At 36.3% G+C, this 60,948-nt stretch overlaps 3 protein-coding genes across 5 annotated transcripts; 1 reads left to right on the top strand and 2 right to left on the bottom strand.

Annotated features, from left to right (window-relative positions):
* The first annotated feature begins 6,914 nt into the window (after window positions 1-6,914).
* Window positions 6,915-9,020, top strand: LOC131151249 (uncharacterized). The gene is made up of 4 exons (XM_058102503.1): window positions 6,915-7,189; window positions 8,084-8,177; window positions 8,370-8,477; window positions 8,823-9,020. Exons 1-4 carry the CDS (start codon window positions 6,915-6,917, stop codon window positions 9,018-9,020), a joined length of 675 nt encoding a protein of 224 aa, XP_057958486.1.
* An 8,218-nt stretch (window positions 9,021-17,238) lies between these two features.
* On the bottom strand, window positions 17,239-22,710 carry LOC131151248 (WAT1-related protein At4g08300-like). Its single transcript, XM_058102502.1, has 8 exons — window positions 22,661-22,710; window positions 19,231-19,470; window positions 18,786-18,848; window positions 18,595-18,711; window positions 18,270-18,501; window positions 17,900-18,058; window positions 17,653-17,804; window positions 17,239-17,532 (listed from the first exon to the last, which is right to left on the bottom strand). The coding sequence occupies exons 1-8, from the start codon at window positions 22,708-22,710 to the stop codon at window positions 17,358-17,360; spliced, it is 1,188 nt and encodes a 395-aa protein (XP_057958485.1). The 3' UTR covers window positions 17,239-17,357.
* Window positions 22,711-23,476: 766 nt separating this feature from the next.
* LOC131151985 (CASP-like protein 5B3) lies at window positions 23,477-36,488 on the bottom strand. 3 transcript variants are annotated; one of them, XM_058103527.1, is made up of 4 exons: window positions 36,384-36,482; window positions 35,941-36,223; window positions 24,693-24,825; window positions 24,044-24,515 (listed from the first exon to the last, which is right to left on the bottom strand). In XM_058103527.1, exons 2-4 carry the CDS (start codon window positions 36,069-36,071, stop codon window positions 24,321-24,323), a joined length of 459 nt encoding a protein of 152 aa, XP_057959510.1. In that variant the 5' UTR covers window positions 36,072-36,223; window positions 36,384-36,482; the 3' UTR covers window positions 24,044-24,320. The 3 variants fall into 3 exon arrangements, with proteins under 3 accessions (XP_057959511.1, XP_057959510.1, XP_057959509.1); XM_058103528.1 differs by lacking the exon at window positions 24,044-24,515 and adding an exon at window positions 23,477-24,038 and having other exon boundaries at window positions 35,941-36,429; XM_058103526.1 differs by having other exon boundaries at window positions 35,941-36,488.
* Between the last annotated feature and the right edge of the window lie 24,460 nt (window positions 36,489-60,948).

Raw genomic sequence — 60,948 nt, 5'->3', positions numbered from 1 at the left:
TTAGTGTAGAGTTGTAGACGACCACCTGGCAGTCCGAACCAGGGCGTGGCAGGCTCATCGTACTTACAAACATTTTTGACTCGACAGTGGTCGACAAACCATTGTCTAGTCCCGCTTTCGGACTGCACAACCCGTCATGGGGGGTAATACATGACATCAGCTAGCTATACATCCTGGGTAAATTTTCAGTATTATCAGTTATATCAGACATTTTATGAACTGTATGATTTATTAGAAAATACGAAAGTATATGATTATTTAGTATGATATGATGAATGTTTTCAGGTATATGAATTGTACTGTATATGTATAATTGCATCAAATATTCATGTTGCCACACAACTGTATTTAGTTTATTTTCCCTTATTGAGAAGTGTATCACCCCTAAACATTAAATAATTTTTAGGAAACCCAGAGGGACCGGCGGATCGAGGCCGCCGCTGAGTCTGTTGTGCTACCCCGTTAGAAGGGTAAGTTTGAACTAGGATAAGGAGATTTTAATGTAGGATCCTAGAGTTATTTTTTGTAATTTTTGGGAGATTGTATATAAACACAGTGTTTTGGATTATAGTTAACTCTGGTATTATGTATTTTATGGTTTGAAGAATGTGATTTAAATTTACTGTTGTTAGGTTTCCACTGTGAATGTCAGATGTGTCCCCGTTACCCATGGGTTCGAGTTGACCTTATTATGAAATGTCTTATTATATGATCAGATAAGCAGGTCGTTACAAAGGTATTCAAGTTTTATTAATTAAATCAAAATATTCCCTTTGAACTCAAAATATAAATCCTCTAGTTTTGATTCACCTATGCCCTTCATAGGAAATCTTTACCAAACCACGATCATATTCGGTAAGGTTTCACCCGTTCCTTGGTTAGTATCATTGCTCATATCTGAATGATACTTTCCAATCACCAAAGAGCAGTGTTAAAAAAAAATCATATACTCCTAGTTGCTCTTTGCCAAAACAATTAGGACATTTCCTTTAGAATGATTATCTTGTTAAATGTCCTACTACTACCAAAATACTTTTTTGAATATATTAATTATTTAATCGTTAAGAGTATTTATCCCTGCCAGCTTCATAAGCTCTCAAACATTAACATAAAATTATTTAGAGCTTCATCTCATTTGATCAAGCTGAATGGCTAAGTTGGTTGCACTAGGTCTTAATCTTGATGAATGCATAAATTTCATGGAGACCTATGTACATGCATTTAAAATTCATAGCCATTCGAACTTGAGCCTCTCACTCGTTAGGATTCATGAAGAAAAGAGGCAATGTAGGCTTAGTTCATTTAAAGAAATACTCATTGTAACTTTTTGGTCCTTTAAGCTTAAGCATGTTTAGCCAAGATTAAATCACAAAAAATCTAAAACTCTTGGCTAAGTAATTTAAAAAAAAAAAAAATGAAAAAGGCATAAAATGGATTAGTACATAGTTGAGGAGGAGCATTTATCTTTCATATATATATATATATATTAAAATGCTCTCAATTTTTATTTATGCTTATATGTCTGTATGCTCTTGTGAAAACAACTCTGCACTAATCTCCTAACTATCCATTGTTTTTTACTGTTCATATCATCTGTTGGATAGTTCATTTCTTTTATGAGTTGTTGATTAAACTATTGGAAAACATGCTTGTATTGAAAGCCTCTTGCATGATGGATGCAGTGATATAATTTGCATGCTAGTTGTGGATATTAGGTTGTGGTTTGCTTTATATAATTATTCTAGTTGAAAACAACCCACTATCAAGTACAAGTTTTATGGGAAAACGTCCAATTTTTAAATGACATGTTGTCAAAATTTTGGTAGATTTTTTCCAAAATAAAACCTTATACAAAGATGATTATGTTTTTGAAAGGATGAGTGAAAGTTAAATGAAAATTAACGTTCATCTTGGCATAATCATCTGGCATTTAGAGGAGTTAAACTCCATCTCTAGAGAAAACGCATAAAAGTCTCACATGCATCTTATCTAGCTTTTTATATATTTAGGCTCTTCTGAGAAACCTTGAACATCATATCCAACTCTTAATGATCAATAAATAAATATGGATTGTTCTCGGTTATGAGTATCATATCATGTCTTAATATCACTTTTCTAATGCATGTGTGAATTATAGGGATAGTTATACTGGGTGCAATTTTTGAAATGAATTAATCAATTTCTCGTATAGTTTTTTTTGGGAAAAGTTTATACTACTAGGCATAATGAACTAGTATAAGTGGTTTACATCATCTAAGCTAAATTTCAAATCGATAGGGGGAGCTCTTGAAATAACCTCTCATGTTTGTGCTCACCTATTCTTATGCTTAGATATCTACTGAACACTATGTGGCATGTCATGTTTGTGCTCACCTATTCTTATGCTTAGATATCTATTGAACACTATGTGGCATGTGCTTAAATGAAATGATATTATTGAAAATATTAATTTGAAGCATGATGTTTATTTTTGCCACAATCATCTATTTTGCAATATGATCCTTGTTTTGAATTTGCTATGTTCTTAGGATTTACATGGTTGTATTTTTCTGGTCATATTTTATTCTGTGCTCAAATGCCTACCAGAAAAATTGTGCTTGCTTGCATGATCTTTGAAGTTTGTTTTGCAAGCATCATCCCCAGTATCTCTTGACAACATCCTAAGTGGGATATATATTTATTATTATATACGTATATATTTTAAATTGCATAACTGGTTCGATAACTACACATGAAAATGAATACGAACTAGTTAGACTATTTTATGCTCAAACCTTCTACTTGGTATCATATGCCGTATGTTTTAAAATCAAAATTTTTACGGGTCTTATCATATGATTTAAATTGCTATAGTTTGTGGATAATTTTGGTCTAATCATGCTTGTTATGTCATTTTAATTTTTAATAACCAGTTTTATTATTTGTGTGCTTTATTGCTGAGATTATCTTTGTCATTCGTTTTACAGTGTATGACTATTCTATCTCTTGAATGATTAAAATTTATATCTCTATTTTATGTCTTGACCATACTGGATTGATTGAGTTGTTTATCATGACAAAATTGTATTCTCATACTCAATTAGGTCATTGGAATACATATTGCTTTTGGGAAATGTTCTATTTTGAAACGGTATGCTGTCAAAATTTTTTAAAAGATTTCCCAAAACCATATTTGTATTTGAATGATAATTATCTTCTATTTTCCTATATACTTAGATATTGATTTAGGCCCTTTTTGTTGTTATCAAAAGAGGGAGAAGTAGGTAAGTATTTGTCATCATAAAAAAAGAGGAGAATATTGACCTTATAGGTCACACCCGGTTTTGATAATAAAAAATATTCTAGTATTTGATAGTTTTCAAGTGTATGTATAGGTTTATATTAACAGATCAAGTAATGGCACATAAAAGCAAAGCATGAAGACCTTGAAGACTATTTTTATGATTGTAATTCATTTTATATAATGCGGGTCTGTAATAGTAATTAGGAGAAAAATGTCTTGTAATAATTATCTGCATATCAGACATATAGGATATATGGTAAGCTCAGTAGACCTTAGTGAGACCTTAGGTCCCAACACTTATGCACAAATAAGTCCGCATTGTCATTCACAAATCAAGGGATCAAAATTGAGACAAACTAGACTTAAAATGAAAATCTCGTGAGAGGTCGGGCGACCAAACCTGTGGTGTTCAAAACACCTCAGGCGCCTGAATCACCGGAAAGCCAACGGGTTGACCTGGTCTCAGGCGACCGAACCAAAAATGATCGTATCTCCCTCGGGTGACCGAACCCTTAAAAGGATACTTTTCACTAACTTGGGTTGCCGAACATTTTAGTTCAAAATAGGTCTTGGGCGATTAAAGACCTGTATTCGGGTAACCAAACTTAAACCCGAGCACCTAAACCGTGAACAGAAAGATTCTGACTTTTATTCAGCCAACCGAGCTTGAACTCAGGCACCTGAACCATTAAAAATAGATTTCTGAGCTAAGTCTATTTGGGCGAACGAACTAAAGTTCAGCTACCCGAAACTTCTCGGGTTGCAAATTATTTACGGAGGCTAAAATGCTTTAAAGAGGGTTAATTTTTCTAATGTGTTTTAAAACATTCCTAATAATACCCTACATGTCCTAAACAATTATATTTTGGCCTTTGTCTATATATAGGACCTCATTTGGGTGGATTAGCAACAAGATTAAGAAAATCATTAGCAAAAATCCTCTCTATATTAAAAACATATTTTACCCAAATATTCTCATATCTTCATTCCCTTGATACATCTTAGCACTGTGGGAGCTTATTGATTGTGCTACTGCTTATTTAATATTACTAATACTCCTTTTTCTTTGGTTGATTATTGATATTGATGTTGGGGAGTTTAGTTAAGTTTATCCCACATATTTGAATATTGTAAGTCTTGGGTTGGGATACACTAACAAGTTTAAGGATCTTTGCATTGTCATTGCAAGATTCCTATAGCTTTGATTTTGTCATGCAAATATTTTTCCAAGTTATAGTATTTTCAAACTACTCTTGTACTTATTCATTGAAGAAAAATATTTTGAGTTAGTTTGAATATTTGATTAGCATCTTTGAAACTCTGATTTGTTATTGAGATTTGATATAACTTGTTTCAAAGATATTTCTTGATTAGAACACTTTTGAGCATACTTGTTATCAAATCTTGTTGAGTGTTGCTTGCACTAAGATACACATCACTGAGATTACATAACCTATACTGTCGATGTGCATGTGATTGATTACATTTGGTACATATTTGCTTTATTGAGAATCATAATCACAATACCGGTTATATTGTGAAAATACTGTTGTATTCCAGACATGACCTGAGGGAGTGGTAATCTAGTCCGATAAGGATTGTTTGTAAAGGTTAAGGTCAGTCCTATGCTAATTGACCTATTTGTTTAGGTGTTGCTCCACCCGTTAAGTGAGCTTATAGTGTAATCCTTTTGCGGGTGTGCCAAGGCAAGGACGTAGGCACGATTGGCCGAACCCCAATATCATATTTGGTGTCACTTTTATATTTCCTGTATTATATTCTACTTTGTGCTTTATTTAATTTCCCTACTGAATATACTACATATCTAATTGACACTATAAGAACTCGAACCGTGATATATGGGTTTAATTAATTAAGAGAGAGGTAAATTGGTAATTGAGTTGGATTCATCGATGAAGCCAGAGTTCGTCGATGAAGACCTTGTGGTGCTCGTTGATGAAATTCAGAGGCTCGTTTACAAGGAGAACCGAGGGGTTTCGGGAAACCAGTAATATCAGGTTCGTCGATGAGGCCATTGTCTCATCGACGAGCTTTCTATGTGGCCTCATCAATGAGGACACCATTCGTCGTCGAGGAGTGGTCGAGTCAAAAGGCTATAACTAGATATTTTCATTACTTCTCAGCTAAGAAATCTCAAATTCTCTCTCTATCTCTCTAGAAACTCATCGTACACACTCTCTCTCTAGATTTCTTCACTGTACGTCGCTGGAATCAACGATCCAAAATTACCACGAGGATCAGGAAAGGATTCTCTACAAGTTCTACGGATTAGATTTTCATTTTGGGCATTCTTGGGTTTTGGCCCAAAATCGAGGTACGACTTGGTTTTCAGTTCTGATTCAGTGGTTGTGTAGAGAATATGGTTGTGAGTATATTCTGTACTATGCTTTGTAGATTTTGGAACTCGATTCGTTGTTAGGGGCCTTGAAGTTCGGGATTTGTCATTTGGGAAAAGGTAAGGGGATTCAGTTTATGTCAGTTATTTTTGAAATCGAACTTGGTAGAACTCTGGTTTGTTGTCCTGTGTGCATTTTGATTACTCATTTGGGGGGATCTAATGGGTAAAATTATGGGTTTTTCATGTTACAGTTTTGGGAAAAAAAGGGTATTGGGTTACACCTCTGGTTTTGTGGATCCACCAGTTAGTACCGGTACGATACCACGGGAGCCTAGGGTTCGCCATGTGCCAGGGATGCTGTGTAATGCAGACCGACTACGGGCCGAATGGTGTGACGATACCGGGTTGATCATGTGTGTGTGTGTGTGTATGCACTGTTTTGAAACTAGTACTGGAACTGCATTTAATTGTGTATGTTTTGCTGTCATGATAACACTCAAATGCCACACACCGATATAACCTGTATCTGCCTTACTGAGAGGTGTCTTACCCCTGTTGTACGTATATATTTTTTTAGGTCATTTGGATAATCGGAGCTAGCCTCCTGGTGTAGGAGCGTAGTGGTCGGTGTACTACGGGAAGTACCTGGGTAAGTCCTAAGCTTGTGCTAAGTGGACTTTTGGGAGTTCTGGCTGCCACCTGGGTTTATGCTGTATTTTGTGGAGTTTGAATCCTTTGTATAGACTTTGGTATGGTACAGAATGTGTATAAAATATTTGTCTTCTGCCGTATATTGGTGATATGTATGGATGTGTTTAGGGTGCTTGGAAACCCCATGGGGTCGGATCCTTATCCATTGTACTGTATCTTGGTATTGTATGATACAAGGACAGGTTAGATTACTTTTTCACCCTTGGGTCCCATTGTCGGGGTCGGGGCATGACAACTTGGTATCAGAGCTAACCAGGTTATTAGGTCTTGTAGACCTGGTTAGGCATAGCTGTGTGTACATACTAGAGCATAGGAGGTTGGATGTGGGTAGAGTTGGTTGTGGGATGTTTTTTTTCTAGACCGAGATTCATTGGCGGTGTTATATGTTTTTCCTGGAATGATGATTCTAGTAAAATCACGGCAAACCATTGGTGACTTTCGTGTTAGTGCGATAGGACAGATTTGGACCTAATAGGTAGTGGTTAACATGATTATGGTTAGATAATTTTGTTAACTGCACGTGTTGTAGGAGTCTTGATAGAACTATGCTGTGTTTTTCGAATGGAGCCCAAGGATAATGACCTTGGAAGTAGCTTTGAGGAGACGGTGAGTGATGATTCTCTTACCGTGCCTCGAGGTTTGACAAGGCAAGTCCTGCGGGAGATTGGGCGGAGTGTGAGGAGACACAAACGTTCTCCTACACCTATGGGGTGCACTATTGAGAGGTTCACACGTATGCATCCTCCGACGTTCTCAAGGGGACATGACCCGACGATAGAAGAGGACTGGTTCAAGAAGATTGAGAGGATTTTAGAGGTCTTACACTGCATGAACAGGCAGAGGGTCCTCTATGCTACCTTCTAGTTGTTGGGGGAGGTAGGGCGTTGGTGGACTGCAGTCAATCTACTGGAAAAGTAGAGGGCCGATCCTGTGGAGATGTTTTGGAGCCGTTTTAAGGAGGTGTACTTTGACAGATACTTCTTGGCTTCCAGTACGTGATGCTAAGGCGGATGAGTTTTCTGCCTTGACTTAGGGGAGTATGACGATGTAGGGATATGCTGCTTGATATATAAAGCTATCTCGGTTTGCGCTGTGTTTGGTCTCGAACGAGTATGAAAAGACTCGAAGGTTTGAGAAGGGCCTGAGGAAGGATATCCGCAGACTAGTGGGTATGCTTCAGATCCGTGAGTTATTGGTTTGGTGGATAAAGCCATAGTGATTGAGACTGACATCCGAGAGGACGAGGTAGACCAAGAGCAGAAGAAGAGGCCAGTACCTTCTAGTTCTCAGTCTGGATCTCGTCAGGGATCGTGGAAGAAGGGGAACAGGGGCTCAGGTTATCGATAGAATACTGAGCATTAGGGTTCTCAGATGAGTTAGGTGGGTAATCATTGTACCAGGTGCCGTAAATGGCATAGCGGTGAGTGCCAGCCATTTGGGGGTAACTGCTACAATTATAACTAGTCAGGTCACATGACTCGGGATTGTCACGTACTGAGGAGGGGTACACCTTCTTCGAGTCATAATTAGGGAAGTAATCAGATATCCCGGGGAACCCACCGGACGAACACAACTCCAGTGAGGGTGTACTCGCTTACTCTAGCGGATGCTGAGCATGCGAGGAATGTGGTGACAGGTACTATTATATTGCTTTTAAATAGAGTTGTAGTTTTATTTGATTCAAGTGCGACCCACTCCTTTATATCTGTTAATTTTGTGAAACTGTGTAGGGTGGAGACCCAAGTCATGGAAGAGGGATTGTCTATAGCCACACCATCTGGGAGTATATCATTCTGTAGGAGGATGTTGAAAGATTGCCTAGTGGTAATCCAGGGAAAGTTGCTACCAGAAAACCTTGTAGAGTACGACATGTCAGGGTTTGATGTTATATAGGGGATGGATTGATTATTCTCCAGTTATGCCATGATTGACTGTCGTAAGAAGGTGGTAGTGTTCAGACCTCTTGGGGAACAAGAGTACAAGTTTGTAAGATCATGTGTGCATTTGACACCATAGATTCTATCGGCATTGCAAGATAGGAGATTACTCTTGCATGGATGCCAGGAGTACTTAGCTTGTGTGAAAGAATTGGAGCGGGATGAGTTAAGACTCGAGGATATTCAGGTAGTTAGTGAGTTCCCGGATGTGTTTCCAGATGATTTACCAGGTTTACCTCCAAATCGTGAGGTGGAGTTTGCAATAAAGCTGCTGCCTAGCAAGTCACCGATCTCTAAAGCTCCATATCGGATGGCTCTAGCAGAACTTTGGGAGTTGAAGGAGCAGTTGCAGGAATTACTGGACAGGGGTTTCATTCGACCTAGTGTTTCGCACTGGGGAGCTCCAGTACTGTTTGTGAAAAAGAAGGACGGGTCGATGCACATGTGTGTTGATTATCATGAGATTAATAAGGTGACTCTGAAGAACCGTTACCCTTTGTCTCGTATGAATGATCTCTTTGACCAGCTGCAGGGAACGCAGTTCTTTTCGAAGATCTATCTACAGCTAGGATATCATCAGGTGAGGGTCAAATCTAAGGATGTAGCGAATACCGCTTTCCGAACTCGATACGGCGACTACGAGTTTCTAGTCATACCTTTTGGGTTGGCGAATGCTCCAACAGTATTCATGGAGCTTATGAACAGGGTTTTCCATGAGTACTTGGATTGATTTGTAGTAGTATTTATTGATGATATTCTGGTATACTCGAGGAGTTTGGAAGAGCATGAGAGTCATCTGAGGTTAGTATTATAGATTTCGTGGGAGAAGAAGCTTTATGCTAAACCGAAGAAGTGTGAATTCTGGTTGAATTAGGTCACATTCTTAGGCCATGTGGTGATTGCTGATGGTATATTAGTTGATCCTAGCAAGGTGGAAGCTTTGGTCGATTGGGTAAGGTCGAAGAGTGTGCAGGAAGTTCAAAGTTTTCTAAGACTGACAGGTTATTATTGTCGATTTGTGGAAGGTTTCTCTAAACTGTTTGGGCCTCTGAATCGATTGACCAGAAAGAGAGTGAAGTTTGAGTGGACTAGTGATTGCAAGCAGTGTTTTCGAGAGTTAAACACCGATTGCTTACTGCTCCAGTTTCGACCATTCCTTCGGGGATGGTGGATTTGTGATTTATAGCGACGCGTCTCTGAAAGGTTTGGGATGTGTGCTTATGCAGCAGGGTAAGGTAGTAGCGTATGCTTCTTGACAACTGAAGGAATACAAGAAGAATTACCTTACGCATGATCTGGAGTTAGCTGCTGTTGTATATGTAATGAAGATTTGGCAACACTACCTATATGGTGTGCAGTGTGAGATCTTCACCGATCATAAAAGCCTCAGGTACTTTTTCACGCAGAAGGAGCTGAATATGAGGCAGAGATGGTGGCTTGAGTTGATCAAGGACTAAGATTGCACCATCATTTATCAAATGGGGAAAGCTAATGTGGTAGCCAATGCGTTGATCCGAAAGTCGAAACATGTGGCTGTATCTACAGTTGTAGCTCAGCATCACATCAGACTGGATTTAGAGAGCTCAAGTATAAAGTTAGTTTGTGGTGATCATCAGGTTTTCTTTATTAGCTTGGTGGTCCAGCCAAATTTGTTGGAGCGTATAAAGGCCGCGCAGGCTAGTGATGCGGAGTTGACAGAGGTTGTGGAAAAGGTACAGTAGGGATTGGCTACAGAGTTCAACATATCTGAAGGAGGTGTATTGAAGTTTGGGACCAGGTTATATGTTCCAAATGACGAAGAGATCAAAAGGATAATTTTGGAGGAAGTGCATCGCTCTTTATATACGGTGCATTCGGGTAGTATGAAGATGTATTGAGATTTGCATGAGACCTTCTGGTGGAGCGGTATGAAGAGGCAGATTGCTCAGTTCGTGGAGCAATGTTTGATGTGTCGACAGGTGAAAGCTGAACATCATAGACCGATAGGGCCATTACAACCCTTAGTTATTCCGAAGTGGAAATGGTAGCATATTTCCATGGACTTTGTGACTGGGTTGCCACCAGCACTCCACGAGCATAATGCTATTTGGGTGATCGTAGACAGGTTGATGAAATCTGCTCACTTTTTACCGATGAAGGTTAGCTATCCTTTGAGTAGGCTAGCAGATTTATATGTGCATGAGATTGTGAGAATACATGGAGTACCGGTGTCCATTGTATCAGATTGAGACCTGAGGTTTACTTCTCGATTCTAGACAAGTTTGCAGGAAGCATTAGGGACGAAGCTTACTTTCAGTACAGCATTCCACCCCCAGACTGATGGAAAGTAAGAGAGGACGATACAGATCTTAGAAGATATGTTGAGGGCTTGTGTGTTAGATTTCGTGGTAGCTAGATACAGTTTATACCACTAGTAGAGTTCGCTTATAACAACAGCTTCCAGGCTAGTATCGGGATGGCACCGTTCGAGGCTTTATATGGTTGAAGGTGTTGATCTACTTTATATTGGAGTGATATAGGTGAACGTTAGGTGTTAGGACCTGAACTTGTGTAGCAGGCATCTGAGAAGGTGGGTTTGATCCAAGAAAGGATTAAATCAGCTTAGATTCGACAGAAGAGCTATGCAGACGTTTGCCACCGTGAGTTAGAGTTAGCGTTTGAGGTGGGGGGTAAAGTATTTCTGAGGATCGCTCCGATGAAAGGGGTGATGAGATTTGGAAGGAAGGACAAGTTGAGCCTGAGGTATATTGGACCATTCAAGATTCTTGAACGAGTGGGTCTGGTAGCCTATAAGATTGTACTACCTCCAGCTTTCTCGAGGATCCACGATGTATTTCACATATCCATGTTGAGGAGGTACGTGTTAGATCCTTCACATGTAATTAGTTATGAGGACTTGAAAATTGGGGACACTTTAGCGTATGAGGAGGTACCTGTTTAGATTCTGGACCGTAAAGTTTAGAAGCTACGTACCAAGGACATACCTTAGGTGAAGGTATTGTGGCGGAATCACGAGGTTGAGAAAGATTCTTAGGAATTGGAAGCAAAAAATATGCTGGAAGTATCCACAGTTGTTCTGAGTAATGTACATTACCCTACTTTATATTCGAATAGATGGTTAATCTTGGGGAGTGTGTGTATTTGTGAACTCCTAAGTCAGTTTATGTTTGTAACCATGGTGTTCCTCCGCCACAAGTGAGGGTATGTATATATTGTGATGGGGTTGCGTTGTAGTAGTCGCCAGTTTCGTTCTAAAGTTGCGTGTTTGTGCTTGAGTTTATGAATAAGAGATAGAAAATTTTGAGGACGAAATTTTTGTAAAGAGGAGAGGTTGTAAGAACCCAAACCGTGATATATGGGTTTAATTAATTAAGAGAGGGGTAAATTGGTAATTGAGGTGGATTCGTCGACGAAGCTAGAGTTCATTAACGAAAACCTTGTGTTGCTCATCGAAGAAATTTAGAGGCTCGTCGACGAGGAGAAGCCAAGGGGTTAAGGAAATCGGTAATATCAAGTTTGTCGAAAAGGCCATTGTCTCATTGACGAGTTGTCTATGTGGCCTCGTCGACGAGGACACCATTCGTCAACGAGGAGTGGCTGAGTCAAAGGGCTATAAATAGATATTTTCATTACTTCTCAGCTAAGAAATCTCAAATTCTCTATTTATCTCTCTAGAAACTCATCATACACACTCTCTCTCTAGATTTCTTCGCCGTACGTTGCTAGAATTGATAATCTGACGTTACCACGAGGATTAGGGGAGGATTCTCTACAAGTTCTACAGATCGAATTTTCGTTTCGGGCATTCTCGGGTTTTGGCCCAAAATCGAGGTAAGGCTTAGTTTTTAGTTCTGATTCAATAGTTGTGTAGAGAATAGGGTTGTGAGCATTGTCTGTTCTATGCTTTGTAGATTTTGGAACTTGGTTCATTGTTAAGGGCCTTGGAGTTCGGGATTTGTCATTTGGGAAAAGGTAAGGGGATTCAGTTTATGTCGGTTATTTTTTAAATCGAACTTGGTAAAATTGTGGTTCGCGGTCGTGTGTATGTGATGACCTGCCTAATTTCCACCTTTTTTTTTTTTTTTTTTACAATAAATACAATATCACATATCCCAGCTCAGCAGATCATAATCTACTTGGACCCGTGGGTACCAAGGATACATCAGAACATATAAACAAAGCCTAAGCATCAGTAAATACACAATCATACTATCATAAATACAAAATCATCCATTATAATACCATAAATACTAGAGCCACTATATCCACTGTATTTCAGTATATATATCCCGAAATAAAATCTAGGAACATTCCCTACAAAATCCGACTGTCCCTACTAAAACTTACCCTTCAAAGAGGGAAGACAAACAACTCTAGATCAGCGGGGCTTTTCCCACTCTCTTATTAGGGGCTTTTGAAAAGTTTATAAAATTTTGGGGTGAGACACCTCTCAGTAAGGGAAATAAACTAATACCAGTATGTGGCAACATAAGTATTCTGTGTCATACATATACCATACAGAACATATTCAGTAATTGTTTTATCAAATCTGGGAAAACATATATTATCATCAAAACATGGCAGAACATACTGCATTTTCATAAACATAATTCATCTCATATAATAATAATATAAAAACATTCCTGGTAGGTTAGTTGGTTGTTGTCATGTATTACCCCCACATGACTGGGTTTTGTGGCCGGAAGGCGGGACCTAACAATGATTAGCCGACCACTGCCAAGTCAAAAGTACAATCTATAAGTTTGATGGGTCTGCCTGACTTGGTTTTACACCAGGGGTGATCACACACACTTCTTAAAAACCACATCGACCATCCAATCTCACACCACTTCGTACAGCAGCGTTAACAAAAATATCATGATCACGAAGACCATGGACACATAGAAACGGTACCGTGCAAGTGCTAGCCTAGATCAAGCCAACTAGGTTCTAATATCATATAACATATACTGAAACTGTGATACATGAATATTTCATATCATTAATTTTCAAATCAATCATATCATTTTGCATAAATACGTATATCATGAAAATCATTGGCCCGTACGCCGGTATTTCATAGTTTACCATAGCTCGGCCCGTACGCCAACAAATCATAGCATAGTCCGTACGCTGGCAATCACATCCATAGCTCGGCCCGTATGCCAGAAAATCATATCATAGCACAGCCCATACGCTGGCAAATCACATTCATAGTTCAGCCCGTACGTCTGCAAATCATATACATAGCTCAGCCCGTACGCTGGAAAATCATACACATAGCACGGCCCGTACATCGGCAAAACATATAAAATCTTGGCCTGTACGCTGGTTTTTCATTATAAAAATTCGTATCATAATCACATTCCCAAAAACAGTATTTCAAATTAATTTCTACTCATGTCACACTAATAGGTTTTTCGCATATTCAACATACCATCATTTTCAACAGTATTTTCCTAAATATAAATTATATATAAATATACTTATTTTCTGAAATCAAATACTATAAATACATACATTTTCTTAAAAAGAACTAGCTTAGTTTATCCCCTTACCTGGCTATTGAGAAAGCCCCCAAAATATTCTAGTCTAACACCCGTAGGATTTCCTGACCAATACCCTGAAAATGAAAACTCTCAGTATTAAACTTCAGTATTTTCATGCGTATATCATTTCCTATAACTATCGTAAGACCAAATTTGGCTTAAAAAGCCTTACCTCAACTCAGGGATGATTTCCAACTTGCTTTCACCAACAATCCGCTCCGGTAGATTTGGAGAGAACTTCCCCAAAAGCGTCATGGTGGCTTCGGATTGTCGATCCGACGTAAATTTAGCCTAAAATCAACGAAAGAGAGAGAGAGAACCGAAGGGGGGGGGGGGGAGAGAGAGAGAGAGAGAGAGAGAGAGAGAGAGAGAGAGAGAGAGGAGAGATTTCTTAATTGGAATGTAAAAATATGAATTTTTGATATTTATAGAACTAGATTCGTTGACGAGCCACGTCATTTGTCGACGATTCCATTAATAATTTCGTCGACGAAATTCAGTCCTTATCGACAAAATTCAGTCGGCTCAAAACCTCTTTCAGTATTTCTTCATTGATGAAATTTAGTCTTCATCGACGAATTCTCTTAAACCCTCGTCGACGAATCCCCTGTATTTGTCGACGAAGTTGACTTCCTCTTTCTGTTACTGTCTCAATTTCCCTTCCTCTTTATTATTTAAATCCCATTATTATTCGGGTCGTTACAGTGTGCGTTTTGATTACTCATTTGGGGGGGATCTAACGGGTAAAATTATGAGTTTTTTCATGTTACTGTTTTGGGAAAAAAGGGGGCATTGGGTTATATCCCTGGTTTTGTTGGAAACCATATGTATATGGTGATTTATACTACATAATAGGGATGACCGTGCCTTGACTTTATTTAAACTGTACATGTTTGGAAAATCATGATTTTTGGATTACCAAATGGGTGTGGTTTGTCTGGTTATATAAGCATGCATGGTTGTGTTTTGGTGGAATGCAATCGGAACTGGGTTATGAGTTGTTCCAGGTATTGTGAGTGTTCGGCTCTATATCCGAGGGCGTATGAAATTGCTAGCCATGTTTGGTAAGAGTTTTCGGCTCTATATCCGAGGGCATGAGCCTTATCGGCTGATCACCCAAGGGTGTGGATTCACCAGTTAGTACCAGTACAATACCATGGGAGCCTGGGGTTCGCTATGGGCCAAAGGGTGTGACGACACTGGGTTGATCATGTGTGTGTGCGTGCATGTACGCACTGTTTTGAAACTAGTACTGGAACTGCATTTAACTGTGTTTGTTTTGCTGTTATGATAATACTCAAATGCCACACACCGATATAACCTGTATCTGCCTTATTGAGAGGTGTCTCACCCCTGCTGTACGTACATATTTTTCAAGTCCTTTGGGTAACTGGAGCTAACTTCCTGGTGTAGGAGCGTAGTGGTCGGTGTACTACGGGAAGTACCTGGGTAAGTCCTAAGCTTATGTTGGGCGATCATTTAGGAGTTCTGGCTGCCACCTGGGTTTGTGCTGTATTTTATGGAGTTTGACTCCTTTGTATAAACTCTGCTATAGTACAGAATGTGTATAAAAGATTTGTCTTCCATTGTATATTTGTGATATGTATGTGTTTAGGGTGCTTGGAAACCCCATGGGGTCGGACCATTATCCATTGTACTTTATCTTGGTATTGTATGATACAGGGACAGGTTATGTTACTTTTTCACCCTTGGGTCCCATTGTTGGGTTCGGAGCGTTACAGACACGGTATTGTATCTTGTTGAGAAATACTGAAATTGTAGTGTGTGTATTGAATTTGGTTAATATATCATATATGCAATTTCATACATACTTAGATTGCCTTTAGGTTGCGTAATATTATTGCTAGATTAGTGGATTGACTTAGGGAACAAATTTTAAAATTTCAATTCACCCCCCTCTTGGGATTGCACCAAAGCTAACAGTGAGTTCCGGCTTTTTGAAAAAAAAAAAAAATGGTTGTAGTTTTGAAGCAAGTATGTACAAGGTGGTTTTTGGTGGATAGACTCAACTGCAATGAGTCATGTGTGCAACGGTGAAACAATGGGCTTAAAGTTTACTTATAGAAAAATTGGCTCTTATTAATGTCTACTTTTTCTTACTCTCTTAATTAAGCATGGTTTTAAACTTGAATTTGAAAGGAAAAAATTTATTCTGTCCAAGTGTAGGTATGTGCACATGCTAAAATAACAAAAGAAATATGTCTTAGACTACATAAGACTCATTTTTTTAACAACTCAATTCATATTGATGTGTTATTTGCAAGACACTTCAACATGTAGAGGAAAGAAATACTTGTTACTCCTATTGATGATTTTCCTAAGTATTGTTACATAGTAAAAATGAGCTATTGCATAAATTTGAAGTACTAAATAAAGTTGGTCATTTTTGTGATAACAAGATTAGTGTCTTACGTATGAAAATAAACGTGAATATCATTTTCATTATATAGTGAAACATTGTAGGCATAGTACATGAAACATTTGCAACTTATACACTGCGACAAAATAGAGTGGTAGAAAGAAAAACAAAATAGAACATTAATAGATAGAGCATTAATTTAGGTTTGAGTTGAAGCCAATCTTAGTTCTAGATTAAATATGGGTTGCACACATGTGCTTCAAGTTCTTATTGGTTTAAGGACTTATGGGACGCCCTCCAAAGTTTGTGAAGTATTTTACCTATTTTCTTATAAGGTATTCTATTCTCCCCACAAGTTATTATATATTCTTGAACTTATTAATCTAGAATTCATCATTCCCTTCAGAGTGTAATTTTTCCTTTATGCAGCTCCATTAGATTCAAGTAGGGTGGTACAACTTCATGTCTAAGGCACTAGTGGCATATTGTATTGATTTAGTAGAGCACTTAACTCTATGCAGTTGCAGCATGAACGTTCAAGGGCGTGCCAAGGTGGGCTTTAATACTACTTTGGGCCATGGTTCTAGTAACGCGAAATTCCATTTTTTTATAACATAGGCTATCCTTTTAGTATGTCTCATTGACTTATTTAGGTCATCAATTTTATTATGGTCATTCAAAATCTACAAAATAAAATTTAAATTTGAAGATATAGAGATCTGTAGAAAAATAGAAGCTAACTTCAAATTCGTAGAAATAAATTGATTGGATGAAAAAAATGCTTCATCCATTTAAATATATTGCACCATCTTTCATGCATCCATTTCTTCTACAATTACTTTTTGAAAATTTGTATACTAAAGTCACACATTTCTTTCATTTTGAATAGCTTATTTCTGAAGTAGAATATTTAAATTATTTTCAAATGTTCAATCTACAAACAATCAAAAGCCTCCACTGTATCATAGAGTCCTGTAGAACTTGTTGGCAGATTGTTTGGTGGGGGCAAATTTCATGCTAAGAGAAGTGCGATCCTTTGTGCCTTGGAGCATTTCATTTCTAATTGTCTAGTAGTTTATTATACAAATATGATAATCAATGTTGGAGCCCTTCATTATCTGGGCTACCGTAAGTATTTCTAAGTTCCACCTTTGAGTACATCCTCTTGTGTAGCTATTTGAATCTTGAGGTCTTTTTCCTCTTCGCGAGGGTTTTGATCCTGCTTCCTTGACTTGATGCAAACTTCTTGATCACCTTCTTTGCCCCATAATAGCAAGTATAGGCCAACAATCACAATTACTCCCCCTGTTATGCTAGCAAACCATGGATAAACTTTTAAAGTCATGCAATCCTTTGGGCTGGTAGTTGACAATGAAATTGCACGCACACAAACACACACACACGCACACACACACCCACATATTTTGATTTACCTGCCCATGTAAAGTTTTTCACCAAGGGCAAAGTATGCTAGAAACGCCACTAGTATTGTGGAAAGGGGATTAAACATGGTCACAAAAACTGGGCCTTTTTCTTCTGTGCACCACAACTGAAGGAAGATTATTAATCCGGAGCATACCACCCCCTGCCATGTTTATCGTCTTTAATTTTAGAACCTAATTAGTTAAAAACCTGAATTTCATTTCACTTGATATTTGAGTATGGAGAATTCCCACTTACAGCATATATGATGGACCATAAATCAATGTTTAAACCAACTGTCCAAGCTGCTCGTTTATGCTCTACAAATATGGTGAAGACCGCTGATTGTGCTCCCCCAACAAAGTTCATCCATGTAGTTAACGAGAGTTGTGCAGGATATCTCTTCAATGTAATTGCCTAAAATTTTCAGTATAACTATTTGTAACATACATATGCCAAACAGTTCTATGTATGAATTCTTATAACTTCTAATACAAGTCTTTCATAAATTGCATAATCTTATGTTTTTTGCATTTGGTTTATTTAATCTTGGCTTGCAAACTCCTGGAACAAAAATATTCCAGTGCAAGAACAACGAGAACAGAAACACAGAGTTGAGGTTGAAAACCTGCATGATATACCATATTGACCATGTTATGCAGCTTGCTACTGTAAGAACTGAACCCTTGAACCAGTTTTCATGAGTCATTGTGCTACTTTTGATGTGGATTAGAGGATGCCATAGATTTCTTATGAGGTGACCTTTATACAATGTCATAATCATGACCCCAGCTAAGGAAACCAAGGTTCCAGCAATTTTTGCTATTCCACGAGGCCTTCGAAGATCAAGAACCTCCAACCTGCTTCCATTCTTGAAATTAAACTGATAAAATAGTCATGAAATTTTATATTACGAGTAATAAATGGAATCAGTCAGAGCGACACCCCAATACCTGAGTACAACTGCAAATACAAAGGTTAGGGAAGCTATGGTGTTGACCATTGATGAAAGGAAGGTTGGAGAGGTGTATTTAAAGCTCGCAAAATACATGTTTAGTGTCAAACTCACCCTGCAATCAGCAGATGCTGTTTAGCTAAATATTTGTATATGTTAGTTTTAGGCAAAACTTTTATTAATCCCTACCCAAGAAGTGAAAGAATGAAAATCTCCAAGAAAAGGGCTAACGTGAGCTTTGGCCTTGCTTTTCTGCAGAAAAAAGAAGAATGATCAGTAGCGCTACACATCTTATTCTATGCATGTTTTGAGCAATAACCAATTTAGAAAGCCATAACTAATGATAAGCACAGGTTAATTGCAGACAAAGATCCCAATTCATTTGGCCTTTCTCGTTTAAAGTTCAGAAAAAGAGGATACAGTTAACTGATTAAAAATGTAAATTGCATACAGTTTTTACAAATTATCCGCGGTATGTCTATATGAAATAACCCAGACTGACAAAATATACATGTAGTTACGTAGTCAGAACTGTTCTGTCCATAAAGAGCTCAAGTATTAAAATGAGAATAAAAGCAACTCTAGCCTCACTGTTACTTTCACGTTATAGTGTAATATATACATCTTTATGTACCTTTCAAGAAAATAGGCGAAGGGCAACATGACAAAACCAGCTAAAATGTGTCTGTAAGTAATGTAGACATGAGGATTCATCCCATGATTGAAGGAGGCTTCTGTGATAAAATAGAGAAAAGTATAGCCCATCTGGGACAGAACCATGAAGAACTGTGGCTTGAACCTCCTGTAAATGCTCATAAGGCTACATGCCTCTGGTGCCATCTCCTCCAATCCCTTGCTTTCTTTTATTAACAGGCTGAAGGAGTACAAGGTGCATTTATACGAAAGTTGGGTTGCAGAATATTACTACCTTATGCCATGTTCTTGATTTGGTTTCCACTTTGTAGCCTGATTGCTGACATGAGAAACGAATCATTCTCTTTCGCGTTTGCTTAAAATTGCAGAAAAAGAAGATCGTTACAAAAAGTTTCTAATAATTTACCAAATTTGTCATGTAATGCTTAAGGAAATATGTGTTGAAATATTTTTTAAAATAATCGATTTTATGGTTTTTCAAAATCTTATTCACTAAAATATTTATGGGTTGTCCCACATTAAAAAGAGTGAAAAAAGAAAAGTTATTAATAAATCTTAAAGTTGATTAAGAAATAATATTAGTGTATACTTTAGTGCACCCTAAGATAGTGTTAATACGCTCTAGTGAGCACGTGGCATGGGTTGTAGAGCGCTAGTGGCCCATTTTATTGGTACACAAGTATCATGATCAGATGACTTAAAATTAATCTTATATTTTTTATAAGATCAAGTGGTGCGATATGAACCGTATAAATAATTTAACAGACATATTTTCATTTGGCAAGTGACAATTAATAAAATAATTATTTAACTGATTATTTAAATTTAAAAAGATGTAATTGTCTATTCAATTATGGGTTCTGTTTTCTGCAGAAACAAAATTTCAAAAATTTGTTTAGATTCTTCTAAGGGTGTTTGTAATCAATTGTTCGTTTTTGTATAACACAAACTAATATCATATTATATTTTGCGCTTCATTGTATCCTGAAAACGTATTTTGCTGACTCAATACACACCGATCTGGTAGGGACAAATAACATTTTAAGGAAAATGACATTATAACGTGCATTGAAACATTTTCTATTCTGCAACATTTTCCCTATTTATTTTTATAATAATTTTTCTTCACAATGTGGTAAATAATTTTCACCCATTTTTCTGTGGGATATAAGAATGGCTTAAATCTACTGGTTTGATTTACTGAATATGCTTCATAACATCTTCTTGACTAGGAAATTAATCCCTCAGTGGAACACGTAAAAACTGTCTAAGAGGAATCTTTTTTTTTTTTTATTTGTATATATCCGGTTTGTTTAGCTATTATTAAGAATAAGCAATACAATAGAAATTTGGGAATAGGGGTAATAGTTGTTCCCTCCAACATGAAATAGGAAAAGAACACAAATTCCTAGTGAAATTTTAGAACAGTTATTCCTTATATATTCTTTGTTATAGATACATAAAAGTGTGATTAGGTGAAATAGCTATTCATTGGAATAAGATGGAATATAGTGAAATAGCTATTCATTGAAATAAGATGGAATATAGTTTAAATTTCAAAAATCAACTGAATAGTTATTCCTTATATATTCTTAATTATTTCATTCAACATACAAAATAAACATTCTCATAATGAAATTTGGGAATAGTTAATCCTTACCTATTTGTTATTATGTACTCATAAAATGTTTCAAATTATTATTTGTTTTAAAATAAAATTATAATTTTTTGTATAATTAATTGTGACTAATCTACTAAGCCCCTGTTTGGGAGCACTTAAAAAAGTGCTTATAACTCATCACTTAAAATAAGCACTTTTACAAAAAAAAGAAAAAGAAAAAGGTAGAGTTTGGATCATACTGCAACAAATACTTATTGCAATAAGTGTTTTTCTAGAATCACTTTTTTGAGAACTATTTAAGAGATGCAATAAGTGCTTTTCTAAAATCACTTTTTTGAAAACTATTGAAGAGAATTTTGTGAAGCTAACTTTTGACTAATAAGTGATGCTGTTCACTGTTGAGGTCAATTTTGTAAATTTAAGAAACTCTAGTGACTATTTTATAATTTTAAAAATGCATTATAAGGTAATCATATATTATTTTACTATATATTATAATATATTAATTATCAATCAAACATAATTAAATTTCGGAATAAAGAAGAAAAATCATCTATTAATTCAAATTAATATTAAAAATTAAAATTAATAATTTGGTTTATAATACTACTTTAACATAAATGAATATGATAATCATATCTTATAAGTATGTATTAAGAACAAGATATTATTAATAAAAAAATATTTTTTTACTTAATAGCAATATTTTAATATTAATTAAAATAATAGTAAAAATAACTATTAATTAATTTTTTAATTGAAAACTAATCATATATTATTTTATCTTGCATTACAACCTATTGATTATTAATAAAACATAATTAAATTCTGGAATTAATAAAAAAATCATCTATAAATTTAAATTAATATTAAGTATATTAAAATTTTTAATTAAGTTATTAATACTATTTTTAACATAAATGAATGTGATAATAATATGTTATAAATATACATTAAAAACAAGATTATTTTTGATTAATAAATACTATTATATTATTTTAGTCAATAGAAAATATTTAAATTTTAATTAAAATAAATATAATTATCATTTACATTTTTAGTCATAAAAATATTAATATTTTTATTTAAAATATATTTAAAAATAAATATTATCTATTATAATTAAATTATGGTTTGAACAATAATTATTTATTAATTTAAATTAATATGATAGTGATATGTTATAAATATAAAATAATAACAATATCATTATTAATTAAAAAATTATAATCCTACATTATGTTTTAATGGGAAATATTTAAATTTTATTTATAAATAATTAAAATAATTGTAATGAAATTGTTAATTAAAAAAATATTAATATTTTTAATTTAAAATATATTTAAAAATAATCTTAGAGTACCCTATAATAAAAGTAAGTGTCCAACTACTGCTTATTTTAAACACAACCAAACACCACTTATAACTTTCGACATTTTTCTAGTTTAGCACATCTTGTGAAAAGTACTTCTACAAAAGTGATTCCAAATAATTCCTAAAATTAGTTTACTCCTGAGAATAGACATTCCGTAAACCAGATGTTACCTTAGATTGTCATTTACTTTTAGGATTATATATATATATATATATATATATATGTACAAACTAATAAATTCTTTCTATTTTAACTACCTAAGAGTAGACATTGTGCTAACCAAATGCAACCTTATATCCAACTGAATGGAGCACATCCCTAACTGCTGCATTTTAGAATTTTCTTAGTGAAGCTGTCAAAACATTTCACTTTATCTTGTTGATGAGAATAAGAATTGTTCTTCCAGTTACCTACCTGTCCTGCATACATCTTGTTGGTGAATGTGACAAGATAATGTTGGCCATCTTTCGTGCCAATAGCAGATATGCATATTGGAATAATCAATATATTGGCTTTTTTTTTTTTTTTTTTTTTCTGTTGCTTTTACTCAGTAGGATCAATTTGAGTGAGTCTGTGATGGGGAGATGGCAAATCAGGATGGTGTCAATTAGATATTCCAAACAAACTGGCATTATCAGCAGCCTTCTCAGTGGGGTCTTGCAGAAGCAGAATAGGCTGCTCCCACTTGGCTAAGTTGGCAAGTGCTCTCCTTTCTTTCCTTCATTCTGCACCTTTTTCTTTGCAAACGAAGATTTTGCCTTTACTTCATCACGGTTGTTGCTGGCTACATCATTCCTCTGGTTGCCATTCAATAAGCAGAGGCACGAAGCTTGATTGTCTATCTTTTATCCTTCATTTCTTTCTTCTGAAATAAGGAACACACTGAGTGGAATAGCGGTTCCCTTTTCGTGTTCATCACGCATCCGTCCAGATGCCATTCTTCCACCCTTCCCCAATATCATTCACTGTCACTCCTTAATCTTATCCTTAAAAGAGTGAACTAGTTAAATCCCTCACTGCATTCAACCTGTAGGTGGGTAAGAAAAATTGCCAAAAGGGTGTCTTCATATGTTTCAATGAATTGGGTAAACACGCATGATCAATTTGTGGTGCTTAGATTTGTACCTTGCAAGAAAATTATAACCTCAAATGCCTAATTTAAGGACACATACCATTCTTAGTTTGACTTTTAAAGGAACTTGGCTTTTAAAAATGAAAACAAAAACGAGATTCAATGAGCCAAATTAAATTAAATTAAAATTAGGAGAAAGTAGCATTCTAACATTGCTTCTTTATATAATTTGTTTGTCAACGATCCTTCACGAAGAGCGTATGGGGAATGGTCCTGCAGTTCCTTTGACGGATTAAATTTCTTTCATTTCGTTTTTCCATGTGTCAGCAAAGCATCCTCCATGTTCAAATGCTTCCCTGCTAATTTTCACTGATGGCTGTTTCTTTCTAGTACAGTATGTCACTGGAAACAATTCCAATCATTGTCGAAGAATCTCATTAATCCAGTTCCAGGAAGCTTGCAGATTAAAGCTATCCAGATGCAAGGCTGCAGAAGGCTTAATGCAATGTCCGCTGTTAGCAATCTTTATATCTTAGGGGAATACAACCCTAACATGAGACAGACAACACTAGTAAGTTCAACGGAAACAAATATTTGGTTTAAGATGTCATTTCACTTTCCGCCATTGAATTTGGAATCCTGAACAGACTGCTCGTGATAAGCCGGAGGAAGGTAAGGATGACTTGACGTTTGTTTACGGATCAAAACTTGAGCACAGAGCTGTATGTGTTTAATCAATCAATCAATTCCAGTTGATTCAAAATGATTTTGCTCACAGAAGAATGGCAAAGAAAATGCAAGTTTTGAACAAGGAGATGAAAGTACATCCTGATCCAGTATTCTAATGCTAAATTTTCTTGTTTCTTCTCTGTTTACACTATATATCAATACTAGCGTTCTTTTTTCCTTTTTTTTTTTTTTTGTTTTGTTTTTTGGGGGGGGGGGTGGGGGGTTGCAGTTGGGTTTAACAATTGAGAGAGAGAGAGAGCCAAAACTATAGCCCTAATCAGAAGCCAAAATCCAAAACAAAAGTAAAGCAGATAGGGCAATCATTATCCAGCTTAGGAATGCCAAGGCAACCGACATTTGGTATTTTGGGCAATCCCCTCCATAGTTGCAGCCCCCTATGTCACTAAAGTACAATACTGTTATGCCAGCTGAGGCAGAAGCAGCTGCAAGAGACAACGTTGCTATAACCTGTTGAAATTTCATTAAATTCAAATGCTATAATAAAAAACAAACAAACAAACAAACAAAAAACAAACTAGTGAAATGAAAAAATATATATATATATATATATATATATATATATTAATCATTTAAAAAAAAAAAATTGTGAGAGAATTTATACTGTAGGGATTTAGAGAGGCTGACCCAGTCTCCAACTGCAACAAGGCTGACCAGGACAGGACTGTTGACAGCCTTTTTCTTCATCAAGGCATAAGCATCCAAGAATGCAAGCCCAGAGCTCCAGATTATTTGCAAACCCATTGAAGCGACCAGATAGCTGCAAAAGCAGCAAAGGCTTCACTTTAACATCTTCTAGGTGAGGATACATGATTTCAACAATAATTAACCGCAGAATTGCAAAACTCCAAGCAGCTATTGAATGGGGAAATTTCTATATTTAATGTAGCCCAATAAAGCAGCCAAGTAAACAAATCAAAAGGACACTTTAAAAAGATTAAAAATTATTATTATTTTTTTTTCATTTTTTTCTGGGGTGTTTTTTCTTCTTCATTTTCTTATGGTTTGTCCACTTCACTAGTTCACTGCCACATAAAAGAGCAGCAGAAATGAGGTATTTTTATTTCCAGGAAAATGAAAACTGAGGGAAGAAAAGCCACTAGCATTGTTTTCCATAGTAAGGGTGTAAAAATGGAAGTTGGCTAATGAATAAAGTGTCAACTGAGAGGACGGAAACTCAGCTGGGCTGGTTTGATCATGAGTAAATGACCAAAAAGTCATGACTGGACAAGTCAAAACTGATGCAGTTCAAAGTGCAACCAAGGTGCGAGGAACTCCAGAGAGTGAGAGAGAACTGTACTTCTTTAATGGCTAAAGAAATCAGCACCACCAATAGAGCAAAATAGCAAAATATGCAGCCAAGCCAAACTGTTGCATAAACTAGGTACAAATGTGCTGCACTGGAAAGCTAATAACAACATGATTGAGTATTGATTTCTCTCCAGGAGAAGGTCATAGGTTTCCCTTCAAGAGAAGAACAAAAAAGCTCCTTACCTACAATAATATTATTGATCCTGATATATTACCACTTCATCTAAAAGCTTAAGCTGTTAGATTGTTAATCAACAATGTATATCAACCTTTAACACTCCCCACTATGAGCAGCCTGATTGCACTTGGAGACTGGAGATAAACAAATGATAAATAACACCCATTACAGGGAATAAGATAAATTTTAACCACCACACAATAAATGTGGGCAACAAGAACCTAGGACCCTGTCGCAACAACAGCTTTGATACCATGTTAAATTACCATTTTACCTTAAAAAATTAATCTATTAGATAGCAATCCAACAATGTATATCAAGCTTCAACAAACCTGAATCACTGGACCGTAAAAATTGCACTATACATCAGCCATCAGGTCAGAGAAACATGATAGAATCAAAAAAGAAATTTATGTAATTATTAAGGGGGGAGAAACTAAAAAGTTACATATGACTTCAATATCTCTTTCATTTAAGCCAGGGATAATTGCATTTAAAGATCAATGCAGTTTCTATATTTCACCATTACTTTGTGTTGACATCATGATACTGATACAATTATTTTACGTTGTTCCTATGTCCATCTATCGGTTCATGCTCAAGAACAATAAGATTATATACTGTGATTAGTAAGACAAGCATGTAAATAGGGTCAAACAGCTTTCATTAGAGAAGGAAAATCTCAAAAAAATGTCCATTTGGCCCAAGGGTTGTTTAGAAATTATCAGGGGAAAAAAAAAAAAAAATTGTCCAAAATGTGCTATTAAAGTAAGTCTACAGACAGCTTGCGGTATAGTCAGCTGGAAGCTTATTGATGTGAATATGTTAGGCGCTTGCACTTAAAATTTCCAAGACAAATTATCAGTTGGGTTGCACTTGTATCGACCGCAAAGTTTTTATTCTATATAATTGGCTCTTTGGGAAGCTTTAATATAATCCCCAGCTTTTTGTGTTGGCTGTGGAGTATCCTTCTAGAAGACTATGGAAGTTAGTTCAGTTGCATCCAAAACATATGAATTCGCAAATCACTTGAGGTTTGTTGATTGAAAAAATGAATGTGGCTCTGCAATTACCGTGTTAATTCACAACATGCAAGAAGGGCAAGTATAGAGTGGAGGGGGCCCAGGAATTATAAGGAAGCCTACTCAGTCATTAAGACTGTGGATGCTAAATATGGACAAATACAATCACAAAGTTACTAATACTACACAAAATCTCAAGAATATAATGATACACAAATTTTCAATAATCTCCCTCAAACTCAAGATGGTAAGGTGAAGCCACCTGATGTAGTCGGAGTATGCCTTGATGAATACAACAACAACAATAACAACAAGCCTTCAGTCCCACTAGTGGGGTCGGCTATATAATCCTTTTTCGCCAATTCACACGATCAAGCGCATTTCTATCAGCTAGCTTAAGAGCTATTAAATCCTCTCTCACTATCTCATTCTAAGTTATTTTAGGTCTACCTTTACCCTTTCTACTATTGTTAAAACTTGATATACATTGTTGGCTCACAACCTAAAAGCTTAAAAGCTTAAGCTTTTAGGTGAAGTGGTAATCTAACATGGTATCAAAGTTGGTTACTAGGAGGTCCTAGGTTCTAGGCTTGTTTTTTGTGTTTATTATGCGGTGTTTAAAAAAATAATTGTATTCCCTGTAATGGGTATTTATCATTTGTTTATCTCTCCATGTATTGTGGGGCAGTGCGTGTGAGGGAGTCTTATAGCTTGATATACATTGTTGGTCCACAACCTAAAAGCTCAAGCTTTTAGGTAAAGTGGTAATCTAACAACTATCGTTAACAACAATTAACTCACTCCTCTCACTGGTGCATTACTTGGCTCATCCAAGCCGTCGCTCTCTTATATTATCTTCTATAGGTGCTATGCCTAACTTATTGCAAATATGTTTGATCCTTAATTTATACTTTAATGTTAAAAATTGAACATGAGATAAAGAAGCATGTGCAAGGCAAGAATGCCAAGTATTAGATGGTGTGGTAGCCGAAATGAACAATGCGGAAGAACCATTGGGTAAACGTGAGAAGGGAGCTCATACACACAACCCACCACCTATCCCAAGAAGCTGACCCATCCAAGGATCCTGCACATGACAACCATGGTTAGAAAATTTAACTATCTCAACAAGGTGGCCAACCAAGGACAAGATATGTATCAGTCACAAATAAAGAAAATGTGGAAAAAGTCCCAATATGACTAACCGCCATCTTTGAACCAATGGAAACATAATAGAAGAGGCATGAGTAAGAGACTATTAATGAGAAAATTGTTGGTTTTTTAAGTCCGATCCCTAGTTTTGATAATGAAAAACCGCAAGTTTCTTATGTGTATGTTTTAGTGCGTGAATACGTATTATTCAAGTCACACATAAGATCAAGAGAACATGTAAGCCAAGGTAGGTCTTAAAGCATAAATTTGGCGTATTCCATGGAGTCAAAGGGCAAAGAAGGAAGAAGAAGACATAATGTTTCAGTTGTATATGCAGTTATTTTTCTATATGGTCTGTAATATATTGCATCTACATGCATGATATGAATGTATGCTTAGACAGAACCGTAGACAGACCTTAGGGATGACTTTGGTAGACTTTAGGTCAACCGACGCTGGATTTTTAGGGTATATGCTCAAAGGACTTAGACTAACCTTAGGACCCTCATTTTTGTAAAAAAATGTGCCTTATTGTCTTAAAATTAATCATCAAATTGGCATGTTCAGTCGACCGAACCCTTATACTCAGGGCCCTACGGTCGACCGAACCTCTCTGGTGTCAACAGTTTGACCCTTTGGTCAATTGACTAGAAATGTAAAACAACGTCCTGGTCGACCGAACGGACACATGGGAAGTTCGAACGCCCTGGTCGACCGAATCAACAAGTTCAAAAGGACTTGGTCGACTGAAGTTCATAAAGTTGGGTCAACCAAACTCAATTTGGTTGACCGAATCTCGGAGGGTTCAGAATTGCCTTTGGACAGTTGACCAAACCTATAGTTCAAAAATTCCCCGGTTGACCAAACTTAGTGAGATGGTCGACCGAACCTTAAAAATGGTCAACCAATCCTCTCGGTTGGAAATATTTTGAAGCACTAAAATGTCATTAAAATTTAATTAATCTTTTCTAAAATACTGAGCGTGTCCCTCAATGATCAGATTTCCAGAAAATCTATAAATACCCCCTCCATAACTCAGATTAGCAACTTTGCTTAGCCAATCTTTTCTCTCTAATTTTATCCTAATCAAAGTTCCCCCAAAACATATTTTTACTGCAAAATCTTTTTGGGGTTATATTTTATACTCTCCATTCTCTTCCATTAATTATTTTGAAAATCTCTTTGAAGAGAACATTTATTTGGGCATTTATTTTCAAGTGTTTTACTCTCTCTTACTTGCATATTTGAAAAACTTTTTTAGAGTTTAGTTCTGAGATTTCTCCACATATTTCCATGGTAAATATAATGTTGGAGAAATACATTCTTGCTTTGATTTGCACATTGAATATAAAATGTTTGTATTTTTGTTTTGTGCAAAATCATTTTTAGAAAAACACCCTTTACTCTACTGAGCATTATTTCATATCTTTAGAGAATGCATTTATTTGAGCTTAAATGTGTACATCTTAACTTGTATTTTTAGAAGCATTACTTTATACAAAAATGATTTTTATTGTACTGGTTGGGTTTAGCCCGTTAATTGAACTGGGAAGTCTCAGCCCCGTAAGTGAGACCAGTTCGGTTCAACTCGGAAATTGAACTGAGGAGTCTTAGCCCCGTAAGTGAGACTAGTTCGGCTCAGCCTAGTAATTGAGTTGGGGTTTTTCTCGCCCCATAAGGAGAGGATGTAAACGGCTTCTGCTCCGCTTGTTTAAGTGAGCGGGTATAGTGTAATCCTTGGGGGGTATGCCCAAGGCGGGGACATAGGCTGGTTTGGCCAAACCTCAATAACAAATATCGTGTGTCACTCTCTCACTCTCTCTCTCTCTCTCTCTCTCTCTCTCTCTCTCTCTCTATTTCATTTAATTACTGTACTTTAATTTCCATATGTGTATGCTTGCTTGTCCACTGTTATAATTATTCGCATGCACACATTTAATTTAAATGAGATATGTTGTACACGTGTATGTCTGTGCTGATAGCTTAATCATTTTCTATACACGTTTGCATTATAAATGAGATATGAACTGTGGTGAATCGGTGCATATGTTTAAATTAGCCGAAATGTTTTAAAACCCAATTCACCCCTCTTGGGATCACACTAAAGTCAACAAAAATAAAAAAGAATTAGAAGTTATATGATTGCAAAAGGTAGGACTAATATACCATGAATGGTTGTGTGACAGATAGCGCTGTGGTAGAACAAGACAAAACATGGCTAATAATCTATTCAATATCAGATACAGTACAAAAAGAGAGATTCTGATGCACTAGAGGTCTCAGAAGCTAATGATGCAGTAGAAGTTATTGCAGTAGTTTGGTTGGGAGCACCACTTCTATGAGAGGAACTAGGCATCTCTAGCATCCTTAGCTTTCTCCCAAGGATAGTGATGACATGACATCCATTCTCTTAAAACCATGTGATAAAGAAAGGAGGGCAGGCGGTAGAAAAAGCAACAATGTCGGTAGGCCCAGAAGTAGATGGAGTAGCCATGACCATATTGGAGAAAGACATCATACGATGAGTCTCCTAATGAATTTCCTCTCAAAGAAGCTACTTCTAAGGAAAGAAGATGTGACCGATGCAAGAGAGATGCCCTAGTGTGCTCAAAATCATACTGAATAACTATCATAAAATGAATGCTCGGTCATTGATCCAATACTTAGCAAAGACATTAGCACACAAGTTATCGGAAAGGGTAGGATCAACTTGAAAAAATTGATCCCAAAGATCACTAACCTGAGAATAGAACTCAATAATAGGTTGTCTAGACTCTTGGATCCTAACTGAAACTGTAAAGCAACATCCCTAGGACAGTTATTATATCAAATTTCCAAAAAGTCTCAAGCCTCTGTCCCAATTCAAAATTTTGAAAGAAGAGTGAATAAATGGAGTAGAAGTGTTAACGAACCAATACATAATCTTATAACGAGTCCTTCGCTAATGGTGAAAGAATCTCAGTTTCCTTGTAGTTTTCTACGTCCAACTTTACGTCCAATAAATAAAACTGACATTTGATTTGCCTAGTCATTTTAATTGCTACTATCCAAAACAATATCACACTGGTGGAACACATGATAAAAAGTAGAAGATCTGGAAAAACAGATAGCGCCAGTGGAACTGGGGAAGGTCTCAGGTCACCAAAGTGCCACCATTAGCACTGATGGAGGTAGGGAGCTTCACAATGTATTGTAGAGGACGGAAATCTGCAGTTGTAGGAGGATCCTGGGTGCGGCTATTAAGGAATACAATCTGCGATGGAGCTGGCAGTCAGAGTCAATCAGTGTCAGGGAGAAGATGATTGGAGGCGTAGTAGTGTTTGGAATAGTGATGACAACTATTTGACATGTTGCACTCTAATTGGCCGGAGTCTGGAAATGAAGAATCATCAGCCACTGCAAGGAAAACATGACGTAATCTGAGTGCAGATTATCAGCTGGCACGTGAGTACATGAAATGGACCATAGTAACTTCAAGTGGGGCGTACTGAGGTGGATTTGGTTTATTTTTACAGTGAGGGAAGATTAAGCGAAGACAAAGCCAATGATGGTGGTGGTAGAGAAAAAATCGAGCAAAAAAACTAAAGAATTTGGTGAAGAAAGCCATGGGTGGGGAGAAAAAAAAAATTCCGTCAAAAGAACCCTGCAATGATATCATAAAAATATGAATGTGGCTATGTCATTGCAATATTAAGTTACAATGTAGAAGAAGGTGTAGTTCTCCCAAGAATAAAGAGGCAATCCTAATTAGTCATTAAGACGTATGCTAAATATGAACAAATACAATCACAAAGATACAAATAACATGCAGTCTCAACAAAATACTAATAATACACAAAATCACAACGCTGATGGTGCCTTAGTATCATGGACGAGGGAATTGACATCGTACAACCACTTGAAGCTTATGAAGACTCTGAAATTTCCTTTTGTTCCTGCTTTATGCGGCAACAATTATAATTTTTATGATGTAGTATCCTTTTGAGGTATCAAGGATATTAAGAAAGTTTCTTTGTTGAGTTTGCTAGGATTAAAGGTAAGCCTTCAGTTAAATGTTTGGGTTTCCACACAATTCTACGAGGTTGATTAATCCTGTGTTAGGATGTGTGGCTTGTATGGGTGTCGGCAGCCACACCACCCAGCTGCAATTGTTGAAGTTGGAGATGGACGGCCACCAACAATCTGCCTACCATGTTGAATTACAGCTGCCTTATTTGACTTCTTCCCCCTCCCATGTGTATATATATATGTTTGTAATTGTGTATGGCAAGTGTGGCGAGTTGCAGCAGTTGAGTGGTGCTGTATTGTGTGCAGCAGAGAGTTGTGTGTCTGTGCATGCAGAGAGTTGCATTGTGAGAGAGCTGAGAGCTATATTGTGAGATTGCAGAGAGGTGTGGTGTGTTGTGTGTGAGGCAGAGTGAATCCTTGTAGAGAGTGAGAGAGGAGTTGAGGGCAGTAGCCTCCTCCTTCGCTCCTTGTATAATTCTCCAACGATTATAGTGGATTTTGTCCTCTCCCGTGGACGTAGGTCACAGTGGACTGAACCACGTAAATATGGTCTCGTATTTTGTGTTGCGTAATTTTTTGCTTGTGCAATTGTTGTTCCTGGATCACTTCCTAACAAATGGTATCAGAGCGAGGTTGGAGCAAAATCGCCAGCTCGAAGCAAAATTCCCAAATTTAAGCCTCTGCCTAGTAGTTCAAAACTCAGTTTAGAGACAACCAAAAGAATCCTCTCGTTGAGACGAAGCCAACGGCGGTAACCGGAGCTCGAACAGCGCTTGGATGAAGCCGCACGCGCTCATACACGCAATCGGCAGAAAGACTGCGTTGCCATGCGCTCCCTCGTGCCCTCACGCGTCGGCATTTGATTGGGAAAGAGCGTCACGCGCGCCCATGTGCCGGTGAAAGTCCGGTGCCCATTCAGAGGCTGAAGACGCTGACATCAACAGCCACATAAGTGCCGAGTCAGCGCCACATCAGCACGTGCCAGCCACGTTATCACGCCACATCAGCGTTGAGTCAGCTGTATAGTTAGCAGCCACATCAGCGGGGGACAATGACATGTCAGCAGTTCGAACAGTGCCACGTAAGTAGCCGGAACCCACACCCATGTTAGCATGTGGGCCCCAGGACACGTAAGCAAGTGGGGACCACAGCGCCACGTCAGCAAACGACGTTAGTGGCCGTTAACGCCGTTAGGAATATTTCGTTAACAGAGAGAATATTCTGCTATAGTTAATGGAGAGTTGACTTTTGTTGACCAGTTTGACCGGGTTTTTCGGAGCCATTTCGGGTCGGTTTTTCAAACGGTTTGAACTATTTCTAAGGTTTTCGGCCGTTTCAGAGCCATTGTCGGTGTCCGTTTATTGAGATTCGAAGCAAAATGGTAGGAATTGACACTTCAAAGTTTGAGGTGGAGAAGTTTGATGGGCAGAATAACTTCAGTTTATGGCAGAGCATGGCGAAAGATATTTTGGTTCATCAAGGCTTGATCAAACCGTTGATTGGGAAGAAGCCAAATGATTTCAAAGATGATGATTAGACCGAATTAGAGATGAAGACAATCAACACAATCCGATTGTGTCTGGAAAATGAAGTTAAATATTAGGTGTTAGAAGAAACCTCACCGATGGAGCTCTGGAAGAAACTGGAGCAAAGGTATATGTCGAAATCCCTTACCAATAAATTGTTTTTGAAGAAGAAACTTTATCAACTTCAAATGAACGAGGGAAGTAGTCTTTTTGATCATACAAATGATTACAACAAGATTTTGACCCAGTTGTTGAGTCTCGGCGTAAAAATTGATGAAGAGGATAAGGCGCTTCTACCATTGTCATCTCTACCAGCTTCATTTGATGGTCTGGTAACTGCGTTGCTCATGGGAAAGGATACCTTAAAGTTAGATGATGTGATGACATCACTTCAAGATTCTGAGACGTTAAGAAAGCCGATTGTGACGTCTCGTGAGCAAGCTTTGGTAGCTAATAGTGAGAGACAAGGAAGAAGCAAAGATCGAAAGCTCAGGGGTAAACAATGGCGTTCAAAATCAAGAGGACGAGATACGAGCAAGGTCGTATGTTACTGGTGTGATAAAAAAGGGCACTTCAAGAATGACTGTGAAGATCGAAAAAGATACGAAGAAGAAAAGAAGATACGAGATAGTGTCAATGTATTGGAGCATGCCACATGGCATGGTAATGACGAGGTCTTTGTAACAGTGAGTAGCTCACATCAACAAATCAGTTAAAGGAATGTGCAGTGTTGATACTGCAAGAAGCATGGCCATATGAAGAGAGAGTGCCGGAAATTGATGAGAAAGAACATGAATGCTCATGGCAGTCCAAACGATGATGGATAGGTTTTGGACTCTGGGAGTTTAGTTCATGTCTGCTTTGAGAAAGATTTTTTTCATTCTTTCAAAGAAGTTTGCGGTATGGTATCACTCGGTGATGGGTCTTCATGCGATGTTAGAGGGATTGGATTTGTGAAGCTGAAGACGCTTGTTGGAGCGGTCTGTATTTTGGATGTTGTTAACTTTGTTCCAAGGATGCGAAGAAATGTGATCTCCCTTAGTTGGTTGGATTCTAAGGGTTGTCAAATCTCTATCGCAAGTGGAGCTATGGAAGTGACCCGACGTGACTCAATGATATTTACTGGGAAGGAGTCTTGTGGGCTGTATCAGTTGATGAGAACCACAGTGGTTGGTGGTTTGACCTCAGATGATGATAGCGGTACATCGTCAGAAACGAACAGATGAGTTCGGTTTGCTGATGAAGAACGCGGTACTCTTTGTATGGTTCAGAAGTTTGAACTAAGTTACGAAGACTTGCCTTGATCAAATTCGTATCAAGGTAGAACTGTGGACTGGGGAATTGACACTCGTCAAGGTGGAGATTGTTAGGATGTGTGGCTCGTATGGGTGTCGGCAGCCGCACCACCCAGCCGCAATTGTTGAAGCAGGAGATGGACGGCCACCAACAATCTGCCTACCATGTTGAATTACAACTGCCTTATTTGACTTTTTCCCTCTCCTATGTGTATATATATATGTTTGTAATTGTGTGTGGCAAGTGTGGTGAGTTGCAGCAGTTAAGCGGTGCTGTATTGTGTGCAGCAGAGAGCTATGTGTGAGTGCATGCAGAGGGTTGCATTGTGAGAGAGCTGAGAGTTGTATTGTGAGATTGCAGAGAGGTGTGGTGTGTTGTGTGTGAGGCAGAGTGAATCCTTGTAGAGAAAGTGAGAGAGGAGTTGAGGGCAGTAGCCTCCTCCTTCTCCTTGTATAATTCTCCCGGCGTTTATAGTGGATTTTGTGTTCTCCCGTGGACGTAGGTCACAGTGGACCAAACCATGTAAATCTGGTCTCGTATTTTGTGTTGCGTAATTTTTTGCTTGTGTGATTGTTGCTCGTGGATCACTTCCCAACATCCTGACTGCCAACATCTAATTGGCAAAATAACTGCAGGTGTGCTTGAGTTTAATGTTTATCCTCCCAAGTAATACAGGGTATAAACATTTGGTGTTTAGAGAACCAACAGTTGATGTCCACATCTGGCAGTATTTAGCAATTTGGGAGAAGTGATAGAGAAGGAATGCAATTTTCTAACAGAAAAAAATACATAAGAAGAGATTGGATTCAGAGTTTTTCAAGGTCATTAATGAGAATTTCTACAAAAAAAAAAAAAAAAATCTTCAAAAGATACACATCAGTTTGTGGTAAAATGTATTCACTTCACCAGAGACAGGATGAACTAGTTTGCCCAAAAACATAAAAGGATACAAAAAACTTGTTCCCTAGGTGAAAAGAGATCATAGTTCCAATTTGCAGCAGAATCTCAAGTCATTCCTCTTTCTTCTATTCATCAAACCACCATCATGCACGCACATGTACACACATCGAAAATCTAAGAATTTCACACCCAGCTACCATACCAAGATCCTCTGATCTAATTCTTATCAAGTCCCAATCCCTCATGGTCTTTAAATAGCACCAATAAATTCAGAATTTTCACCTGTGAAATGGCACATTCCAAAACATGCTATTTGATATCTTCAGAATGAAATAAATCTAACTATACTTGAACACTAAATAAAAAAGTTATCAGTTAGATTTAAAAAGAAAACGAATCATAGGCACGCCCAAGGAATAAAAGTACTCAAAAAAGGAATTGTGAAGCCAAATGTTGATTTGTTGGGGAAGAAGAAAAAATACCAGAAAGCTGTGATATTGAAGAAGCCAGAAGCAGTTGCCATAGAAGCAGTCGAACCAATTGCAAAGAAGGACTGTGAAATCCTGAGAACAAGCCCAGATAAAGTCCCTGGAGTCCCAGGAAAATGGTTCATTTTTTTCTCTCCAAATCGTAGGGGAATTTCAGATTCTCAATGGCTCAAAGCAAACACAGCCCATTAATCAAAATCATCAGAGCATTCAAAAAGTCTTAGAAGAGAGAAAAAGAACACCCGAGAAATCCGGCACCCCAGAGAGAGTATGGAATCTGAAACGTAATCAGAAATGGGAGTATAAAGAGCAAATGACAGCAACATGAAGAGGCGCAAGTGGAAATTAAATTAAACCACCTAAGCACGCCCTATCTGTGATTACCAAACCAAACGCGAGAGCAAATTCGCAATCGCTTCTTAATCTCAACCACCTACCTGACATCAACAGTCAACTGGCCTGCGCGAGGAGCCGTAAACAGACCCGGCCCAACAACGCCCACTACCGTCAATAAAAAATACAATATACAAAAATATAAAAATAGTGTCAATATATATATATATATATATATATATATATATATATATATATCTATAAGGTGCTGTTGTCACTGTATTTTTATTTTTTTCACAATATTAAATAAGAACTTTATTCTTGTAATTATTACTTTATACGGGAGGGAAAAAAAAGAAGTTAAATTCAGCATTCGTTAGTGTGAGGAGAAAGGTAAGCTCTCGTTGGCTTTTATTTTTTAGTGCCAATCACAGTTCTTTCTTTTTTTTTCCTCCTTTTTTTTTTTTATGTATTTAATTATATTTTAAGATTTCTTATAAAAAAAAGACTAATTTTCAGTTTGATTTATAAAATTAAGTTTAAAATAAAATCAAATCTCATAAATGGCTCATATGTCTGTGTTTAGTTTGTAGAATTAAGGACGTGATCATATTGTTGACCTTATAAGTCATATCTCGTTTTGATTATGACAAATACTACGATATTTAACGTTTGTCGAGTTTGTGTGCATAATTATATTGAAAAAGTCATATGAAAGCAAGTAGTGACTTGAAAAAAAATGCAGATTCAACATATTTATTTGTTGTAATTTATACTTCATTCAATTTGAGTCTGTAATATCTATTTAAGTCACGGTCTATAATAATTGATGCATATCATGCATATCATGCATAGAGGAATCATAAGCTCAAAAAGGCCTTAGAAAAGACCCTAAATCCTTGCACAAGTACTTAGAAAAGTCTCAATTATTATATATGCTATAAGGGGAAATTATTTTCAAAAACAAGACTTATGTGTTAAAATATTAAGGATTCGGGCGACTGAACCTTGGCGATTGAAAACGCTTTGGTCGACCAAACGTTGGGAAAGTCAAATTGTTGACTTGACTTCGAGGGACCGAACTAAAAAGAACTTAGTGTTCTCGGTTGATCGAACATTTAATCTTGATTTTTCCAACAACCCGGGCGCCCGAACTTCACGGTCATTTCGACCTCGAGCGATCGAAAGTACAAGTTCGGCAGATCGAACTTAAGGCTAGGTGACCAAACCTCAAGCAGGTTGGAAAATTGCCTTGGCCGGCAGACTGAACATGTTTTCGAGTACCCGAACATGAAAAATTCACTTTTTCTTATGTATCTGTTCGGGTGACTGAACCTATGGCTCGGTCGACCGAAATTCTTAGGTTGGCCAAATTTTACCAAGGGTTAATTGGGGTTAAAAAAGGTTATTTTTATTAAACTCATTTAAAATAATTTTAATAATTCACTTGATGTCCCCAACGGTCAAAATTCTTAGTTTGTCTATATATAGGTTCTCATTTGCAAAGATTAAGCACATATTAGCATTTTGATTAAGAGAAGAATCCTATAAAATTTTAAAAGCTTATTCTTCAAAAAAAAAAACAAAGCCTATACACTCACCCATTATTATTCCTTTACTAAATCTATCTTGGTGAGAGTGTCTTAAGTAATTCTACATTAATTTTACTTGCTTAAACTCTCATTGGTTTAGTTGGTTGATTGATTTTCTATTGAGAGTTTTAGCCAAAGTTTTTTTCCCTGGTTTATTTAATAACTTCATTGTGTGTGGAAAACTTTGAAACTTGTGAGTCTTGGGATCTGTATTGCAAGACTCTAAGACTTGCATTTTGATTGTGCAAAAATCATTTTCACAAGGTTATTTTTCAAATATCTCTTGTGCTAGAATTATGAGAAAATCATATTAGAGAAATTTTGATTACATTTGTTGGAAATCTTTGAAACCCTAAGTGTGGTTGTTAAATATTGATACGTTGTTTCAAAGGTAAATTGACTACACACTCTTGCACTTGATTGATCATTGCCATTAGATTGAGTGTTATTGCACACATATTACACTGAGCTTATAGTTCTTATATTGTTGATGTGCATTGATTGATATTGGTACAAATCTGCTTGTTGGAGAAGCATATATTTTGTACACGATGCTTGTATTGTGAATTGGTTGTATTTCAAGCGCGACCTGAGGGGGCGTTAATCTAGCTCGGAATGATTGGTTGTAAAGGTTGAGGTTAGCTCTGCTTTAATTTGATTTGTTTATATTTAGGTGCCGCTCCACCCATTAAGTGAGCCGTAGTAAAATCCTTGTGCTTGTGAGCCAAGGCGAGGACGTAAGCACATTTGCCGAACCTCGATAACACATTTGGTGTTCTACTTGCTTTACGGTGCATTCTTAAGTAATTTACTTGTGAAATTTAATTTCAGTTGCATTTATTGATTCATCTTATTATTTGCCTTAGATTGACCTTAGGACTGTGTAATACTGCTGTTGGATATTTGACCTAGGAGAGAAAAATTTTAAAATACCAATTCACCCCCTTCTTGGGATTACAGTAAAGTCAACAATTGGTATCAGAACCTAGTTGCTTAGACCTAATCGTATTTTTTTTTCAAAAAGATCTAAATGAATCATCATACTATAACCCCTTTTCCTAAGGGACCCTCTTCCACACGTCCTCCTATTTTTGGAGGTGTGAATTACATCTTCTGAAAACAAAGGATGCACATATACCTTCAAACTGTTGATTGGAAGGTGTGGAAAGTTGTATCTAAAGGAAATTTTGTTCCCATGAAAATTGAAGATGAGGTTAGAGTCCCTAAGACAGAGGAAGAATATACTAATGATGATATGAAAGCTGTAAGTATAAATGCAACTGCAATGAATATTTTATACTGTGGACTTGATATAAATGAGTTTAACAGGGTAATGATATGTTCTACTACTAAAGAAATTTAGGATAAGTTAGAAGTCACTTATGAAGGTACTAGAGATATTAAAGATAGTGGGATTGATATGTTGACTAGTGAATATGAAGCATTTAGGAGGAACACTAGCGAGTCTATTCAGAGTATGTACACACGATTCACTCATATCATTAATTCTCTACATGCATTAGGCAAGACATATCCCATGTATGGGATGATTAGGAAAATTCTTAGGGGTTTGCCACCTGTGTGGGAAGCTAAGACTACTGCCATTGCTGAGGGTAGAGACTTAAAAGTTATGTCCTTAGATGAACTGATAGGGTCACTCATCACATACGAGTTGGTCATTAATGAGAGAGTAAATGATAAAAATAGAATAATGAAGGTGACTGCTTTGAAAGAATCAACTAATATGTCCAGTGAGTGTAGTGAAATTGAATCTAGAGATTACATGGCTATGCTTACCAAGAAATTCAGCAGATTCTTCAGAAAGAACAGTAGGCCATATAGAAAGTTTAGAGACTCAATATCTGAGAAGGAAGAGCCTAGAAAAAGAAAAGAAAAATCAAACGCTCCATATGCTAAATATGTTTGCAAGTGTGCTTGAGGTCGTCCTTATCCAAGGACAAGTGGTACTTGGATAGCGACTGTTCACGGCATATAACTTGTGATAGGCCAAGTTTGTGTCCATCGCTCCCAAGGAAGGAGGGTTAGTGACATTCGGGGACGTTGCAAAGGGGAGAATAATTGGTGCAGGTAAAGTTGGTCAGCAACTGTAGCGACCCAAAAAAAAAAATAAAAATAAAAAAAAGTAAAAAAAAATATTATTATTAATTAATTAATTATTATTAAGAAAATTAATTAAATTAAGAAATTTGAGGATTTTTTATATGTATATATATATATATATAAGTATATATATAAGTATATATAAGTATATATAAGTTTATATATATAAGTGTATATAATAAAGTTTAAAGGATAAAGGAAAGAAAAAACAAAAACTTAAAGGCTAAGTTTCTGGAGAAGCAGGAGAGGAAAGAAAGAAGAAAAAAAAAATTTCTTCTTACGCACTCAACAGGAAGGAAAGAGAAAGAAAGAAAAAAGAAGAAAAATAATTATCTCAGGCTCTCCACTCCTCTTCTTTCAACGATTTCGCGGCTGATTCTCGCCCAATTGAAAATTCGAAAATACCACTGAATTCCATTCTCCGCCACCGACATATCTACCGAAGTGGATTTGTCATAGGAATAACGTGGGTATATCTCCTGGGGTAAGCCAAATTTTCATTCTTACCTTATTTTTTCCTAAATTTTAAGCCAAATAGGCGATCAGACACCACCACGAGAATCTAGGGATGATTCTCTACAAATCTAACGGAGCGAAATTCTCGTGGGGTCATTGTAGAAATAACCCAAAATTAGGATAAATGAGTTATTTAGAAATTAATTATTATTCAATTATTGTAAATTAGGAAATGTTAAAATAATATTTTATTGGGATTGATATGATTGAATCAGGGTTCGGGTGAGCGTCGCAGGTATAAGTTTGGGAGCCCTGCAGGTGTGGTTCAGGGAATCAAGTAAGGAGGAATAAAATTATATCAGTATTTTATTAAGGTAAACCAATTATTTACGAGCATATGAAATTTATTATTTATCTATATGATTTTCAGAATAACCTGATTACTGGAAAAATGATGATTTTTGTTTAAGATTTATATTTGGGATAATTGCATATGATATTAAATTCGTGTGACATGGGAACAATTTTCCTAATAAATTGAATATGAATTGTTGTGGCATTTGGGTTTGCATGTGGGGATGTTTGGAATGATTATGACATGATGAATGGATTGTGATGTTTGGCTCCTATGTGGAAATGTATTGATCTGTTGGGATACTGTGTGGGAAATGAATTGATCTTTTGGATTCCTGTGTGGAAATGCATTGATGAGTCTGTGTGAACTAACTTGTGTGGTTATTCGTATGCATCTCAATATAATGTTGGCATGAAGAGGTTGTTATATTGCCTAGATATAAATCATGATATGACGTTGGCAGGTCGAGGAGCTTGTCATATTGTCATTTATATAGGGTAGGACATTGGCAGGTCGAGGAGTTTGTTCTACTGATGTATGACGGGTAGGTCATGGGGATTGGATACTGGTGAATAGTGGTGCCTGTGTAGGCCACCTGTTGCGGAAGTTGGAGTGGTGCCTGTGTGGGCCACGTTATATCTTGTGTGGATAATGGCACCTGTGTGGGCCATGTTATGTACCCTTTGTGGGTAGTGGTGCCTATGTGGGCCACGTTATATCCTGTGTGGATAATGGCGCCTGTGTGGGCCATGTTATGTACCCTGTGTGGGTAGTGGTGCCTGTGTGGGCCACGTGTAGATAAGAAATACGTAGGTGCCTGTGTGGATCACATACTGACATGTACGCAGTTGCTCTGTGTGGGCCACGTATTGAGGACATTAGAAGATAAAGTATGAGATGCATGATTCTTGTGTGGATGTGTTGTGCGCATGTGAATTTAATTATAGCATAAAAATAATGGTATAGCATATTGTGAATGCATGTGTGTGCATGCGGCGAGGTAAACATACCACTGGGGGATTGCTGAGAAAGGCGAGTGCTCTGCTAGGTAGTTTCTTGGTATCAGTGCAAATGGATGCTACTTGTATGGGCGGGTAGACATTCCGATCCTCGGAAACCTTCGCCTTTAAAATAATAAAGATGTGTGTACTGGCGGCGAGGTAATACTTCACCTGAGAGCTTACTGAGTAAGGTGAGTGCTCTAGTAGGTAGTTTTTAGTACTAGAGCAGAGGGAAGCTATTTGTATGGGTGGGTAATCTTCCCTATCCTTGGGGACTTTCGTCTGCATAAAAGTTATGTACTTGTGCATATTGGATGTGTGTATGATATTAGATGTCGGGGATGTTATTAATGGTACATTTTCTCAGTTGTTATTGATATTATATGAGAAATAGTTTATTTTGATATATAAATATTAAAAATTATTTGTCACACACTGTTATAATTTATTCCACCCTTACTAAGAAGTGTCTCACCTTAGTGGATTAACAATTTTTCAGGTTCTTCTGGAGACTGGGTTTGAAGGCCTAGGCTGGGACTATTTTTGCTGGTTTCTTTTTGGGGTAGTGTGAGATACTGATATATGTTTAGATATATTTGTATGAGATTATGTTTTAAATACTAGTTGTGGAGATAGATATTTGGATGTTGGAGTATTCGTTTTTGGGTTGTTATATAGAACTCTGGTATTTATTTGAGGTTATTTATTTATGTTCTGCTGCGTGCATGATAATTATGGTATCAGATGCAGGTGATTGGAACACGTGGCACCCGGGCACCACTTGGCGGGTTTCGAGGCATCATAAGAACTGTTGACTTGATATGTCACACCTAGTTTTGATAATGACAAATACTCTTGATACTGATGTTTGTACTAAGGCCTACATGCAGGTTCACCTTATGCGTGTATTTGAACTGAAAGACATATCATGATGGCATACGGTGATCAAGCAGAAGAATGAAGAAATCTGTGCTGTATTTTGTAATTATTATTCATTTTTCTCATTTTGGGATGTAATTTTATTATGGACTGTACACCCACATGGCTTGTAATAATTTGCATCATGTATGATAGGTAGGTATGCTTAAAACCACCTTAGTTGGACTTTAGGTACCTACACATAGTGCACTAAGTCCCCAACATCACTTAAATATATCAGGGGAATTAACTGAAGTAAAATTGAACTTAATTGAAAATCTTGTGAGAGGTTGGGCGATCGAACCTGTGGCATTCAAAACGCCTCGGGCAATTGAACCATGGACAGATCAACTTCTTGACTTGTGTTCGATAGACTGAACCATTTTTTAATATATCTTCCTCGGTCGACCGAACACCTGTTAGAGTACTTTTCACCAACTCGAGCATCCGAACCTTTGTGTTTGAAATGGCCTCGGGCGATTGAATATGTGAGTTCAATCAAACAAAATTTAGACTGCGCACCTAAATTGCGGTCTTTTTGAGGAATCGCTCGGTTCAGTAAACTGAACTACTTTTGAGGCGACCGAACCTCTAAAATACCTTTTTGTGTTGTGTTTGTTTGGGCACCCGAACCTTGGACCGGGCACCCCGAAAGCTCTCAGGTTGCTTATTTTTTATCGGGGTTAAAAATGGTTAAATGGGGTTATTTTCTTTAAACAAGTTTAAAACTTTTCTAATAATTCTTATTAGGTCCTTGAGGGTCATAAATCTGCCCTTGCCTATATATACTTGTTCATTTGCAAAAATTAGCAAGGATTAGCAAGATCATTAAGGCCAAAAGTCTCTTAAATTCAAAAATCATTTTATAGCCTATATACTGCTCCCATAGACTCATACACTCCATTTTCCTTGATCATTCAAGTGTTGAGAGTATATTTAGTGTGCTTGTGCTTCATTCTAGTTTGCTCACACTCACATTTGTTGTATTGATTGATTGATTTTTATTGAGTGTAAAGCATTAAGTTCTCCCACTGATTTTATTTGATAAATCTTGTGTGGGGAGACTTAGAGACTTGTGGTTCTTACATTGTCATTGCAAGTTACCTTAGCATATATTTTTGTGTGCAAAAGTCATTTTCAAGCTTGCATTCAAACATCCTTTGTGCTTAGTATATTGAGAACATTGTGTTGAGGTTGTTGGAATCATCTTGCTAGCATTTTTGAAACCTTGATTTGATATTGTGATATTCAAATATTGTGTTTCAACTCTTGCTTTGATATACACTCTAGACCTTAATTGATTATTCTTACATGATTAAGTGTTTAGCACACATATTTGAGCACTGAGCATATTTGCATATTATGCATGTTTGCACTGTTGCTTGAGCTATACTGGTGTACATATCTGTTTGTTTGAGAAGCATATTTCCGTGTACGCAAAGTTTTACATTTTTTGTATTCTAGGTGTGGGTCTGAAGAGGGAGACTAGCCCTGTTGAATAGTCCTGAACTGGCTTAGACCTGGTTGGGAAAGTTAGGTGCACCATCGTGGTAAGGTATAGGTTGAGGTCAACCCAGCTAATTGACCTGATTGTAAATAGTGCCACTCCACCCATTAAGTGAGCTTATAATGTAATCCTTGTGTGGATGTGCCAAGGCGGGGATGTAGGTAGTATTGGCCGAACCTCAATAACATATTTGGTGTCAGTTTTATTTTCTGCAATTGATTTTCTGCTCCTATATGTTTATGTTTATTGTCTGAATATCTGATTGGGTTTGCAATTACATAGAACGACCATAGGCTTGTGTAATATTGATTGTTGGATTAGTTGAACCTAGGGGATAAATTTTTTAAATACCAATTCACCCCCTTTTGGGATTGCACCAAAGCTAAAACTTGGTATCACAGCCTTGTCACTTAGACTTGAACGTTATTTTGTAAAAGATCATGATGACTCATATTGGTGTTTCCCAATCGTGTGTGTGGGTAGGTTCTTTGCAAACCCTTCAATGTTTTCTAGTGAAAATTTTTATGATTGGAAACTTAGAATGGCTATCTTTATAAAAGTTTTAAATTGGAGATTTTGGAAAGTTATTGCTCAGGGAAATTTTATACCTATGAAAAACATTAATTCTATTGAAGTTCCCAAATTAGAAAATGAGTTGAATGATGATGACATGTATTTATTGCAAATAAATTTTGATGTCATGAATACTTTGTTGTATGCTTTATATTCTAACATTGTTCATGAAGTTATGACATGTCATAGTGCAAAAGAAATTTGGGAAGAGTTGGATAGGAGATATGGAGAAAGCAAAGAGGAGGAGTCTACTACTCCAAGTACTATAACTCCATATGATTATGAGGAGGTATATGATTCTAACTCCATCTATATTGATGATTCTTGCGCTGAATGTCGTATTGTATCATGTGTTGAATCTTGTGATGATACTGGAAATGTTGCATGCAATGATTCATGTGTTATTTAGTTTGATAAACCTTGTGATGAATCATTTGATGAGATGCCTTCATGTGGAAAACTAAAAAAGACTTCATTTAAAATGCATAGGATTCTAGTTGGGATATCTAAACAAAAAATATTTTTGAAAAATGAAAATAGAAGGTTGGAAAAACAATTAAAAGATCTAAGAAAATATCATGCCACCTTAAAGAAGAATAAGATTGTGAAAGTGCTGAAAATCATCTGCTTAGAAAGAAAAATTGAAGACTATTCTAAAATGATTTTCAAACCCTCTTGTAAAAAGAATAACAATAATAAACCCTTGGAAGTTAAAATGAAAAATATTTTCATAAAGGGTTCATGTTCTGTTTATCAAACCCATAGTCATGTCTCATTAGGTAAAAACAAAATAAATAAGCATATCCCTTCACAAAAATCTAAAGCCTGCTTATTTCGAAAAATAAAATGGCACATTCAATCTACTTGTCCATCTAGAAGTGCCAGAGGCTTAGATAAGGAGATGGCATTGGCAGTTATGAAAGCAAACTCCATAGGATCTAAATAAAAATGGATTTAAATTAATTCTAGTTAATTATTTAATGCTTCCTTAGATCTTAGGTGTGGATTTAGGGGGTTGTGATAACTATAGGTTTGGGAAGTGGTTGTCGCTTAAAATGAAAATCTTAGTATACGCACTCATTAAACACTATCTTGTTATACTAAGAATCTTTATTTACTTCCAAATGGACAAGACAATTGTGCCTAGCATATTATTCTTAATGCTTAACTCACGTTTAAATATGAATATCTTAAGTTAAGCAACTGCTGTCCATTACACTAGAGATGAGCCTCAGGGGTTCATCATATTCTATATATCTTTAACCCTAATCTCAGTGATCAAAATTTTAGTCATCACTCTAGGCTTATGGACCACTGATCACATCTCCTTATGCACTTGGTGCTTATTAAAAGACATATTTTTCTTAATCAAAATTAGAGGCGTTCACTAGGGGATTCGAGTTTCACTGTTAAATCAAAGTATTCCATTTGAGTTCTAAATATAATTTCTCTAATCTTGGTTAACCTATTTCCTCCATAGGAAATCTTTACCAACCACGATCACATTCGGTAAAGTTTTCATCCTATTTCATGGTTCGTATCCTTACTCAAAATAGTGATCATACTTTAAGGATACCTCCAATCACCAAAGATCTATGTTCAAAAATTCATATCCACATTGCTCTTTGCCAAAATAAGTTAGGACAAATTCTTTAGAATGCTTATCTTATTCAATGTCCTGTTACTACCAAAATACTCTTCCGAGCTTATTAAGAGATTAAAACGTTAAAAGTATTTATTCTAACGTGTTTCATAAGCTCTTAAACTTTAAGTTAAACCCATTAGAGCTTTATATCCTTAGAAGATGAGTTAAATGGTTAAGTTGGTTGCACTAGGTCTTAATTTAAAAGAATGCATAAAATTAAAGAAGACTTATGCACATGCATTTTAAATCAAAAGCCATTCCAACCTGTACCTCTCACGTTTTGAAGTTCATGAGAAAAGAGGCAGACATAGGCTTATCATCTTAATGAATATTCATTGTGACTTTTTGGTCCGATAAGCCTAAGGCCTTCATGCCAAGTCTAAATCCCTTGAAAATCTTAATAACCTTGGCTAAATAAAGTAGATAATTAAGAAAAGGAATAAATTGAATAAGTGCATAATTGAAAGGGAACATTCATCTTTCATATCTATATACACTAAAATGCTTTCAATTTTTATTTATGCTTATATGTTTGTATGCTCTTGTGAAAACAATCTACACTAATCTCATAATTATCCATTGTTATTTACTGTTTATATCATCTATTGGATAGTTCATTTCTTTTATGAGTTGTTGATTATACTACTGTAATGCATGCTTGTGTTGAAAGCCTCCTGCATGGCAGATGCAGTGATGTGTATTGCATGCTGGTAGTGGATATAGGTTCTCGCGTGCCTTGAACTTATAGAAAGAACTTAAAGGATTCATATGCATCAACTCACATTCTTGAATATTGAGGCTCTTCAGAAAACCCTGAACATCATATCCAGTGCTTAAAGGTCTATAAATAGATATGGATTGCTCTTGGTTGTGAGTATTAGTTCATGCCTGAATATATTTTCTAAGATGCATCTGTGGCCTATAGGGATAACCATACTAATCAGTATATTGTTAATAAATCATTAGTATGGTTAGTTTAAAAGGATTTCAAATGAATGGCTTATACTACTGAGCATAATGAAATTAATCTTTGGATAGTATAAGTAGTTAAAGAGTCTAAGCACGTACTCAAATTGATAGGGGGAGTGAAACATCCTCAAAATTTCTCCATTTTTTTAACATATATATATATATATATAACCATTCCTATGCAACGGATACATAAGTCATACAACCATATATACCAAACAATATCAGAATTCAGCTCATTCAGACTATAACCATATACAATAACTCCCTCCAATATCATCTACCCCCCCCCCCCCCCCCAAAAAAAAAACAAAAAATCCTATCACAAACTTACCCTACAATCAGGGTAACTAAGTCAAACACTCTATCCGCGAGCCTAATCTGCTCGCCTAGCTGGCTCACCTGAAAAGTGGTAAAGTAATGAGGTGAGACGACGCTCAGTAAATGGAAATATGCTATTACTAGTGTGTGGCGACTGAGTCGTAAAATTATAATAATAATATTTAAGACTGCATGATCTGGAAAATCTGTAAAACACATGTATAGTAGCTTAAAACATTTGGATCATCTGAACTTTCTATCATTCATACTGCTATATCATACTATATATGACAAAAGCTGTAAAACTGTATACATATACATATAAATAATTGTGCTCTTTCCCTGAGACTATGTATGTCATGATTTGACCCTTCATGATAGGGTTGTGCAACCCGTAGGTGGGACTTAACTCTGGTTGGCCCTCCAGTTAAGTCATCATACTCTACACTACCTCAGTCCAGCCAAACTGCATCCACTCCTAAGCTCAGTACTGGCTGCTACCTCATCAAATTGGCCCCCTCAACCCAGGGAACTGGTGAGCTGCATCCTCTCCGAGCATTGTTTGACGGTACCCATATACTATCTGAGATATATGGTTGCACTCTATTCTGTATATAGCAATAGTACCGTGCTCTGCAAACTGTATCTGCCTGTAATTTTTCCACAGGGATTTGATACTATATACATATATATATATATATATACTATACTCTTTTACTATTTTCATTATGTTTTCAAAATAACCATAACACTATTAATCTGTATTGTAAATACTGTAATATCTGTAGTATCTTTATGCTATAACTGTATAATTTGTCTATACTTTCTATCTGCATAATTTGTCTGTATACTCTGAGTGTTATGACATTTAGGAAAACATAGCTTTCTATATACTTTGTATATACTGATCTAAATAAACATCTGTATACTACTATATATATATATATATATGTATGTATGTATATATGTATATATATATATGTATGTATATATGTATATATATATCTGTCTGTGTAATCATTTGAGTAAAACTGTATATGTATATGTATTCTGTCTGTATAAAATCTGTAAATATCTAACTATATTTGCATAACCTGATATACTGAAAAAAAACTGTATAAAAACTTCATATCAGATAATATCTACTCAGGCCACACATACTTTAGAAACTCATATTTTGTATAATAACTGGTATACATGCATATATATATAATTTCTGCTGTAAATAATAATCTGGTAAAAGCGTATAATTTATGCTGAAAACTTACTAAAATTGCCTAGCATAGCATATTTTCCTTACCTAGTTTCTAAAAGGCCTTCATTGAACTCTAGCCATGCACCCGCAGGGTTGTCCACTTAATACCCTGAAAAGGACATCCCCTGAACAAAACATTAGTATTTTCCTGCATACAACATTTCTTATAACTGCAGGGAAAGCATATTCTAAATAAAACACCTTACCTTGAGTTTGGGATGAAGTCCAAACTAACTCCACCAACGATAAGCTCTAGCAGACTTGTAGAGAACTTCATCAAGAGCATCGTGGTGGCCTCAGATCTTCAATCCGGCGAGCAACGGACTCGGAATCGAAAAGAGAAGGAGTGGGAGACGTTTGAGAGAGAGAGAGAGAGAGAGAGAGAGAGAGATGGAATTTTTGCGCCAGGTTTCTACTGAAAAATCCAGGATTTCACTATTTATAGCCCTAGATTCATCGACGAGACATATCATCTCGTTGACGAGTCCTTAAAGGAATTTTGTTGACAAATTTACTCTCTCGTCGACAAATTTTAGATTACCCCAAAAACCTCTCTTGGTATTTTCTCGTTGACGAAACCTATCCTCATCGACGAGGTCCTCTTATAATCTCGTCGATGAATCCCTTGTGTTTGTCGATGAGATGCTGAAAAATTCCTCGGGTTATTACATTCTCCCTTCCTTATAAAATTTTGTCCTCGAAATTTACTATCTGGATTGAACACCATTATACACTCTACCATCTCATAAAGGGTACCATCTCATAAAGGTAAGGGGTCTACTTATTTTATTACTTACCCTCATTTATGGTGGAGGAATACCATGGTTACATTCTATGTTCTGGGAGATTACACATATAAAAGTAAAAACTATCCACTATCTAAAATCAATACATGTACCTGCAAAAGAAACACTATCTAACTATTATACTTTACCTGATTACCTCTAACCCTCTTGGAAAAACTGCGGGTATCTTTGTCTGATCTACTGCTCAAGCTCCCAAGAAGCTTCCTTTATAGCGTGATTTTTCCACAAAACCTTGACTAACTGAATCTCTTTCATACGCAGTTTTTGAGTCTTGTTATCTAAGATCTAAATTGGCACTTCTTTATAAGCTAAATATTCTATAAGCTCTATCTCTGCATAGCTGATTATGTGGGATGGGTCTAGGATGTATTTCCTTAACATAACAACATGAAACACATCATGAATTCGAGCCAAAGCTAGCGGCAAAGCTAGCCTATAGGCAATTGACCCTATTCTCTTTAGTATCTCAAAAGGGCCAATATACCTAGGGCTCATCTTGCTCTTCTTTCCAAAACTTATAACTCCTTTTAGAGGAGCTGTCTTAAAAAATACTCGATCTCCCACGCTAAACCCTAACTCTCAATAGTGAGTGTTTACATAGCTTTTCTACCAACTCTACGCGGTTTTGATTCTTTCTTTAATAAGCTCTAGCTACCTTCTTTGTCTCATATTTAGTTCCTTCTGAGTAAAGAAATACTTCAAGTTCTTGTGATTTGTGAAAATCTCGCACTTCCGACCATATAGGTAATGCCTCCAGATCTTGAGAGCATACACCACCGCAACAAGCTCTAAATCATGGACAGGATAATCCCTCTTATACTCTTTAAGCTGTTTAGACACATATGCAATAACCCTGCCATACTGCATCAACACGCATCCAAGACCCTTCAAAGAGGCATCACTGTATATTATAAACCCGTTCTCCCCTGATGGAATATCTAATACCGAAGCTGAAACTAACCGCCGCTTTGACTCTTGAAAACTCTATTCACAATCGTCGGTCCAATTAAACTTTGTATTTTTCCTCGTAAGCTGTGTTAATGGACCTGATAGTCTGGAGAAGCCATCTATGAAGCGCTGGTAATAGCCTTCTAATCTCAAAAAACTCCTAACTTCCTAAACACCGCCTGGCCTTTCCCAACTCACTATCGCCTCTATTTTACTCGGATCAACTGATACAGCTGCTCCAGAGATCACATGGCTGAGAAAGGTAACTTGCCTTAACTAGAACTCACATTTCATGAATTTTGCATACAATTTCCTTTCTCTCAATATCTGCAACACCAGTCTTAAATGATATTCATGCTCCTCAAAACTCCTTGAGTAGACCAGTATATTATCAATGACGACAACCACAAACTGGTCCAAATATTGATGAAACACTCGATTCATTAAATCCATGAATACTGCTGGTGCGTTAGTTAACCCAAATGACATCACCAAGAACTCGTAATGCCCATATCGGGTTCGAAATGCGGTCTTCAAAATATCCTCTGCTCTAACTTTCACTTGATGGTAATCCAACCGCAGATCAATTTTAGAGTAAACCTGGGTCCCCCACAGCTGATCAAATAAATCATTGATCCTAGGGAGAAGATATTTATTCTTGACTATTAGTTTATTTATCTCCCTATAATCGATACACAACCTCATGGTCCCGTCCTTCTTTTTCATGATCAGAACTGGTGCATCCCAAGGTGACACACTGGGTCTGATGAAACCTTTATCCATAAATTCCTGTAACTGTTCTTTCAATTCTCTATTGGGGCAATATGGTATAGTGCTTTAGATATTGGTGTAAACCCTGGCAGCAGATCTATAGTAAATTCAATCTCACAGTCAGGAGGTAAACCAAGCAATTCTTCTGGAAATATATTTGGGAATTCCCTTTCAATTGGTATGTCAGCTTGTTTCAATTCTTCTTTCGGCAATTATTTTATGTATGCGACATACCCCTAGAAACCACCTGGTAGCAATCTCCTCACCTGAATAGCCGACACTAGCTGTGGTGAGGCACGTACACGTGAACCCACGAATCTGTATTCTTGCTCATTCGGGGGGTCTGAAAATCACTTCTTTCTAATAGCAATCTATGCTAGCGTAATGAGTAGCTAGCCAGTCCATGCCCAGTATCACATCAAACCCCTGCATATCTAGGACCACAAGACCAGCTAACATCACTCTTTCCTAAATACTTACTGGAAAATTCTGAAGCACTTTCTTGCATTTTACCACAGATCCCATCAGGGTACCCACAAATAATTCTATATCTAATGGCCGTGTCTGTATTCTAGCTATTTTCACATATCCCGCCGATATAAAGGAATGGGTGGCACCTGTATCAAACAAAACAATAATTGTATATGGTAAAGTAGTAAGGATACCTATAACTACGTCCCCGGCCATCTCAGTGTCACCCGGCGTCAATGCATTGACACTCACCGACGTAGTATTCCTCTGCTGACCTCCGCGGGGAGCCTGGTATCCTCCTCGAAATGACCTAGGAGCCGGTACATAACCTGGTGGCATATGACAAGATCGAGCCATATAACTGAGCCTTCCGCAGCGATAGAAAACATTCTCCCCCAGCTGACATTCAATCGGGTGTCTCTGTCCACATCTGGTACAAATGGTGGGAGGCTGACCACCCTGAAATCCACCCTGTTTTACCACCTATCTCTAACATCCGCTAGATTTACCTTCTCTCCAAGTGCCTCGGCTGGGACCCACCTGAAAGCTCGAGGGTGTGGTCCTCTTCTTATGACTCTGTGCCTCAGTCTATTTTGGCAGACTCTCCTCTGCTATAATGGCCCTGTAAACCAACTTTACAAAATATTGGATCCTCAGTACTGCCACCTGCCTATAAATATCTCGTCTCAAATTCCTCTCGAGCATTCTGGCTTTCTTTACTTCATTGGGGATAATAAATGGGCAGAAACACGAAAGCTCAATAAATTTTACCGCGTACTGCTGGACTGTAAATGACCCCTGGGACAAACACAGAAACTCCTATACCCAAGCCTCTCTGACTGAGGTAGGATAATATCTATCAAAGAACATATCCCTGAATCGAGCCTAGGTTATGGATACTGGAATCGCCCTATGCTCCTCCAATAATCTGGGGGCTGCCCACCATCTCTCGGCCTCCTCCACTAGTCTGTACGTGGCATATAAGACTCTCTGCTCGTCGATGCAGTGAAGTACTATCAGAATCTTCTCTAACTCCTACAACCAATTCTCCACCACTATAGGGTTGGCTGCTCTAGAAAACGCCAGCGGGTTCATCTTCATAAATTTCTCAATGGTACATCCCTAAGGCAGTGAGAAACTTCCCAATTCCCTAGAGCTCTGAGCAATCTTAGCCATAACTTGCTAAGCCACACTACGTAGCACAACATCTGAATCTCCGCCACCTGTGCCAGAAGGACCCGCTCCATTATCTCCACTAGCGTGAGCGCTACTACCCCCTGGGTCCATCCTGCAAACACACAAAACACCGTTTCAGAATCCTATTCCCATACATACCTAACTTATTCTATTCAATTAAAACTTCAGATTCTCTATTAACAATCCCTCCTATTCCTGATCCCAAATCAAATCCTACAATCTAAACACATGACTCGTCAATAGTTTACTATGGTTTTCCTGAATTTGTCACCCCAGGAAAAACACGGAAACTACCATGAAAGTCTTGTATTCGGATCATAGAATAAAACTTCAATTCCTTTCCTAAATTCTGGTATTATTTTCCGTTGCACTCTAGAGTTCGCAGAATCTAGCAACCTAGGTTTTGATACAAAAAATGTAACATCCTCAAAATTTCTTCATTTTTTTAACATATATATATAACCATTCCTATGCAGCGAATACATAAGTCATACAATCATATATACCAAACAATATCAGAATTTAGTACATTCAAACTATAGCCATATATAATAACTCCCTCCAGTATCATCTACCCCCCCAAAAAACAAAAAAACAAAAAACCCTGTCACAAATTTACCCTACAACCAGGATAACCAAGTCAACTCTCTATTTGTGAGCTTGATCTGATCACCTAGCTGGCTCACATGAAAAGTGGTAAAGTAATGGGGTGAGATGATGCTCAGTAAGTGGAAATATGCTATTACTAGTATGTGGCGATCGAGTCATAAAATTATAATAAGAATATTTAAAACTGCATGATCTGGAAAATCTGTTAAACACATGTATAGTAGCTTAAAACATTTGTATCATCTGAACTTTCTATCATTCATACTGCTATATCATACTATATACGACAAAAGCTGTAAAACTGTATGCATATACATATAAATAATTGTGCTCTTTCACTGGGACTCTGTATATCATGATTTGACCCCTCATGAAAGGGTTGTGCAGCCCGTAGGTGAGACTTAACTCTAGTCGGCCCTCCAGGCAAGTCATCATACTCTACACTACCTCAGCCCAGTAAAACTACATCCACACCTAAGCTCGAGATTGGCTGCTACCTTGTCAAACTGGCCTCCTCAACCCAGTGAACTGGGGAGCTGCATCCTCTCCGAGCATAGTTTGACGGTACCCACACACTATCTGAGATATGTGGTTGCACTCTATTTTGTATATAGCAATGGTACCGTGCTCTGTAAATTGTATCTGTTTGTAATCTTTTCACAATGATCTGATACTATATACATATATATATTATACTCTTTTACTGTTTTCATTATGTTTTCAAAATAACCATAACACTATTAATCTGTACTGTAAATACTATAATATTTGTAGCATCTTGATGCTATAACTGTATAATTTGTCTATACTTTTCATTTGCATAACTGTCTATATACTCACGTGTTATGGCATTTAGGAAAACATAACTTTCTGTATACTTTGTATATATTGATCTGAATAAACATCTGTATACTGCTATATATATATATATGTGTGTGTGTGTGTGTGTGTGTGTGTGTGTCTATTTATATATCTATATGTGTAATCATTTGAGTAAAATTGTATATGTATACATATTCTGTCTGTATAAAATCTATAAATATCTAATTATATCTGTATAACCTGATATACTAAAAAAAAACTGTATAAAAACTCCATATCAGATAATATCTACTCAGGCCACATATACTTTAGAAAGTCATATTCTTTATAATTTCTAGAATTGTCTAGCATAGCATATTTCCCTTACCTAGTTTCTGAAAAGCCTTCACTGAACTTGGGCCCTACACCCACAGGGTTCTTCACTCAACACCCTGAAAACGACATCCACTAGAACAAAACATTAGTATTTTCTTACATACAACATTTCCTATAACTGCAGGGAAAGCATATTCTAAATAAAACACCTTACTCTGAGTTTGGGGTGAATTTCAAACAAACTCCATGAACGATCAGCTCTAGCAGAGTTGTAGAGAACTTCGTCAAAAGCATCGTGGTGGCCTCAGATCTTCAATCTGGCGAGCAACGGACCCGAAATTGAAGAGAGAAGGAGTGGGAGACGTTTTAGAGAGAAAGAGAGAGAGAGGGAATTTTTGCGCCAGTTTTCTGTTGAAAAATCAGGGTTTTCACTATTTATAGTCCCAGATTCGTCGACAAGACACGTCATCTCATTGACGAGTCCTTAAGGAATTTCATCGACGAACTTACTCCCTTGTCGATAAATTTCAGACTGCCCTAAAAGCCTCTCTTGGTATTTTCTCGTCAACGAAACCTATCCTCGTTGACGAGCTTCTCTTATATCCTCGTCGATGAATCCCCTGTGTTCCTTGACGAGATGCTGAAAAATTCCTCGGGTTATTATAGGGAGCATTTGAAATTAAATTCCTATCTTGTTATGCTTACCAATATTTTTGGCTTAGATCAGTTTGTTATTCATTGTGGCACGTACTTAATTGTGATGACCTTATTGAATATCTTAATTGAAAAATAGAATACTTAGCCACACGTTCTTTATGGTAGCCATATGAGCTTGCATGCGATTGTTAAATCTTTATAATCATTATGGTTGTGGTTGTCTGGTTATTTTTTGTATGTGCTTAAATGATAAACCAGAATATTGATGCTTACTTGTGACCTATTTTAAAGTTTCTTTTTCAAGCAATGCATCACCCCAAGTACCTTTTGCAAACATCATAAGGGGGATATATATTTATTATATACATATATATTTCTTTAAAATTGCATAACTGGTTCGGTCACTTCATATGAAAATGCATGCGAACTAGTTGAACTGTTTTCATGCTCAAACCTTCTATTTGCTTTCATATGTCGTGTGCTTTGAACTAAAATCTTTCACGAGGCAGAAGCCACTTATAGGCAAAGCTCAGTTTCCATGATAATACAGATACCTTTTTTCTTTTCCTTTTTTTCAAACCGATGGATTATGAACATGTACAACCTTAGCTAGCTTAGACGTTAAGCAGAAGATAGAGTTGACATTAATGCATTCCTCATTTACACCCATTTTCTTTTTCACACAATTACTTCCTCAACCATATCGAAATTAATACATTGTGTCTTATGAAATATTTGAACTGAAATGATTTGTGGATAATTTTGGTCTAACCTTGTTTTCATGTCATTTAAATCATCTTAATAACTAGTCATATAGTTTGTGTGCTTATTGCTAAACTTGTCATTGCTTTATATGTTATGAATTTGTTTGTGGTATGAAATGCATGACTATCATATCTCTTGCATGATAGATAGTTATATTTATGTTTTAAGAATACTGAATTGTTTGAGTGAGTAGTTGTGGATATCTTGTAAATAATGTAGACACCCCATTTTTACCCAGGCCCAATATATGTATTACTATTATTATTATTATTGTTATTTTATTATTATTATGATTATTATTTTTCTATTATTATTATTATTATTTATTTATTATTATTATTTTGTTATGGTTTTTAGTATCTTTATTATCATTATTATTATTTTTATTTTTATTTTTATTGTTATTATCATTGTTTCTATTATCTTTATTATTATTTTTACTATTATTATAATTATTTTTATTATCTTACTTCATTATTATTATTATTATTATTATTATTAGTATCTTTATCATTATTATGATGGTTACTTTACCATTATTAGTATTACTATTATTATTATTATTATTATTATTATTATTATTTTTTTTTTTTTTTTTATCATTATTTATCTATCTATTATTATTATTTTCTCTATTATTAATATTACTTTTAGATATTATTTTACTATTATTATTGTTTCTATTATTATTTTATAATTATTATTTTTTTTTATCATTATCATTATTTTATTTTATTATTATGGTATTATTTTTATTTCCTTATTATTAGTTTCCTTATTCTTCTTGTTATTTATTATTTAGTATTATTATTAGCATTATTATTATTATTTAGTATTATGAAAAGAAAACAAAAAACAAAAACAAAAAGAGGGCTCTCTAGGGTTTTGGGTTTTTTTTTTATAAAAGAGGCCAAGGGGGCGCAGTGCAGCGGCGAAGACACACCGAACACACCAAAGAAAAAAAAAACATCTTCTTCTTCTCTAGTCGTGCTCTCCTCCTTCCGGCCACCTTCCAGACCCTGCACCAACCTCACCATCCTGCTCTTTATCCCCTGCCGCACCACAACTCAACCCCGTCGCTCACTCCCGTCGTCTCCGGCCACCAGCAGAAAAACGCAGCAGCCGCTCCATCCTCCAGCCACTGCGCCATTCCCAGATCCAGTCCGGCGGCCCCTTGTGTCCCTGCAACTCCGACGAACCTGCAATTCCGGTCACCTTCTCCAGTAACAGTCGAGCACCATCCCAGACTTTCCACCGTCATCTTAGGCTCCTAAGCTCTCCGGTCACCTTCTCCAGCAACAGCCACTCCTCCGGTGCCCCTCTCTGCAACTGCTGCTGCTGCTGCTCCTTCCACACTGAACTCCAGCTCCCAGCACCGCCAGCCCGGCAGACCCGAGAAGCCACCACCGAGCCAAGCCATCATCTCCGGCAACCCCTCGGTGACTCTCTCAAACACACACACCTTGTAAACACCCACACACACGCACAGAACACACACACACAGAACACGCACACACTCACACCCTGCACACACACACTCTGCTGCTCACTGTAATACAGCACACACAACACTCACACACACACAATACCCATATATATTTATATATTTATTAGTATTAACATATATACACATATATTGGTTTTTGGTTTTTTACTTAAAGTTTAAATTTTTTTTTTATCTATATATATATACTATATTAACCATATTAGTATTATTATTCGTATATTATTGATAGTAATATTATTATTATTTATTATTATATTATATTGTTTATATATCATTATTAATAATGTTATAATTGTTGTTTATATATTACCATCAATAATATCATTATATGTTTGTATATTATCTCTAATGTTGTTATTATATGGGTTGTATTGTTGTTATGTTAATTGTATTAGTGTTATTACCATATTGTTTATGTATTAGTATTAGTAATATTATTATATAATTGGTTTATTAATATTAGCATTATTATTATATTAATTATATTAGTATTAGTATTATGTAGTTTGTATATTAATTTAGGACAGTTAATTTTGTTGTATTATTATTATTATTATTATTTTCTTACCATTATTAAATATTCATTGTTATTGTATGGGGCATTTTTAATATCATGGTATATTTCATCATATATATATTTTTTTATTTGTATATTTATTCAGGATGTCCATATTTATAAATTCTAATTTGTTTATCTTCATTATTGTAGGATTTTTCTTTTTATTGCCAAGGTAAGGTTTCAATTGTAATGTTTAAATGTGATAATTTATGTTGTCATTTTTTTAGTGCGTAATATTTAAGTTGTATGTGTAATATGTATTCTTAGGTTTCGAGTTTTTTTTTTTTATTCTTGTGGTTCTTATGTGTAAGATTTTTTTTTTTTATATATATTATTCATGCATATATTGTAGGTTAACTTTATAGTATATGATTAGTATTTTAAAATTTTGGTCGTGTTATATATCATGTTAGGAGTTTTAGTAGATTAGTTGTAGTGGTATTTTAAAACTATAGTTGTATGTGCATTTTAGAATGTTAATCATATTAGGTATTTAATAACTTAGGATTTATAAGTAACATCATGCATATAATTTAGTATTTTAGGTAACTTTTAATATAGCATATTGAGTAATACTATATATTTACTATTATTATGATACTTTAAGTATGTTAATATATAAGGTATTATTTATTATGGTAAGTTTAAAAATTTAAGTAATATAATATATTTGGTGTTTTGGTATCATGCTATTATATGGTATGTTTAGTATATATAGTATTATAGTAATTTATTACGTATTATATTATTTGTGGATATTTATTATTATTATCGTGATTATGTGTATTATGGTATGTTTAAGTCTTTTTGTTTATAACGTACATGTAATATTTTTAATATTATGATATGCTCATTATCTTAGTCTATATTATATGTTTATATTCTACTATTATTGGTATGTTAGATATTTTAGCTTCTATTATATATGTTGATTAGTACGTATTGTGGTATCCTAATACTCTAGTTTATTATTATTTTATTCATTTACTTATTTATTTATTATGTTTAAACTATTATATCTATTATCCAAAACCTCCCAAACTAGTATTTTCATACTTAGGAAAACTCATAAAATTTCTAAAATTTGGGAGCGTATTTTATAAAGTATTTTTTATTTTTAATCCCTATGATTTTATTGCGGGGGTATGAGCCTTCGGGCATCACGTACCTTTAAGCTCTGAGGGAATATATATGTATATATTATCTTTATTTATTTATTTATTTATTTTTCACATATATTTATAAATTCATAAAAAGGAGTAATTAAAGAATTATTAGATTAACTTAGGGATAATTTCAGATTAATTAGGTACCGTTCGTAAGAACGGGCGCGTAGGGGGTGCTCGTACCTTCCCCTCGCGTAACCGAACTCCCGACCCCAACTCTGGTAATGTAGACCGTTCTACCCCTAACGGGGTAGTAATCATGTGTTCTAACCGCACTAAAGGTTAGTGGCAACTCCGACATTCCAATTCTTAATTGAAAATTAAAATTGATTTTCATTTCGCTGCTCGGGGCACACACGCTCACGGGGACGTCGCGACAAATATATTACTCAATCAGCTCACTTGTATACAGAGATTTTTGGGAAATATTATATTTTCAAATGGCATGCTTCCGAATTTTTAAAAAAACTTTTTCCCAAACATATCTTGTATTCAGATGATTATTTGCCTATGTACTTAGAAGTTTATTTAGGCCCCTTTTTTCTATTGCCAAAAGGGGGAGAAGAGGCAAAATTGGGTACAATGATTTAAATTATTGAGTACATTGAGCATTAATTGTCTTTATGCATAAAGTCAGGGGGAGCCTTTCTAGGCAGTACCCACTTTTGCATAAAGTATTTGTCATCATCAAAAAAGGGGATATTGTTAACCTGATATGTCACACTCAGTGTTGATAATGACAAATACTCTTAGTATCGATGTTTGGACTAAGGCCTACATGGAGGTTCACCTTACGCGTGTATTCGAACTGAAAGACATATCATGATGACATACGGTGATCAAGCAGAAGAATAAAGAAATCTGTATTGTATTTTGTAATTATTATTCATTTTCCTTATTCTGGGATGTAATTTTATTATGAACTGTACACCCACATGACTTGTAATAATTTGCATCATGCATGATAGGTAGGTATACTTAAAATCACCTTAGTTGGACTTTAGGTACCTATACATAGTGCACTAAGTCCCCAACATCACTTAAATATATCAGAGGAATTAATTGAAGCAAAATTGGGCTTAATTGAAAATTTTGTGGGAGGTTAGGCAACTAAACCTGTGGCGTTCAAAATGCCTCGGGTGACCGAACCATGGACAGGTCAACTTATTGACTTGTGTTCGGAAAATCGAACCATTTTTGAACATATCTTCCTCGGTCGGCTGAACACCAATTAGAGTACTTTTCACGAACCTAGGAGCCTGAACCTTTGCCGTCAAAATGGCCTCAGGCGACTGAACATACGAGTTTGGTCAACCAAACTTTAGACCGGGTACCCAAATTGTGGTCTTTTTGAGGAATCACT

This window comes from Malania oleifera, chromosome 3 (genome assembly GCF_029873635.1).
Source record: "Malania oleifera isolate guangnan ecotype guangnan chromosome 3, ASM2987363v1, whole genome shotgun sequence".
Classification (NCBI taxonomy): Eukaryota; Viridiplantae; Streptophyta; class Magnoliopsida; order Santalales; family Ximeniaceae; genus Malania; species Malania oleifera.
The sequence above is the reverse complement of the archived record's forward strand: the minus strand, read 5'-3'. Positions and strand labels throughout refer to the sequence as shown.

Coding starts and splice junctions, on each gene's coding strand:
- LOC131151249 (XM_058102503.1), top strand. CDS start 6,915: ATGGAGCCCAAGGATAATGACCTTGGAAGTAGCTTTGAGGAGACGGTG. Junction 8,178..8,369: donor TGTTGAAAGATTGCCTAGTG/GTAATCCAGGGA, acceptor TTGACACCATAG/ATTCTATCGGCATTGCAAGA. Junction 8,478..8,822: donor TAAGACTCGAGGATATTCAG/GTAGTTAGTGAG, acceptor GACCAGCTGCAG/GGAACGCAGTTCTTTTCGAA.
- LOC131151248 (XM_058102502.1), bottom strand. CDS start 22,710: ATGGCCAACATTATCTTGTCACATTCACCAACAAGATGTATGCAGGAC. Junction 19,471..22,660: donor ACAAGATGTATGCAGGACAG/GTAGGTAACTGG, acceptor GTACTCCTTCAG/CCTGTTAATAAAAGAAAGCA. Junction 18,849..19,230: donor TTCGCCTATTTTCTTGAAAG/GTACATAAAGAT, acceptor TTTTTTCTGCAG/AAAAGCAAGGCCAAAGCTCA.
- LOC131151985 (XM_058103526.1), bottom strand. CDS start 36,071: ATGAACCATTTTCCTGGGACTCCAGGGACTTTATCTGGGCTTGTTCTC. Junction 24,826..35,940: donor TTCAATATCACAGCTTTCTG/GTATTTTTTCTT, acceptor CTGCTTTTGCAG/CTATCTGGTCGCTTCAATGG. Junction 24,516..24,692: donor TTGTTGCAGTTGGAGACTGG/GTCAGCCTCTCT, acceptor AAATTTCAACAG/GTTATAGCAACGTTGTCTCT.